Below are 68,683 nucleotides of genomic sequence, written 5' to 3'. Positions count from 1 at the left end.
GGATGGAGATCAAGCACAACTAGGGCACTTGTAAGCTGCATGATCAGGCTGCCCAGATCCCCATGTAACCCACCACAGCTGCGCCAATACCATGACCAGCTGAAGGAAGAAGGGTAAAGCCGAAGTTTGGTTTATGAATGAATCAGCTTAGTATATGGGTGCAAACCAAAATTAAATAGTAGCTGCATTATAGTTATATTCTTGAGAGTCCTTGAAAAACAGCAAAGAGGGAAAATCTTCCCAGTTGGTAGAGTTACAAGGATTGTCCCTGATCATCTGCTTTGTGTATAAGGAGATGCAGACTGAAGTAAGAATGTATATAGATTCTTGGGCAGGTGTCAATGGCCTGTCCGGGAACCTAGACCTAGAAGGAGGACTAGAAGATCAAAGACCAAGAGATCTGGGATAGAGTCATGTGAATGAATATACAGAAGTGGGCATGAAGTGTGAGGATGTTTGATCACATCCTGCATCCACCAGGGAAGAGGCACTAAGCAATCAAGTAGACAAAATGACTCATTTAGTTGTCATTACCAGCCTTAATCATTGGCTACCTTGGAACCAGCATGATTGTTATAGGCACTGTTATGTTATATTTTATCCCCCCTCTCAAATTCTCATGTTGAAAATTTAACCCCCAACACCTTAAAATGTGACCTTATTTGGAAATAGGGTTGTTGTGGATGTAATTAGTTAGGAAGACATCATACTGGAGTAGGATGGTCTCCTAATTCAATATGATCAGTGTTCTAATAAGCAGACAGCCATGTGAAGACAGAGATACACAGAGAAAATACCATGTAAAAATAAAAACAGAGATCAGAGTAATGTAGCAGAAGCCAAAGAATGCCAAAAATTGCCAGCAAACCACCACAAGCTAGGGGAAAAGCATGGGACAGATTTTCTCTCACAGCCCGCAAGAGGAACCAAGCCAGCGGACGCCTTGAACTCTGACTTCTAGGTTCTAGAACTGTAAGACAGTAAGTGTGTGTTGTTTATATTACCAAATGTGTGGCACTTTGTTTAGGGAGCCCTAAGAAACTAATACAAGTGCATAAATGGAGTGGCCATAGTGGCAGGGATGGAGACTATGTGCAGGTCCCAAAAGCATAGACCCCAAATTTCCAAGGCTAATATAGCTATTGATGTCTTAATGTCCAACCTGCCAGCAACAGAGACCAATGCTGAGCCCCTAATATGGCACCATTACTCAAGGAGACCAACTGGCTACTTGGTGACAAGTTGACTGCATTGGGTCCCTTCCATCTTGAAGGAGCCAGTGGTTTATTCTCACAGAGATAGCTAGCTATTCTGGGCATGGGATTTCCTTTCCACCCACAGATCCTTAGCCAACATTACTATATTGGGGCTTATGGAATGCCTGCCTGAACTACAGACATAGAATCCTATGGTCATACCATACAATCCAGAAAAAGCTGACCTCATAGAGAGCTAGAATGACTTTCTAAAGGCACAGGTGAAGTGCCCCTCAAGGGTAACATTCTGAAAAAATTGGGTGCTATTATTCAGAATATGTCATATACATTAAATCAAAGGTCTTTATGACCCCTCTAAGAAAAAACATGGGTCCACTAGCCAACAAATGGGTGCAGGAATAGCCCCATTTACTTTTACTACCAATGACCCACTAGAGGATTTTGTGTTTCCCATACGCACAAATATGGGATCTTTAGGGTTGAAGATGCTGGTCCTCAAAGAGCTCACACTTCTATTAAAGGACACAACGAGTGTCCCTTTGAACTATAAGCTATGATTGCTGCACTTCGGACTCATTATTCCTAGGACCTGTAGGCAAAAAGAGGAGTCACAATCATGACAAGGATAACGGACTCTGATTAGTAGGAAAAGGTAGCACTGCTTTTTACAGAATTCACATGGTCCCTCTTGGATATCTGATACTCCCTTGCCCCACTGTAACTGTGAACATATTCAGCAACCCTGACCTGAGAAGAGAATGGTTACCAAAAGCTCAGACCAGGAATAAAGCTTTGGATTATGTCACCACAAAAACCACCAAGACCTGCTAAGATGCTAACTGAGAGTGAGGGGAATTTAGACTGGATAGTGGAAAAGGGATAGGATGAGTGTCAGTTGTGGCATCTATATCAATTGCTGTAGTTCATCCCACTAAACTTACTTTTCTAAGTTCCCATCAGGAAGAGAGGCCCGTGGGAACCATGGAAGAGCTTCTTAAATCCAAATGAAGAAATAATGATTTTTTTTTGAAATAATTATTTTTTAAAAGATTTGTTTATTTATCTGAGAGAGAGAATGTGTGTGTTAGTGTGGGGAAGGGAGGTGGGAGGAGAGAGGGAGAGGGAGAGAAATCCTCAAGCAGACTCCCTGCTAAATGTGGAGCACAGAGCCCTACACAGGGCTCAGTTCCAGGACCCTGAGATCATGACCTGAGCTGAAATTAAGAGTAGGCTGCTTAACCGACTGAGCCACCCAGGCACCCTCTGAAGAAATAGATCTATGAGGCAAAGGGTTGAATTGTGGTGGTTCTGAAAATGGGCCACTGGATTCCCTTCTGTGCAGAACATAGTTAATTGATAGCCCCAGCTCCTGACCTGGATCTACCAATATATTCACAACTGAGGCCATTCTTCTCACAACCCATTTCTAGCTAATGACTGAGCATCATGGGCTAATAAATCAGACTCATTCCTTTGAGCCTTGGGATTCTACTAATGTGCCACTTTGGCTAGAGAACTACCCATGGGATTTAGAGCTCACAGGATTTAGAGCTAAAGAAAGATACAGCAAGTTTACGCAAAGAAAGCTTAAAAAGGAAATAAAGATAAAATCAGAAATCAATGAAATAGAAAGCAGATATACAAGAGCCAACACTCATTAATCAACAGAGTAAGCAAAGCCAAAGCTTACTAATCTTCAAAAGGACTGAAAAGATTAATCAACTCCTAGCAAGACTAATCAAGGAAGAATGCAAGAAAACACATTACCAATATCAGCAATAAAAAAGAGGACATTAGCATAGGTCCTAGAGACATTAAAAATATGAGGATATTATAAACAACTTATTACCAATAAATTTGGCAATATAGGGCAGCCCCGGTGGTGCAGCGGTTTGGCGCCGGCTGCAGCCTGGGGTGTGATCCTGGAGACCCAGGATCGAGTTCCACATCGGGCTCCCTTGCATGGAGCCTGCTTCTCCCTCTGCCTGTGTCTCTGCCTCTCTCTCTCTCTCTGTCTATGAATAAATAAAATCTTTTAAAAAAAAATTTTGGCAATATAGATGAAAGGGAAAATTTTATTGAGAAACAAAACTTACGAAGACTAAAACTAGAAATAGACTAATAAATAGAAAATTCTGTATTTTATATTTTAAAGAAATTGAATTCATAATTTAAAATCTACAAAGAAAACTCCAGATGGCTTTACTGGTGAACTCTTTCCAACATGTATACTTCTTTTAGAAAGTCATAAAATGCATATTGACGCTTTCTAATGCTTATATATATTACACATTCTATTTGTGGATTAGCTTCCCGCTGCTCTATGCATCACTTATTTAGCACCTACTATGCATTATGTTACAAGTTGTAGATAAAAAGATGAATAAAGTTTTTGGCAGGAGGACCCTTCAGGCTGATGGAAGAAGACAACATAAAATGTAAATGCAGTGAAATAAGTGCTAATAAAGATTTGCATAAAGTACTATGAGAGATGGGTATGAATCCAGGGAAGGGAAGGCTTTCCAGGCGTGATAGATGAAACTATGTGCCGTGTGCTATGGACATAAAAATAACTGGAAAATAGAGGATATTTCTTCTCAGTCTTCCTTACTTGATCTTCTCTCCTTATTCCCTTAAATTTTTTGATACCTCAGAGTTCTGTCTTTGGCTTCTGGCTTTTCACTCTCCCAAACAACTTGTTCACTTCCACATTTGTCCCTTTCATATACGTTAATCATTTCAAAATCTGTATCTCCAATCTCCACCTCCTTCTTGAGCTCTAGGCATAAATATTCAAGTGTCTAGAGAACTCAATTACTCAAGGACTTTGCCTCCACACTTATATATTCCCCTCTCTCCTGCATCACCAATCTTCCTTCCCTTCTCAAATAACAATAACAACAGCAACAACAACAAACCTCTCCCTTGATAGTATGTTTCTCCAGCTACTGCACTACTCTGTTCCCTTTATATGGTGGTGCTTCTCACTTTCTTTCTTTCTACATATCTTAACCTTTATGATACATAAAATACTTTATGAGCCTATTATCCTTGTTACTCTCCTGAGACTTCTCTTATCAAGGTCACTGATAAACTTCATATTGCCAAATCCAATTCTCAATTGACTTGACCCAATAGCAGCTTGGCCAGTTGACCATTTTCCCTTTCTTTTTTTAAACATTTTATTTATTCATTCATGAGAGATGCAGGGAGAGGGAGAGGCAGAGACACAGGCAGAGGAAGAAGCAGTCTCCATGCAGGGAGCCCAACATGGGACTGGATCCCAGGTCTCCAGGTTCATGCCCTGGGCTGAAGGTGGCGCCAAACCGCTAAACCACCGGGGCTGCCCCATTTTCCCTTTCTTGAAAAACTATCTTTACCTGACTTCCACCCTCTACTAATTTTCTTCTCATCTCACTAGCCACTCTTTCTTAGTTTCTTTGTTGGATCGTCTTTCTCCTCTCAACCTTTAAGTATTGGAGTATGCTAGTATTTCATCCTTGGACCTCTGTTTAGTTTTTGCTTTCTTTCATTTTAGAAAATCTTAACCAGTGCTATCATCATAAATGCCATCTATATGCTAATGATTCCAAAAATTAGATCTATAGACTCAACCTCTCCCTTTAACTCCAGAGTGCTATCTCTATTAGCTACTTGGACATCTAACAGGATTCCAAACTTAGTAAGTCTAAAACAGTTCTTGCATTTATCAAACCTAATTCCCTTCAATCTTCTCCATCTCAGTAAATGGCTCTATGATTCAGCCTGTTGCTCAAGCTAGCAATGTTAGGATCATTGTTGACTCCTCTCTACCCTCATTCAACCCATCAACACATTACATCAGCACTGCTTTCAAAACGTATCCCAATTCTGACCAACTCTCACCACCATGATCACTTCTATTCTAGTCCAAACCACCATCTTTCACCTAGATCCCTTCCTCCTAACTGACTAGCCAGCCAGCTTCCACATTTCCCTCACTATAATTTGTTGAGAGTGATCCTTTCACAGTGTAAGTTGGAATATGCCACTCCCCTGTTCAAAACCTTCCAGTGATTTGCATTACACTAAAATAAAGTCCAAAGCTATTTTCATTATCTATGAGACACTCATCATCTGATCTCTTGCTAAATTCTGACTTTAACTCTACTCTCCCCTTCCTCTTTTCTGCACTTTAGCCATTCTAGTCTTATTGTTATTCTTCAAACATATGACAAGCATATCCCATCTCTGGACATTAGCACTTATAACTCTCTCTTCCTGAAATAATCTTTCTTCAGATATTCACATGGCTCATTTCTTTTCTGTTCAGATGTCACCTCCTCATAGAGACCACCCTATCCAGAACTCTCTCCTTCATTTGCTGTGCTTTTACTCTGCTCTATTTTCTTTTACAGCTTGTGACACTACAGGGATCATATCATGTATGCATTTGTTTATTGGACATATTATTTGCCTTCCATTCTAGAATGCAAGCTCCATAAGGACAAGGAAGTTACCTGTATTGTTCAGTCACCAAGTCCTGTCAATTCTACCTCTTTTTTTTTTTTTTTGCTTTTGTTGTTGTTGCTAAATATTTTATTTATTCATGAGAGACAGAGAGAGAGGCAGAGACACAGACAGAGGGAGAAGCAGGTTCCATGCTGGGAGCTTGATGTGGGACTCATCCCAGTACTCCAGGATCATGCCCTGAGCCAGAAGGCAGACACTTAATCGCTGAGCCACCCAGGCGTCCCAAATTCTACCTCTTAAATACATCTTCAGCTCACCTTCTCTCTATTCTCACTACCTTTGCACTTATTCAGTTGTCATCATCAGTTGCTAGGACTATTTTAGTATTCTACTTGACATTTTGCCTTCGCCTTCTTTTATCCAGCCTTTTCCCCAAACTACTACCAACTTGATAGCACTATTAATGCCTCTACATAAAACTCTTTGTATGGGACACCTTCTTTTACATTTTACATTTTGAATAAAGTTCAAGCCCCTTAACACAGTACCCAAGGTGCCTCCTGCCACCTTCTTGCCATAACTCTCCAATAGCACCAAACTTCTTGTATCTCCTCACGTCCTTGCCTCTGTCTATAAGACATGCTGCTGGTTCTTCTATTTAAGTGCCCCTCCTAACTCTCAGAAATAGATAAATATTTCTTTCTGTGGCCATACTTCTATTGCATTTATTATAAAGTGGTGAATTTTTTTTGCATATATGTATGTCTCTTATTAAACTGTGAACTTCTTAAGGGAAGAGAGGTGTTCTTTTACTCAGAGCATAGCTCTTGTCACATAGTAAGTAGTATATGGAGGTGGGATTAGGGCGTGGAGAATGTTCATAGTAGAAGGAATTGTATTACCAATACTCTGAGACATAGGGAGCTTGGCATCTTCAGAGAAAAGAAAAGGCCAGTGTGACTGGCCCAGTGAATGAGGAGTTATGGCAGAAGAATAAGCTGGATTGTGGAAACCACATCATGGAAGGCCCTGTTGAACATGCAAAGGATCTCAAACATTATCCTAAGAGAAATAGGAAGCCTCTAAAAGGTTTTAAGTAGGGGAACAACAAGATAAAATTTGTATTTAAAAAAGTCATGATGCAGGGCCCCTGGGTGGTATAGTCGGTTAAGTGGCCGACTCTTGGTTTTGGCTTATGTTGTTATCTCAGAGTTGTGAGATTGAGCCCCACTGAGCACAGAATCTGCTTAGGACTCTCTCCCTCTACTCCTCCGCCCAACCAAAGTAAATAAATAAATATATTTTTAAAAACCTAGCCATGACGCTTGCTATGTAAAGAATGGGTCGAAAGGATGCAAGAATGAATGCAGAGAGACCAGATGGACATTATTGCAATGGTCTAGGCAAAAGTGATGATTGGTTGGGTTGGGTTGATATAGTGGGGATGGTGAGAGATAAATAAGTACCTCAAGAGGTATCTTAGAGGTAAAATGGGACTTAGTGGTAGAATAAATGATGGGATAGAGAAGGAAGATTGCACAATTGAATGGCTGATGGGATCATTTGCTGAAATGAAGCAGATTTGCCAGAGGAGAGTCAAAGGAGCAATAGGTAAGTTTTGAGAGGGTAAGTATAAGATGCCTGAATATGAGACATGTATAGGGATATGCCAAAAATTCAGTTGAATATAGATAGAAGTATGGATTTCAGAAGAGAGGTCTGGGCTGGAAAAATAACTGGGAGTCGTGAACACACAGATTGTGTGTAAAGCCGTAAGAATTGATAAAGAGTGCTTAGGGAGAGATTGTAGCATGAAAAGAGAAGAGGATTATGGATGATGTGGAGTTGAGAAGAAATTCATTGGATTGGAGATAATGAGAACATGAAACCAAGAAGCCATATGGACCTTAAAATTGCCCAGAAGAATGGCAGAAGTTGAGGGAGGAGGAAGGCTGTGAGCCAGGTGGCTTGTTAAAGAATGAGGAAAATGGCCAAGAGTTTGGAAGATAATTGCACTGAGAGGGGAGAAAAGATGAGTGGATGAATGATAAGAACTTCAACAAGAGACTTTACAAGAAGGAGGAGTAATGAGAAACAACCTAAATGTTTAACCATCTCTGTTTCAGGTAATGAGAATCTTCAAGAATGTCTTCAGACTTTGCAGGTTAAATAGGCTCAAAGAAATTCCACCCCTGCTGTTCCAGGATAAGCCAGTTCCCCTGAGGCTTAACCAAAGCAGGGAAGCTGATAGAGTGAGGCCTAAACTGTGGGAATGTGGCATAGAATGAGAGTGGGAACTAAATGAGTGATAAGATTGAACTAATACAGAGACAGAGAGGATGAACTGGAGGGAGAGCTTGAGGAAACATCTCTAACAAAGCTGGAGATTGAGTTCAGCCAATGATCCAAACAATCATGCCTACATAATGAAATCCCAGTAAAATCTCTGGATACTGTGGCTCAGAGAAGTTCCTGGTTAGTGAGCATAGGGTGTGCTGGGAAGGTGATATGTCTGGACTCCACAGAGAGAAGGCATGGAAGTTCTGTGTTTAAGACCTTCACATGGGATGCCTAGGTAGTACAATGGTTAAGTGGCTGGCTCTTGGTTTCTGCTCAGGTCCTGATCTCAGGATCAGGATTTGAGCCCCACATTGGGTTCTCTGAAGAGCACAGAGTCTGCTTAAGACTTCTTTCCCTCTCCCCCTACTCCTTCCCCACATGTCTCTAAAAAAAAAAGGACACAGACCTGGCCTTTTGTCTCTTCATTTGGCTGACCCTGATTTGTATTTTTAAAATAAAACTAATTGTAAGTATAGCACTTTCCTAAGAGAGTTCTGTGAGTCATTCTTGTGAACTGCTGAATGTAAGGAGGTCATAACAGCCCCTGAATTTTCACTAATTGGTCAAAAGTGTAGGTGGCCTGGAGGTTCCCAAAGTGTAAGTTGATGTCTGAAGTAAGGGCAGTCTTGCTGAGGGTTGTGCCCTTATACCTGCAAAGTCTGACACTAACTCTGGGCGGTTAGCATCAGAATTTTTTTGGAGTTGAGGTTGGTATCAGAATAGAGAATTCTACTCAAACTGTCTTTAAGCAGTGCCTGGGTGGCTCAGTAAGTTAAGTGTCTGCCTTCAGCTCAGGTTGTGATCCAGGGTCCTGGGATTAAGACCTGTGTTGAACTCCCTGCTCCATAGGGAGCCTGCTTCTCCCTCAACCTGCTGCTCCCCCTGCTCGTGCTCTCTCTGTCAAATAAACAAAATCTTTTTTAAAAGCTGACTTTAAAAAGTAAAAAGAATTTGTTGGTACACATTACTGAAAAGTGAACAATATTGCTTCAGGCATGGCATGATCCAGCAACTTGATGTGACTAGCACAACTCAAATCCAGCAACTCAAACAATGTGACCAGGTTTTCTCTTTTAGTTTTTCTCAAGATTTTCTTCATTCTCAGGCAAACTCTCCCTTCCTGATGATAAGGATGACTGCTAGTTGTTCCTGAGGTTATGTGCTTGTGAATTTATATCTAATTAGAGGGGGGTGGTAGAGAGAAAGAGAAATTCTTATTTATTCAAATCAATGTCCAAGAATTGAGTTAATTGGCTTGAATTGGGGCATTTCCATCCTTGAATGAATTATCATGACCCGGGGTGTTGCCATAAGTCAATTAGATCCTACCTCTAAAGCCAGAAGTGGGATCTATCATACCCAAACCATTTGGCCATGAATGGCTTGCCTTAAGCAAAATGCGGGTACTATCATTGGAAAAATGGGGGTATTAATACTGTGGAAGCAACCAGTAATGAAAGTGTTCGGTTGATATTTATTGAATTGACTCTTCATTTTGAAAATTAGCTGCATTCTGGAAAGCAATCCCAGATTCTGTTAGTTCTTAAATTCTACACTAAGGAATTGTACTATCTGTTCTCCAGGTGGCTTAAATATCCTGCAAGGTTCTCTTGGAAACCTAATGATTTGCTGGTACAATTCTGAAAGAGAGAAATACGGTTTGTCAGATTATGGTACAGTTCATCTTCTCCAGAGCTTGTTTATGTGACAACTTAATTATTCAGAGAATAAAACCCTAAAAAATGCTTGCACTTAAAGAGCTGACAGAGGAAGATGATCCTGCAAAAGAGCGTCTCTATATGCCCTCAGCTCTGCAAAACCACTTGGAACTTCCAAAATATATGTCACAAAATTTATATACCAGTGTTGATGGACTTAACTTTTGGGAAACATTCCCAGATCCTCACTTAGAGCAAATTTGCCATGATTCTAGATGCATTTCTAAAGGTTTAGTTATCTGATGTAGTATGTTTATTGCTTTTGCTTGTTTACTGTCTATTCTTTCCTCTTTAGACAAAAACACCCTGATTTGCTTTGGGGGAAACTAGAGTCTCTCTAACTTTCAGTTTTGTGGGTTTGATAGGACTCATATTACCCACAAGGTCCAAGAATGGGCATGTGGCCAAGATCTGGCCAGTCTTTGGCCACAGAGACTGATTCTGAAATGGGAATGCAGCCCAAATCGGGCCATTAGGAGCCCTACCCACAACTTTGCCTACAGCCCTTATGGGGTTGTTAGACTGTTAAGATGTAAGGCCAGATTGGCCTCCTTCTCAGCTTCCTACCCATCATCACAGGCACAGCAGGAGTAAAAGTTTGTTTCTGGTTCTTTCTTTAGGATTAAGTCCCAAAGTTGGTTTTGCTAAGCTCAGAGACACGTATATTCTTAAGACTTTGGGTACATACTGCCAAGTTGTCCTTGTTGTGGACACATTTGCCTTCCCAGCTCTCCTACCTTTGGAGAATCCCTTCCCATTCTATAGTAATCTTACCCCAAACATATGGCTCAGGCGGAGCTGATCTATCTCCCAGGCTCCAGAGCTGAGATGGTGACCTGGCCTCGCCAGTAAGAGAGCTCCATCCCCTTGACCCAGTCAGTAAACAGTAAGGACAATGTAAACTTGGGTCTGCAGCAGCTATCTCTTCACCACACAGAGGCAATGAAAAGACAGAGGCAGAAATAGAGACAGAAGGAATCCATAAACCACTCCCATTCCTTGAACTTCTCAGTGCATAAGCCAGAAAATCCCCCCCCCCCTTTTTTTGCTTAAACTAGTTTCAGCTTAGTTTCTGTTACAAATAAAATACTGCCATAGCTCTCCTGAAAGCTTGTCTAAATGTGTTCCTCACCAGCTGTGAATGAGTGTCCAGCCCCCCAAACCCCTTACACACTGAGAATTATCTTTAGGACTAGCTTTGTTCCTACATAGCCTCCCTGCCCAAATTGCAAATCCTTAGATTTCTACCAAGGTTGAGCAATAGTATCAACTTTTACCTTTTACTTCATTAAATTGTCCATTTTTGTATGAACGATATCCTATAGGATAATGTTACTACAAAAAAGAAGAAGAAGAAGAAGAAGAAGAAGAAGAAGAAGAAGAAGAAGAAGAAGAAGAAGAAGAAGTAGTAGTAGTAGTAGTAGTAGTAGTAGTAGTAGTAGTAGTAGTAGTAGTAAAGTCAGACTGATGTGAGATATCATGGGAAGAATCCAGCTGGAAAATGAAATCAATATAAAGGAAATCAGAGCAAAGAGATGGAGAGACAGAGAGAGGAGGAGCCCAGCTCTGATATTATAATTTGTGCCCCTGGAACCCGTCATGACTAAAACTCAGACTTTTCAGTTGCTGGAGGCAATACATTTTTCCTTAGGCCTAGTTGAGTGTCTGCACTGAAAGAGTTTTAACTAATTCATCTGGTTTTCTGGTCAAGCAAGTTAGAAGTAACAATAGAAGAGGTTTTTGCTTGAAGGCATGTGAGTTAGCAGCAGCTTCTCCAATTTGCTTGTGCATTATAAATTCTAAACAATGAAGTTAAAGTCCAGTTTTTAGTACTTGGTGCTGATATGAAAGGAAGGCAAATGAAAACTACAAAATATCCCTCCCTCTCTCTAATTAAAAAGGAAGGAAGGAAGGAAGGAAGGAAGGAAGGAAGGAAGGAAGGAAACAATTTGGGACTCTAGTTATGACATCATATCTTACAGTACAATATGCTATGGTACAGGACAATGTTTGATAATCCTGTGACATTCCTTATTTTTATAACTGTCCTCAATGGTTTCTCACGCTTCTTTTTTTTTCTTTGTAAGATTTTATGTGTTCATTTTAGAGAGAGTGCGCTCACACACAAGTAGGGAGAGGGGTAGAGGGAGAAGCAGATTCTCCTCTGATCAAGGAGCCCAATCCACGGCTTGATCCCAGGACCCCTGGGATCATGACCTGAACCAAATGCGGACACTCAACTGACTGAGCCACCCAGGTGCCCGGGTTTCTCACACTTCTTTGATGCTGCTTTCAGCGAGTATTAATGATACTAGGGCAAAACTGTGTTATTAATGTTTCTGTTTTAATTTCCTGCAAAGCCAAAATACTGGATTTTAAATTGTATATGTTCAGAATTCATAAAGTTTTTAAAAAACTAATGAAACAAAGTATTATTTAATACATCTTAAAACAAAAATTATAAACACATTACACAATACCCTTCTGGTCACTCCTGGCAATGTGGCTCTCTGCAACTTCATTGCTCCCCTATTCCCTGCCACATCCATCCATCATCTCTAATATAGCTGATTTGGAAGAGCTTTGAGGCTTTCCTGATGTCTAGCTCCTCATGGAGTTTTCATGTCTACTGTCTCTGATTGAAAATGATTTCTCCCCATTAGTCCAAGAGAGATGATCTGAACTGGGTCTGATCTTCCCCATCCCCTATGGGGAGACTTCCTACTTCGCAGCCTCCTCCTCCCTATTCCTTGCTCAGCATTTTTGCTGTGAGAGTGTAGTAGAGGATGAAGGAGTTTGGAAGAGGTGGGAAGTTGCTGGAACTGGTGGTTAAAAGGGGTTGGGGGGATGCTTGTGGTGACAGTGATGAGGAGGGGGTGGGGTAGGAGAGGAAGGAGGGTTTGCAGAGACCTAAGAAGAGTAAATGAAGCTGGTGACCAGTGTCCAAAATAATGGTATTGCACTACCAATAGTAGTAGAATGGTACAAGAAATGTAAATGGTAGAAGAATACCTCCATTTGAGTGCTTAAACATAGTACAGTACACCAGAACACTGGAATATAGAAAACAGTAATCATGACTCCTTCTCTGACCTTCAGTCAGGGTAGCCTCTAACTCTCGTTAATTTGACTTTAGAGACATGAAATTCCATGTTGAGATTCTTTTTTTTTTTTTAATACTTTTATTTATTTATGATAGTCACAGAGAGAGAGAGAGAGGCAGAGACACAGGCAGAGGAAGAAGCAGGCTCCATGCACCGGGAGCCTGATGTGGGATTCGATCCCGGGTCTCCAGGATCGCGCCCTGGGCCAAAGGCAGGCGCCAAACCGCTGCGCCACCCAGGGATCCCCCACGTTGAGATTCTAACTTCTGAAATATTCTTGGCACAGACCTTGGAAGTCCCGGGTTCTGTTTTAAAAAGGAAGCCTGGGTTCTCCTAAGTGGCTTAGTTGGTGTGGCTGCCTTCAGCTCAGGTGGTGATCCCAGATAGAGCCCTGCGTGGGGCTCCCTGCTCATCTAAGAACCTGCTTCTCCCTCTTGCCCCTGCTTGTGCTCTCTTATGTGCATTCTCTCTCTCTCAAATAAATAAATAAATAAAATCTTAAAAAAAAAAAAAAGGAAAGCCATATGCTTATACCACTTATGCACACAGCTGCCAGATTAATATTCCTGAAGCGCAGTTCTAACTAGGTAGTCACTAATATTTATTGGATATTTGCTAAGTTCCAGGCACCAGGCTCATCATATATCATCTTATTTAATTTTCACAATAACTTTGTAGTAGGTACTATCATTAACCCTATCCTGTAGATAAGAAGATATAAGCTTAGAGAAATCAAATCTCTTGAAAAAAAAAAAGCATAGGCTACTAAATGGCAGAACGAGGTAGGGAACTCAGATCTGGCTGACTTGGAAGCTTGGTCCTTAATACTTCTATATTAACTGTTCTGCTCAAAACCTGAGAACAAGTGGTCAATGATGTCTAAGGGTTTATCATGCAAGGTCTTTACCGCTAACTGCCTTTCCAATTTTCCAGTAGTATTTTCTACTACTCCCATTCAAATGTCCTATTTTCAGGGCAAGATTTGCTGATCACCAATATCCCTCAATAGTTCACACTTCTATGCTTTTATTTATGTAAAATTGCTCTCTCTGTGTCAGTAGCTCCAGGAAAAAAAAAAAACTTTAAATCATTGTTTTACACAATAATATCATGACTTCTATTTTTCATTACAATAACAGCTATTGATTTTTACTCTCAAATATGTATTTTCCCTTAAACTATTTTCTTCTGAGGCATGGATGAAGATTAAGAGGTTTTTGATATTAGGCCTTTACAAGTTGTTTATAAATACCAATCCAACAGAATTAGGATTCCAGATAGTAAAAGTAATTTTACCAAAATCTCAAGAATTTTTTGTTTGTTTGTTTAAGATTTTATTTATCCATCTGAAAGAGAGCAAGAGTGGCCTCATGGGGGGAAGGGGCAGAGGGAGAGGGGCAAGCAGACTTCCTACTGAGCAGGAAGCCTGACCTGGGGCTCAATCTCAGTACCCCGAGGTCATGACCTGAGCCAAAGTCAGATACTTAACTGACTGAGCCACCCAGGCGCACCCCAAAATCCAAGAATTTTTTAGTGCTTCCTAAGGTTATCTAAAACAAACAAACACACAAGCAAAAAACTATTAGGACAGGGATTCAGCAACCTGTCAATCTCCTTTTGTAGGGTGGCTCTACTCCTAACAGGCAGAATTTTCAAAATATGAAATATCTGCTACGTAATAGTTTCATGGATTAAAACAATGCTAGAAGAATGGTGTTACTTTGAATATGCAATTGGTTTAATTAAAATATGATGCCAGCTTTTTAAAAAGCAGATCTCCAGAATATATGAGAACATTTTCCAACTCCTTTTAGATGGCTATCATTACCTTGATAATAAAGACAATCCAAAAAAGAAAACTACAAACCAATAACCTGCATGAACATAGAAGCAGAGTTCCTCAACAGATATTAGAAAACTGAATTCAGCAATATATATAATATATAAAAATATAGCCAATATATAAAGAAAAAATATGAAGAATAACATGTCATGACCACAAATTGAAGATGGCTCAATATTCAATGAGCAGTTAATAGACCCACAAAAAGGGATTCCTGGGTGGCACAGTGGTTTGGCGCCTGCCTTTGGCCCAGGGCGCGATCCTGGAGACCCGGGATCGAATCCCACATCAGGCTCCCGGTGCATGGAGCCTGCTTCTCCCTCTGCCTGTGTCTCTGTCTCTCTCTCTCTCTCTCACTGTGTGCCTATCATAAATAAAAAAAATAATAAAAAAAAATAAAAAATAAATAAATTAATTAATTTAAAAAAAATAGACCCACAAAAATATATTCAACTGATCTTTGACAAAAGAACAAAGGCAGTTCAATGGAGAAAGGACAGGCTTTTCAACAGATAGTGCTGGAACAACTGGACATCCACATGAAAAAAATTAATCTAGACACAGACCTCACACTCTGTAGGAAAACTAACTCAAATGGATTATAGACCTAAATCTAAAATGCAAAGCTATGAAACTCTTAGAAGATAATATGAAAATCTCAATGACCTTAGGTTTGGTGATGACTTTTTTTTTTTAAGATTTTATTTATTTATTCATGAGAGACACAGAGAGAGAGGCAGAGACACAGGCAGAGGGAGAAGCAGGCTCCAAGCAGGGAGCCTGACGCAGGACTGATCCTGGGTCTCCAGGATCACGCCCTGGGCGGAAGGCAGCGCTAAACCGCTGAGCCACCTGGGCTGCCCTTGGTGATGACTTTTTTTAAAAAGATTTATTTATTTATTTATTTATTTATTTATTTATTTATTTAAGAAGGAGAGAGATGGGGGCGGGGTGAAGGGTGGGGGGTGCAGCATAGGAAGAGAATCTTCAAGCAGACTCCCTGCTGAGCACGGAGCCTGATGCAGCTCCATACCAAAACCCATGAGATTACATCCTGAGACAAAACCAAGAGTCAGACTTTTAACTGACTGAGCCACCCACATACCCCTAGTGATGACTTTTTAGATACAAAAAAAAGGGATCCCTGGGTGGCTCAGCAGTTTAGCGCCTGCCTTTGACCCAGGGTGTGATCCTGGAGACCCGGGTTCGAGTCCCACATTGGGCTCCCTGCATGGAGCCTGCTTCTCCCTCTGCCTGTGTCTCTGCCTCTGTGTGTGTGTGTGTCTCTCATGAATAAATAAATAAAATCTTTAAAAAAAAAAAAAAGAAAAGTTGGACTTCATTAAAATTATAAACATCTGGGGCACCTGGGTGGCTTAGTCCATTAAGCATCTGCCTTCAGCTCAGGTCATGGTCCCAGTGTTCCGGGATTGAGACTCAGTGGAGTGTCTGCTTCTCCCTCTCCCTCTATCCCTCTCCTTGCTCGTGCTCTCTCTCCAAAAAATAAATAAAATCTTTTTAAAAACCCACAAAAATAAAATCATAAACTTCTGCTAGGTGAAAGACACTGTCAAGAGAATAAGTTGACAAGCCAAGGCTGGGAGAAAATATTTGCAAAATACATATCTATCTGATAAAGGACTGTTACCCAAAGTACACAAAGAATTCTTTTAAATCTCAAAAAGAAAATGAACAACCAAAAAAGAAAAAAGAAAGAAAGAAAAAAAAAGGAAAATGAACAACCCAATTAAAATAGAGAAAGGATCTGAACAGACACTTCACCAAAGATTTACAGATGGCAAATAAGCATATGAAAAGATGCTCAACATCATATTTCATTAAGAAATTGCAAATTAAAACAATGAGATATCACTACCTATTAGAATGGCTAAGATCCAAAACACTGACAACAACAAATGCTGGCAAGGATGTGGAGCAATACAAGCTCTCATTCATTGTTTATGGAAATGCAAAATGGTGCAGCCACTTTCAGATATAGTTTGGCAGTTTCTTACAAAATTAAACATACTCTTACCATACAATACAGCAATCACACTCCTTGGTATTTACTCAAATGAGTTGAAAACATTTGTCTATACAAAAACCCGCACAAGGATATTTATAGCAGCTTTATTCATAATTGCAAAAACTTGGAAGCAATCAAGATGTCCCACAGTAGGTGAGTAGATACATAAACTGTGGTACATCCATGCAAGGGGATATCATTGATTACTAAAAAGTAATGAGCTATTAAGCCATGAAAAGACACAAAGGAAACTAAAGGTATATTACTAAGTGAAGAAGGCATTCTGAAGAGGCTACAAACTGAATGATTCCAACTACATGGTGTTCTGGATAAGGCAAGACTGTGAAAGCAGTAAGATTAGTGGTTGGGGCGTCTGGGTGGCTCAGTTGGTTAAGGGCCTGCTTCAGCTCAGGTCATGATCCCATGGTCCTGGGATAGAGCCCCACATCGTGCTCCCTGCTCAGTGGAAGCTTCTCCCTCTCCCTCTGCTACTCTCCCTGCTTGTGCTCTCTCTCTCAAATAAATAAAATCTTAAAAAAAGAAGAAGATTAGTGGTTGCTAGAGGGTTGGGGGAGTGAGAGATGAATAGGTAAAACATAAGGGATCTTCAGGGCAGTGAAATTATCCTTTATGATACCAAATGTGTGAATACATGTCAGTATACATTTGTCAAAACCCACAAAATATATAACATAAAGAGTAAACCCTAATATAAACTATGGTCTTTGGCTGATAATGATGTGTCAGTGTTGACTCACTGACTGTGACAAATAAATGTACTATACCCAGCAATTGCACTGCTGGAGATTTACCCCAAAGATGTGAAATGGCGGGATATCTGCACCCCAATGTTCACAGCAGCAATGTCCACAATAGCCAAACTGTGGAAGGAGCCTCGGTGTCCATCGAAAGATGAAAAGATAAAGAAGATGTGGTCTATGTATACAATGGAATATTACTCAACCATTAGAAACGACGAGTACCCACCATTTGCTTTGACGTAGATGGAACTGGAGGGTATTATGCTGAGTGAAGTCAGTCAATCGGAGAAGGACAATCATTATATGGTTTCACTCATACAGGGAATACAAGAAATAGTGAAAGGGATTATAGGGGAAAGGAGAGAAAATGAGTGGGAAAAATCAGAGAGGGTGACAAACCATAAGAGACTCTAACTCTGGGAAAAGAACAAGGGGTAGTGGAAGGGGAGGTGAGCAGGGGGATGGGGTGACTGGGGGGACTGGTGCTGAGGGGGGCACTTGATGAGATGAGCACTGGGTGTTATACCATATGTTGGCAAATCGAACTCCAATAAAACAATAAATAAATAAATAAATAAATAAATAAATAAATAAATAAACTATACTGATTCAGGATGTTGATGATGGGAGAGGTTATGTGTGGAGAGGGGGAGGCGAAGTAGGAATTTTCTATACTTTCTGCCCAGTTTTGCTGTGTATTTAAAACTGCTCTAAAAATAAAGTATAGTTATATATACATACAGACAAGCCAAGGACTGGGAGAAATATGTATCTTTAAATATTATGTACTTTATATTATTATTATAGTATATTATTTAATTATAATATGAATCTTTAAATATTATTAAAAAAATCAATTTAATCTACCATATTAATACTCTAAAGAAGAAAAAAGTCCATGATCATTACTGATACAAAAAATTTTTGACAAAATTCAACATCCACTCATGATAAAAAACTGTCAGCAAACTGGGAATAGAGGGGAATATCTTTAACCTGATAAGAGGAGTCTATGAAACACCTAGAGCTAACATCATACTAAATGGTGAAAAACTAAACAGTTTCTCTTAAGAAGAATGAGGCAAGGATGTCCACTCTCACTATGCACTTCAACATTGTGATGGAAGTCCTAGCAAGTGGACTAAGGCAAGGAAGATAAATAAAAGGCATTCGATTGTAAAGAGAGAAAGAAAACTGTCCCAATTTGCAAACAACATAATTGTCTATAAAGAAAACCCAAAAGAATCTACAAAAAACTCATAGAACTAAAATATGAGCCTTGAAAGGTCATGGGATAATGGATCAATAGAAAAACATCAGTTTCTAGCAATTGTCAAATGGAAACTTGAGTGGCTCCAAAAAAATTAAATAATCCAATATAAATCTACCAAACATGTACATGAGTGCTATATGCCTAAAACTGCAAATGCTGATACAGAAATCAAAGAAGACTTAAATAAATGGAGAGGCATTCAGTGTTCATGGATTGGAAAATGCAACATAGTAATGATGTCAATTTTGTCTAAATTGGTCTATAGATTTAATGCAATTTTAATCACTATCCCAGCAGAATTTTTTGTAGATATAGACAAGCTGATTCTAAAATTTATTTTGAAAGTCAAAGGAACTAGATAACTAAAACAATTTTGAAAAAGACCAAAGTTGGAGGACTCATTTTAGCCTATTTTAAGATTTACTAGAAAACTACAGTATCTGAGCCAATGTGGTATTGGCAAAGGTACAGACACATAGATGGAATAGAAAGTCCACAAATAGACTCGCACGAATATGGCCAATTGATTTTTTTTTTTTTTACAAAAGTGCAAAAGCAATTAAATGGACAAAGAATAATATTTTCAAAAACTGGTGTTAGAAAAATTGGATATCTACATGCTAAAAATAATAATAATAATAACCCTAACTTAAATCCCATACCTTATATAAAAAATAACTCAAAAATAAAACTATAAAAAATTTAGAATAAAACATATGAGAAAGGGGATCCCTGGGTGGCTCAGCGGTTTAGCGCCTGCCTTTGGCCCAGGGCGCGATCCTGGAGTCCCGGGATCGAGTTCCGTGTGGGGCTCCTGCCATGGAGCCTGCTTCTCCCTCCTCCTGTGTCTCTGCCTCTCTCTCTTTCTCTATGTCTATCATATACAAATAAATAAATCTTTAAAAAAACATATGAGAAAATATTTGTGACCTAAGGTTAGGCAAAGAGTGATTAAACATGGTGCCAAAAGCATGATCCATATAAAAAACAGTGAAATAGACTTCACCAAAATGTAACATTTTTCTCTACAAAAGACAATTAAAAGAATTAAAAGAAAAACTACAGACTGGGAGAAAATGTTTTTCCACATTCCGCAAATCACATATCCCCCAATGTATAAAATAGAATATATAAAAAATTCTCAAAACTCAATTGTAAAAAACAACCCAATTTAAAAATGGGCAAAAGGGATCCCTGGGTGGCGCAGTGGTTTGGCGCCTGCCTTTGGCCCAGGGCGCGATCCTGGAGACCCGGGATCGAATCCCACGTCGGGCTCCCGGTGCATGGAGCCTGCTTCTCCCTCTGCCTGCGTCTCTGCTTCTCTCTCTCTCTCTCTCTCTGTGACTATCATAAATAAATAAATAAATAAATAAATAAATAAATAAATAAATAAATAAAAATGGGCAAAAGACTTGAACAGACACTTCACTGAAGATACATAGATGACAAACACTTTAAAAGATGCTCTACATCATTAGCCATTGGGGAAATGCAAATTAAAGCCACAAAAAGATACCACTACCTACCTTTTAATGGCTAAAACAAACAAAAACAAAAACAACTGCCCTATAAAACAACCCAAACAAAAAACAAAAGAAATACTAATACCAAGTGCTGGAGAAGATGCAAATTTAACTGGAATACATTCTCCATGAGAAAGCAAAATGATACAGCCACTCTTGAAAACAGTTTGGTAGGTTTGGGTTTTTTTTTTTTTTTTTAAGATTTTATTTATTTATTAGAGAGAGTGAAAGAGAGAGTACAAGTAGGGGGAGCAGGAGAGGAGGGAGAGGCAGGCTTCCCGCTGAGCAGGGAACCCAACTCAGGCAGAAATCCCAGGACCCTGGGACCATGACCTGAACCGAAGGCAGATGCTTAACTGACTGACCCACCCAGGCTCCCAGTTTGGTAATTTTTATAAAGTCAAATACATGTGGGAGGTGGGCGGGGGGTTGGGGTGAGTGGGTGACAGGCACTGACGGGGGCACTTGACAGGATGAGCACTGGGTGATATGCTATATGTTGGCAAATTGAACTCCAATTAAAAAAAAAAAGTTAAACACATGTATTTACATTTAACCTAGAAATCTCACTTCTGGGTATTTACCCTAGAAATAAATACTTATATTCACTCAAAGATTTGTACAAGAATGTTTATGTCAGGTCTAGTCATAATAGCAAAAAAAGAAAAAGAAAAAAAAAAAAGGAACAACCCAAATGTACTTTGGCAGTTGAATAGATAAACGGCGATGGATCATATTTCATAATATGTTGGAATACTACTTAGCAACAAAAAGAAGGAAGCCACTGATGAATGCAACAATATAGATGAATCTTAAAAACTAGACTAGGCGAAAAAAGGCAGACACAAAAGAGTACATACTGGATAATTCCATTTATTCACAATTCTAGAAAGAAGCAAACCTAAATTACAATGACAGCAGATCAGTAGTTGCTGGGGGGTTGACTATAAAAGGGCAAGAGGGAGCTTCTTGGAAAGATGGAAATATTCTGTATCTCAATCGTGGTGATGGTTACATGGTTTCATATATTTATCAAAACTCAAAGTTGAAATATTCACATCTTATGACCTAGCCTGCTCACTTTTAGGTATAGAGTGATGTTTATCAAACTGCTGTTAGAGAACCATTATTAGGAACTATTAAAGCAATTTAGCGTGTCTCCTCTATGGGGCAGTTACCCTGAAACTAATTATGGTTAATCTTCGGGCTCCCTTACTTGCAAAACCTTTCAAGGCCAGGTTACTAGTTCTGTATTCATAATTTTGTATTCTTTTTCTACAGGAGGGCCCCAAATTTTATAAATTTTAGGCAAATTTAGACAAAACCTAGATTGGCTCTGGATGGCCAGATTTTTTTTTTTAATGAAATGGAATAGAAAATAATGAGAATGTTTTATGAAATGTTTGTTTCAATTCATACAATGGGCGATGACTTTAAAATTTGTCTTTTACCAGGGATTGTGTCTAAGGGGAAAAAGAAGAAAGTTGGAAGTTCAGGGCTATGTGGCGACGTATAGATGTATGTATACATTCAATGCAATACATTCAATGCACTTTACTTAGTAAAAGTAAATATTTGGAAAGAAACTAAATGTCCATAGATGTGAGAATAATTCAGTGGTTTATATATATGCTGTGGAATTCTATATAATTAAAATGAAGGGACTAAAGGCACATATATCAGGCTACATGACTCTAATAAACCCACCGTTAAGTATTAAAAAAAAAAAACCCACAAGTTAAAGCCCAATATTTAAGTTAAGTTAAAAATCATGTGAGAGAGGGATCCCTGGGTGGTGCAGCGGTTTGGCGCCTGCCTTTGGCCCAGGGCGCGATCCTGGAGACCCGGGATCGAATCCCACATCAGGCTCCCGGTGCATGGAGCCTGCTTCTCCCTCCGCCTGTGTCTCTGCCTCTCTCTCTCTCTCTGTGACTATCATAAATAAATAAAAAATTAAAAAAAAATTAAAAAAAAAAAAATATCATGTGAGAGGGATCCCTGGGTGGCGCAGTGGTTTGGCGCCTGCCTTTGGCCCAGGGCGCGATCCTGGAGACCCGGGATCAAATCCCACATCAGGCTCCCAGTGCATGGAGCCTGCTTCTCCCTCTGCCTGTGTCTCTGCCTCTCTCTCTCTCTCTATGTCTATCATGAATAAATAAATAAATCTTCAAAAAAAATAATGTGAGAAACAATAGAATAAGTCTGGTGAATTTTGATGTATTGTTCATAGTTACAGTCATTCTACAGTACAAGTTTTAAAATACTTTAGTACAGAGCTAATAAAAAATTCAGGATGGGACAGTGGTTACTTCTGGGGAGGAAGAAGAGGGGAGGGAACGGTATCAGGGTACACACAGGGCTTCGTTTTTATATACAATTTTTATTTTGTTAAAGAATGGATTTGAGGCAAGCAAGTGTTAAAATTTAGTAAGACTACTTAGTAGATGTGTGGGACTTTTGCTGTATTATTCTGAATCTTATGGTTGTGTTATATTCTGTATGCATATCGTTGTAAACATTGATAATAAGTATTTCATATTTGTGTAGTGTGGGCATTTACACACATCACAGCACTTAATCCTCTTGACGCCCCTTTGGGGTAAGTAGGGCAGACATTATTATTCCTATTCTATGGTTAAGGAACCTAAAACTGTAGAATAGTTTATTAAGAATTGGATTTGGGGAAGCCTGGGTGGCTCAGTGGTTGAGCCTCTGCCCCTGAGAACGTGATCCCCGGGTCCTGGGACCGAGTCCCATATCAGACTCCCCATAGGAAGCCTGCTTCTCCCTCTGCCTATGTCTCTGCCTCTTTTTGTGTCTCTCAGGAATAAATAAAATCCTTTTAAAAATTGGGACTCTCTTGTTTCTTATTTCATCTAGATTTGCATGGAAATATGTTGGAGAATCAAGTGCAGCCATTCCCTCCTACCCGAACCTTGGTAAGGCACTTTACCCAATGCGGGTATGAATTGTATTAATAACAGCTAAAGGGCAGCCGGGTGGTTCAGCGGTTTAGCGCCGCCTTCAGCGCAGGGCGTGATCCCGGAGACTCGGGGTCGAGTCCCACGTCGGGCTCCCTGCGTGGAGCCTGCTTCTCCCTCTGCCTTTGTCCCCGCCTCTCTCTCTCTCTGTCTCAAATAAATAAAATCTTAAAAAAAAAAAAAAAAAAAAACCAGCTAAATGTTTGTTTAAAAAGTAGTCATTCTAAAGCCCTCCAGTAATGACTTTGTGACGGGGTGGGAGGGATACATACCGCGAGCGAGTTCTTCAGAGGCACAGGCGGGTGTCACCTCCTGGCCGCAGCCCCCTGGCTCACTCGGTGACCTTGGACAAATCCCTTAACCTTCCACTACTTACTTACAATCCAGGAGGCCGAACGTGTCACATTCATAACTGCTCCCTCGGGCCTCCTGCCAAACACTGCTTTGAAAACTAGGGACCGGGGATCCCTGGGTGGCGCAGCGGTTTGGCGCCTGCCTTTGGCCCAGGGCGCGATCCTGGAGACTCGGGATCGAATCCCACGTCGGGCTCCTGGTGCATGGAGCCTGCTTCTCCCTCTGCCTATGTCTCTGCCTCTCTCTCTCTCTCACTGTGTGCCTATCATAAATAAATAAAAAAATTAAAAAAAAAAAAAAAAAAAAAACTAGGGACCGATGTAAGGCCGATCAGAACGCAACAATGCCAACTTCTCAATGCAAATACTCTGCGAGCCCCCTATTCCTCAAAGACTCTTTCGCTCTCATTTAAATAGTGCTGCGTATTTTAAGGGAGAATGAGTTTATACTTTGCAAAGGTTAATAACTTGTCAGTCACTAACATACGAACGCCTTTTGTTGTTGAAATGTTAAGCCGACGCCCAGCTAGACGGAATAAAAAGTGAGCGACTTCCCTGGTATTGCCCTTCCCCTCTGTAGTGGCCCCCGGAGATTCTTGGGAGCAAGCAGTTTGTTAACTCAAGTGGGGTCTAGAACCTTATTTCGACACGGATCATGCTTTATGCAAGTCCTGTGGATTCTGAGCACCGCGGCGCCGGAGGCACACGGGGCGGGATGGGCTGGGGATCGTGCGTGCGGCCCAGCGCCGGCCTCGGCCCGGCCCGGCTGCGGGTGCGCCTGGGGACCGCGGCTCCGCGGCTCCCCGCCCCGAAGCCGAGCCCGTCGCCGCCCAGGCGCCCGCGGAGGCCACGGGTCCCTTTAAGGCGCCCCGCGAGCCGGCCCGGAGCCCGGGGGCGGGAGGAGGGTGCGCGGGCGCTCGCCACGTGACTCGGCGGCCAAGTGCGCTCGCCAGTTTGACAGAAGTTTGAATCGGCCCCGGCGGCTCCGTGCAGCCGGAGCGGCAGCGCGCGGTCCCCGCGTCGGCCGCCCCGCCGCCCCCGCCGCCCCCGCCGCCCCCGCCGCCCGCCGAGCCCCGCCGCCCCCGCCGCCCGCCGAGCCCCCGAGCCCCGCCGCCCGCCGAGCCCCGCCGGTCCCCGCTCGCCCCGCCGCCCCCGCCGCCCCCGCCGCGCCGGCATGTCTGCGACCGAGGGCTCGAGTCGCGCGGCGGACAAGTCGCCGCGCCAGCAGGTACTCCCCGCCCCGGGCTGTCGCCCCCTCCCCGGGGAGTCGGCGGGACCCTCCCTGAGCGCCGCCCGTCTCCGCAGGTGGACCGCCTGCTGGTGGGGCTGCGCTGGCAGCGGCTGGAGGAGCCGCTGGGCTTCATCAAAGTTCTCCAGTGGGTGAGTCGGCTCCGGCCGCGGGCTATTTCGGGAGCTTGGGCCGTGACGCCGGCCCGAAGCAATGTGGCCGGAGCGGGGGGCGGCGACAGGTGGGCGGGGGAGGGGCGGGCCGGGGCTGCTCCTCCAGCGCCGGGGGCAGGGGGGTGCGAGCGGGGCCCGCGGAGCCCGGGATTCGGTCCTTCTATGTGCAAGGAGCCCTTGCCCAGGGCGCTCACATTTCACCCGGGCGACAGGACCCGGGTGTAACCTTTCCAGAACTCTGATCCTGCACATACCACTCCTCGGTGGCGGAGGGGGGAGGAGGACAAGGAGGACGAGGAAAGCCACGGAGGGCAGAGGAGGGAAGGAGGCGGGCGATGGAAACCATCCTGCCCCCAAACCCACTAGGACCTGGCTGATCTTGAAAATGGGCTCGGGGGACAGGGTCCTGGCTGGGGGTTGTCCTGTCCAGGTCACCAGAATAATCTGGATTCAAGTGACTGAGTGAAAGGGGGAATGAATGAATGAATGGATGAATGAATGAAGTCTATGGGTCTAGGATTAAATAAAAAATATGAAGACAATAAAAATCACACTGTGGCCAAATGTGCTTGTAAAATAAGGTAAAACATTGAGTTGGGAAGCTGGAGCTCTGGGTTTCAGACCTGGACCTACCTGCCTTTTCCAGCTATGTGACCTTGGGCAAGTCACTTCCCTGGACCTCAGTTTCTCACGTTAGTTAACTGTTGGTCACACCATCCCTAGGGTCCCCTTCTGTTCTAAACGGGTTGGTATGCTAGAGTATTGCCCTCCATTAGACTCACCCTGTGACCTTGAAGAAATCACTTGCCTGTGGCCTCAGTTTCCCTCTGTTATGGTCCAGGGGAAATACCATCTCCTTGCCTGACTGGTACTTTGAGATATAGGTATGTTCTCTGTCCTTACCAGTGCCCAAGGCATCCTGAGTGTAAGTCAGGAATGTGGACAGGTCAGTCTTTCAAATCATGACAACTTGTTGGAAGCATTTAGTGCACTATAACAGAAGAGATTTAAGTTAGACAATCCACACACCATTTGTGCTTTCACTTAATTAATTTATGTGCTTTCAGCACAGAATTCAGCTAGGCAATAAGTTACCATTAATACGGAAGAGGATGGAGTTCTAAAGGGCTTTTAACTCACTGGAGATAGGAGTTAGCACTGTGTCACCGATTCCTGAATCATTGTTTGGATGGGAATCATCAGATCTGGAATTCAGTGGCAATAGTGCATGTGGGGTTATCTCCAGATATCGAGACCTTGACTGGGGCTACAGGCCAGGCAAGGCGCTCCCAAGTGCAAATTCTGGGACCTAGTGGGGACTTTCCATTCTCCCTACTGCCTCAAGAGCAGTTGGATGGACTGCTGACTGAGCTTTTTTATACTCCCACCCCCACTTCCCTTCAGGACTAGAGTGGTGGCCATATAAGAATGATATTAAGGTCTCAGTACCAGTGGTGGCCATATAAGAATGATGTTAAGGCTCCATGTGACTGCCTTCCAGAACAAGGGAGCCATTATGAGGAGCAGAACCTGATATATAAGAGTACAATTTTATCATTAAACTAGACAAATGGATCTAAGGGGAATTTGACAAAGACTGTCAAGGGGTGAGGGAAACAATGCAGATCATTATTAGACCATGGAATCCTCGTTGATGGGGCGGGGGGGATTCCGAAAAGCTTCCCTCCTCAGTCCTTCTATCCTTTTCTCAATGCCCCCCACCCCAATACCCACATTTCTGTAAAGGCTGCGCAAAGCAATGCCTAGGAAAATGATCCAGTCTCCTTCCAGGGCCAGCACTGATGCCTAGGTCTAGACCCCTTTGACTTTTATGATCCTCACCTTCTCAGAGAGGGGGTGATGCCTTTCTCTCAGTGCTAAATCCGGGGGCCCAGGCTAGACTCTGAACTCAGCCTTCATTCGAAGGACAGCGTCAAAGGGAGACATGATTTGCTTTTGCTGCCGTGCTAGCAGAGCTTGAGTTTCACTTGCCGAGTCTCTCCAGGATGAGCTAATGTGAAAGTACACAGGAACCAGCACCAGAAATGACAGTAAAATATCCTTTGGGATTTTCACTCATCTCCTGCTTGGGGGATCCAATGTTCCTGGACTGGAAAAGGAAAAAGAGAAAACACAAATCTTGCATTTATCGTAATGATGCTTGAAAACTTGTGTTTTTATTGTTCTCCAAAAGCAGTTTGCTGATACCCTGGTAAGAAGAAAGCAGTGTTAGTCTTTTATTCATTAGGAGTGTGGCTTAGAGTGTCTTTTTTTTTTTTAAGATTTTATTTATTTATTCATGAGAAACACAGAGAGAGGCAGAGACCCAGGCAGAGGGAGAAGAAGGCTCCATGCAGGGAGCCCGACGTGGGACTCATTCCCAGTCTCCAGGATCACACCCTGGGCTGAAGGCGGCGCTAAACTGCCAAGCCACACCTCATTTCCAATTCTGATGTCTCACTACGTCTTCACAAAGCTAGCGAAATGACATGGGTATAGACCAATTATTAAAGAATTGGTTTCTTAAAAAAAGAAAAAGGCAGATTGTGAGGTCAATGGGCTTTGGTTTATATTAAGTCTCCTCTGCTTTCTAGTCATGGAATCTAGGGTACCTGGGGTAAGTAAAATCTTTGTGGGCTGTGGTTTCTTATCTGTAAATGAGGGGAGATCTATTATAGGAGGTGACTTCTATAAAGCATCCAAGCATTCAATCCAAGAAATCCAGGAGATATTCAGTGAGTGTTGACTCCCCTTCCTTTTGTTTCTAGACCTCCCCTTTCCCCTAAATTTCCTCTTTATACAGACTGTCAGCTAGATTTGTCCTTTGATTAGATTACTCAAATGTCACCACCAGATCCTCACTTTGAGGGTAAGGCATCAAGGAATCTCCTGGATTACTCAGTCACTGTTTCCATAGTAAGTCATACTATCATTAACTGGGTGTGCCCCTAATCAATAATTCACCTTTGAGGTGCCAAAGCCACTTACTTGGCTCCAGGATCTCTATAATGAAAATAAGCTATTTCAGTTGGTATAGAGGAATGCGAAAGAATACCACCAGAGTCCATAAAACTACTGAGATGACTGTAGGGGTAAGAGTAGGGTGAGAACTCATCTCCCTTGTGCCCTGCACTAACTGGGGTTCTCAAAGGATCATCACCATCCAGCAAGTCAGCACCAAACTGTCAAGGTGATTCTGGCCACCTGTCACCTGTATCAGAGATACAGAGACGAGCAGGAGTGCAGTGTATGACCATCACTGTCCCCAGCAATACAGTTCCAAGAGGAAGAAGGCTGGTTGGCATTAGAGACTTAGAGATTCCCTCCCCACCTCTCCCCTCTCAGGGACTCCTTGGCTACTGCTCTTTTTGAGCAGTTTGCTGAACTCAGGCCCTTGTGTTCAGTGATATGGATGGTTTCAGTTCTTTCCTGCTCCTCTCTGTGCCTCAGTCACCTGGCACATTCTGGTTCCAAAAGGTGGAGGAGGCTGGGTCAGGGTGTCTTTCTCTGCCACCTGCATCCCAGGTGCAGAGCTCCTCCCTGCCTCCTTATAATCTTCACTGAACATAAGAAAGATTCTCTCTCTCTCTCTCTCTCTCTCCCTCTCCCTCTCTCACTCTTTCTGTCTCTGTTGCTCGCTCTCGCTCTCTTTTGGCCTTAATAACTTTGTGATGCAGAATTTTAGTTTGTTTATTTGAACATTACACTTTTTTTCTCCTTGACATAAACTGTCAAGAGAAGGTACTGGGTCTTATTCATTCATCTTTGTGTCACCAGCACTTGGCACATAGCAGATGGTTCATAACTGTTTGTTGATGAATGAATGAAGTAGAAAGCACTGGACAGGGAATGAGGAGATGTGAATTCTAAGGCTAGCTCTCACAATCACTAAATGTGACCTTGGGAGAGTTACTTGATCTTTTGGGACTTTAGTTTCCACCTCTGTGAAGTGAGACCACTGGGCTTAACGATCTCTGAGATCTTTTTTTGCTCTGATGTCCTGTGAACCTATGAGGTTCCCCTCAGATTTTTCCCTTTGTCCACTTACACGCAAACTTTATATTATCTGGCATCACATGACTGCCTGATATTCAGATTTAATTATGTATTCTGATTGATAAAGAATTATGTAAGGTGTTTCTGGATTCCTGACTTTCAAAGAATCAAAATAGAAGAGGAAACAGTTAGTACTCCAGCTATTTGTGGTATATTTCACTCTTTGAGGAATCATAGAGCAGGGTTCAGGATTTTCAGAACTTCTAGGTTACCATCTAGACATTAGTAGAACTTTGGACAATGATGATAAAGTTCTATAACCTGTGTTGTTCAATATGGTACCTGCTAGTCACATGTAGCTATTGAAATGTGGCTATTGTGACTCAACAGCTGAATTTTTTATTTTATTTAATTTTAATGAACTTGATTGTAAATAGCTGCACTTGGCTAGTGGCTACGATGGTGGATAGTCCAGCTCTAAATTACGAGTTCCATGAAGACAGAGATTTTTCTCTTTTGTTCACTACTAAATGATAGTGCTTAAAACAGTGCCTAGTACACAGTAGATGCTCAGTGTCATCCTTCTGTAGATGTGCCTGTCAAGGAAGTGCTGGTGAGGAGAAAGCTCCACAATTGAACACTCATTGCCCCAAGTTAGAAATACCTATTTTCTTAGGGGACCTCTATAGCGCTAACTGCCAATGGATAAAAATATATCCAACTGTGCTGCCCTTCCTAGAATGTGACACTCTAATTGTGTGTCCAGTTCTCAGCGCCAGAGGCTAAGAGGAATAAAGAAACTTGTAAGAAGTTGACATAAATTCCAGAATTCCTATGACAAAAGAGCTAGAGGAGCACCATTGTTATGCCAGTGAGGAGGCTTGGAGTATATAAAGGGTAATGATGCAGAAGCTTTGGGCAACTTCTCTTCAGCTCTGTCACCATGAGCAAACAGGTCTCTATCTCAGCCTCTGTAAATGAAGCCAGATGAGGTTATTCAGGCATTGGAAAGAGCTATACTCTCTCCTTTTCTGAATGTTTTTAAAAATGAAGACAATTCTCATTTGTCTGAACTAAACCTCACGGAGACAGAGAGGTGCTCATTATGACCTTTAGAGAGGGGTGAGCAGCTCCAGCGTGGACAAGAGCTGCCAGGCCAGGCGATGCAAGGCAGGGCAGTGGCACCAGACACCACCCAGGGGCAGAGCACAGCTGCTGGCAAGCCCAGCCAAGAGCACTCTGATAGCATTACTCTCTTCCAATGAGAGAAAGGCCTCTGGATTGCCTGCTCCAAAGCCCTCATTTTACAGACAAGAAAACTGAGACTCAAAGTGGAGTGACTTACTTGAGCTCATCCAGCTAATGAGTGACTGGACCTGGACTAGAACCCACATTTCCAAACTCCTAACCCAGGTCTCTTTTCCCTCTGTAACACTGTCAAGCGTTAGCAAAATCCTGTGCACACAACTCTACTCTAAACTCTGGGTGCAAGGCTGGGATGTAGATGAGCTGTCTTCTAGGTGCTTAATGTCCAAGACACCAAGACACGGAAAAACATACAGAAAACGGTCATTAACAGAATAAGCTCTGTGCTTATTAAGAATGATTACATCATGTGCAAGCCTGGACGAGGTAAGTGCACAGGAAATGGGGCCTGAGCAGATAATGTGGGAGGATCAGAGATTCCAGCTTCTCACCTCCTTTTCTAACCAGTGTGTTTCCCCAGAAAGAAATCTGAAAACCATAGGTTGGGGAAATTTCATCTCACTCAAGACAGGAGGTTTAGTCAGATGTGATGAAAGGTGGAGAGGAAAACAATTCAAGTGATCTGAAATGCCTCGGGTTCTTAACACTGAGTGATGGCAGCACCCGCAGATTACAAAGGGCAACACCACTGGAGAAAGAGTGGAGGCCGATAAGGCAAGTGGAAGGTACTTTTCTCTGGGCTTGAGCCAGGACTGTCAGCATAGACGCAGCCAGCCCTGCTGCTGCGAGAAAAGTATGTTTGGGGGAAGAGGGGTTGGGCTGCCAGACCATGGGACGGCAGCTCCCCGCCTGGGCCCTCTGAAGGCTTGGCGGCAGGTGTCCCTTCTAGCTATACCTCCAGTGAGGAAAGAAGACACTGGAAGGTAGCAACAAGGTAATAACAAGATTCAATGACAGCTTCAAAGGAGAAATGTTAGGAATTCCAACACACGCCTGATCTCAGCTGGCACAGAGGAACCTATTTCTAGGGTGGCTCTCCCTTGGGGAGAAAGTTCAAGTCCAGCTTTATGCTAGATATTTCCAAAAGTGTAACTTGCTTTGTGTTGGTCATCCTCTTAAGGAGACTACCTGTGCTCCACTGTCACATCCACCGGGGAGATGTGGAAAGTATCCATTTCCTCTCTCTACATCTCCCTTCCAAGTCAACCTCATTCATTTGGCTATTTGGTCCAGCACTTAGGTGCAGTGAACACGGCATCTGGAGCCTGGAAGGCCAATGGAAGCCACGAGTCCCTGCCCAGGAGGGACTTGATTAAAGGGAATCCTCCCCCACCCCCATAACTGCACCTGCGGAGAGTCAGAAGGTGGTTTTGATGGGATATACCTTGGCTGGTTGAGGGCTTCCGACTCTCAAAGTGGCTTCCCTCTCCCTCAGCTCTTTGCTATTTTTGCCTTCGGGTCCTGCGGCTCCTACAGCGGGGAGACAGGAGCAACAGTTCGCTGCAACAACGAAGCCAAAGATGTGAGCTCCATCATTGTTTTGTTCGGCTATCCCTTCAGGTGAGCAGGAACTGATTCCAACCCCACACAGCCTCTCTCGCTGGTTTGGCAGGACCTGCTTGGTCTCTTCCTCCTCCAGAAACCTAAAGACTTTTTTGCTGAGTGCCACTCCAGGTTCAGATAGAACTACAAGACTTGGGTCCTCCCTGCCCGTTAACAATCTCAGACACACACACACACAGAATTTCAGACACACTAGCCATACGGAAACATCAAGGAAACTCAAATAGATCATTGTTATAATAATGTTCCAGTCCATAGATGACCAATAGCAGGTAACATAGTTCCTACAGGAAAAACCCTTGCAGTTTGGGATGGAGGTTTCCAGGAGTCGGGGCTAGTTGTTCAGGTCTTTCTTGACCTCCAGCAACCTTCTTCCTGCCTTGAAGGTTAGGGAGCTTGAGCCTAGGGAGGGGAATCCCAACTGTTCAGAGGAGAATCGGGGACAGGGCTCATTTTCTCAGAAAGTTTTATACCAACAGCTAAGTTAGGTTAACTATCTTTTGTTTATAACAGAGTGATTTTTTTTCTTTGTCCTGATTTTGTACCATATAGTTTCATGGGGTGGGGGTGGGGGGCGTTCACTAAATAAAGCCTGAGAATGGGCAAGTCCAACCTTAACCTGGCCACCGTGGGCCTGTGCTTTCCCAGGGGCAAAATGAAGCTGATCTCCCTGGTGGTTTAACAGTCACCATATCTGGGCAAGGTGGATGACTGTTGGGTAGTGGCTGAATGGGAGGTAGAGTTGGACCAGAATTCCAGGATGTTCCTGTCTTTTTTTTTTAAGATTTTTTAATTTATTCATAAGAGACACAGAGAGAGGCAGAGACACAGGCAGAGGGAGAAGCAGGCTCTCTGTGGGGAGCCCGATGCGGTACTCCATCCCAGGACCCCGGGGTCACGCCCTGAGCTGAAGGCAGACGCTCAACCACTGAGCCACCCAGGCATCCCTGGGAATGTTCCTGTCTTGACTACAAGGTTGCCTCCAGGAACGACCCTCCCCCCACACCCCCTTCCTTGGCTCTGTAAGAGTCCCGGGGTGGGAAGTAGCACATGACTACTCCCAGAGCAGGGACAGTCCCCTGCCTCCACTGGGAGAGGACTGCCCGGAGCTCAGGATGGCATCCCCTGCCACCTGCAGGTTGAACCGGGTCCAGTATGAGATGCCCCTCTGCGATGATGACTCCACCTCCAAGACCATGCACCTGATGGGGGATTTCTCTGCTCCTGCTGAGTTCTTTGTGACCCTGGGAATCTTTTCCTTCTTCTACACCATGGCTGCGCTGGTCCTGTACCTGCGCTTTCACAACCTCTACACAGAGAACAGGCGCTTCCCACTGGTGGTGAGTGGGCACAGGCCAGAAGGGATGGGCAGGGAAACTAAGGAGATATGCGTTCTGGGACTGAGGCCACATGGAGGGGAGAGGACATCCATATGTGGAACCTCCTGAGTCTCCCACCAGCTCTTTGCCCTTCATACCCTTTGGGTTCTGTGGCTCCCACGGCTCCGAGGACGCTGCCTCTCCCAACCTCCCATCATTTGCTGTGCTCACAGAAAGCATAATAGCATCAAGAAGTAGGCTCTGGAGTCACACTGCCTGGGTTCAAATTCCAGGACAGTCTTTACTAACTGTGTGCTCTTGGACAAGTCACTTCTCCTCTCCAGACCTCAGTTTCCTCAATATAAAATGGGGATAAGATAATACCTATCTCATTAATGTTGTTCCCCCTCTACCACCTTCCTATCCCAGGTATGCAAGGTGGAAGGGGTGCCTTAGAGAACCCCATTTGTCTCCTGCAGTCTGCTTTCACACTGCCTTCAGTTGTAGCTGAGCAATGGTGATCAGAGGAAAGGCTTGAAGGCGAGGGTGGGGAATTTAGGCCAACTAGGTTTGGGGGTGACAGTGACTAGCAGCTGTTTTGATAGACTGTTGTCTGACTTTGTTCTGAGGGCCTGGGCAGGGGTAGCCCTGGGTGGCAGGGTTCCTTTGGTGGCAGTGAAGAGATTCCTTAAGATGGTCTGGGCTCTTTGAGGCTCCAGGTGTTGGGTAGGATAGCAAGGGGTAGCTGTCCCGGACCCCAAGATCCCAGTGCATTATGACCTTATGACCAGAGGAAAAATGTAGACGAGAGGGGGGGGGGGGCTTTCTGAGTGTGTTTCCTGTCCCTCTGCTCCTCCTAGGACTTCTGTGTGACTGTCTCCTTCACCTTCTTCTGGCTGGTAGCTGCAGCTGCCTGGGGCAAGGGCTTGACAGACATCAAGGGGGCCACCCGGCCATCCAGCCTGACTGCAGCCATGTCTGTGTGCCATGGGGAGGAAGCAGTGTGCAGTGCCGGCGCCACGCCCTCCATGGGCCTGGCCAACATCTCTGTGGTGAGACCTGTGGCCGCTGAAGGGGCCTCGGGGAGGCAGTGCTATCTCAGGTACCCGGGCCTCGCCCGGTGGCAGGTTCTGAGGGGAACAGACAGGCCATCTCTCCACTGGTATTCCCTGCAACTGGAGCTGGTGACCCCTGCACCTAAGAGTGGCTGCTGGTCCCTGGTTGACCCTGAGAAGACATTTTGGTTTGGGGGGTGGGGAACCTAAGAGCCACGTAGCCTCCTGTTCTTTCCTCTTGTACTGTCTTCCCATTTCCCTTCTCCCCATGTCCAGGCATGCTCTCTGCGACTGTCTCCCACTCCTCCTGCCTCTTTACAATGTGTGTGTGTGTGTGTGTGTGTGTGTGTGTGTGTGTCTATGTGCACGTGCAAGCATGTGAAGGGGAGCACAGAGTGTGGCTGGGCTCAAGACTGGGAGCAGACCCGGAGTGAGAAGGGGTTCATTGTCACTCGGGCCTCCAGACTGGAAAGAGGCTCTGGGCAGAGGTGGGTCCAGCTGGTACGCACATGTTTGGCCACCCCAGTTGTTAAGATTGTGGAAAATTTTCCATATCAGTTGGTAAATAGCTGAGCCCTCGAGCTTTTCAAATGTGCCCTCACCTTAGCCCTGCCCTGAAAATGACCTGGAACTCCCCAAGGTCCAGCAACTGAAGAGTTTCATTGCTGGCACACCAGGGAGCCTTCTAGACCTTGCTAGAACCCTGCTGATAGATTTTAGTCCCCAAGAGCTTATTGTAAAAATTTTCACACACACAGTAAAGTTGAAAGAATTTTACAATGAACACCCACACACTCGTCGCCCAAACTGTACCATTAACATTTTACTAGACTCGCTTTATCACATACCTATCTGCCTCTCTTCATCCATCAAACCATCTTATTTTTAATGCATTTCGAAGTTAATTGCAGACATCAGCACACTCCCACCCGAATACATCCTGCTGATAGGCTTTTAAGTATTTTTGAATAAATATTTGAATATGGCCCTGCCTGGGTCCCTGGCCCTAGGAAAGGAGCACCTTGGACAGCTCTGGTCCCACCCACCCTTGGAAAAGGCCCTCAAAACAGTGCTGTGGATAGCGCCACTAGAGCCCTTGCTCCGTGCTCTGCTTTGCATGATGCTTCACTCCAGGGGCCAGATTCTCCTAGTGATCAAGCTACAGCTCAGGTGCATGCTGTGGACAGTTACAGACTTTTACCAGAGAACCCCTAGTGGGCACTGGCATTGAACCCGGCCTCTACATCCCGTCCCCTGAAGTCCAGTCTCCCTAGCCCTCTATGCTCTTCCCCCACCCACCACACGAACAACTCCTCCCTGTTCCCACAATGCTCTCCTTACCATTCTCACAAACTTCCCTGATGTCTTTGCAGCTCTTCGGCTTTATCAACTTCTTCCTGTGGGCCGGGAACTGTTGGTTTGTGTTCAAGGAGACCCCATGGCATGGGCAGGGCCAGGGCCAGGACCAGGGCCAGGGCCCTAGCCAGGAGAGCGCAGCTGAGCAGGGAGCGGTGGAGAAGCAGTAAGCAGCCCCCCATCTGGCTACTCCTGAACAGGACAGCACCTCTTCAACAACCTCCAGCTTCCAAGACCTCCCTCTTCCTTCTCCAACTCCCCTTCCCCCATCATTCTGGGCTTTGAGCTTTGAGATGTCATCGTGGATGGATGGGCATCAGCTGTCAGAAACCCCGGGCAGCCCACCCAGTGGCTTCCTATCCCTCCTTTTACTGAAGCCTCTGGTGGTAGGAGCTCAGTGCTCCTTGTCCACTGCCTGGACCTCAGCATCTTACTTGGGATCTTACTTGTACCTTTACAGCCTCTGAGAACAAGCCTCTACTGCAGGAGAGTTTGGGGCAGGAGACCAGAGCCCTGAGACCAGTTCCTAGCAGCCACTTCTATCAACCTGTCGGCTTCAATAAAAGTCAGGGGCGGAGGGGATTGGCCGGCAGCCTTCTTCCTGGTCTCTTGCATGAAGAGCCCACCAGTGGTTTGGTGGCCCCTCTTCAATGGCTGTCATCTAAGCCTTGTTTCTGCCCTGATCTCCTGTCAGTTGGAGCTCTCCTACTTTTTCCTCTGGCCCCTGCTCACCCACAGAGCCTATCATGTGGGAACCCAGGAGGCCAACTAGCCTAGAAAACAGCTCTGTAGAGGGTCCTGATGAGGCCTGGACTCACTGGGGAGCAGATATATTGCAACTGGCTTGCAACTTCAAGAAACTGAAGCCAGGAAACTGTCTGGGGAAGCAGTTTCTTCTATTCCCTCAATCCTCCCACCCCTCCAGGCTCTGGCACTTTCTACCAACACTAGAAGCTCCTGACCTTCCTCCCTGTCCTCCTTCTTGGGCTTAGTCTCCCATATCGGACACAAGATGAGGGGTCTAGGAGCATCTCCATCTCAGCCCTCCCTTCCTCCAGCCGCTCCGTCCATCTCCCTTCCCCAGCCTCTTGGGTCTGAGGCATTCAAGATCCTTTTCCATGTCTGTCCAGGCCTTCCTTTCATTCCTGTGGGTCCAGAGAGGGCTTTGGAAGGGCCCAAAGGACCATCACGAGGCTAAGTTGCCCCAGAGCCCCAGGACATGGATGGATGGGCCCATTTCTTTCTCATTTCCCCAAACCCACAACTCCTTCTTTGGCCTCTCTTTCATACTTCTTTGTCTCACCTTCACGAAAGAATATGGCCTCTCGGTTTGCCCTCTGTCCCTCCCAGGCTCTAACCCTCTCCACCCCAACCCCAGTCCAGGGCAGGCCAATGCTATTGGTGCTTCTTCACTTTGGGACCCAGTTCCATATTTGTCTTTGATGTGTCTCCTCTTTCTGACACCTCCTTCAGTCCCTCTCTGGACCCCAGGGCCTAAGAGTCAATGCTGACTGGGAAAAGGCCATCCAGCTCCTCCCCAACTCGAAGCACTTCAGTCTGCCCTGGCCATCGGGCTGCTCAGGGAAGGATGAAGGATGAAGAATCCAGCCATTTCCCAATCCAGTGCCAATTAACCGATTTATCATACCAAAGGTGAATGTGCCCTGTGCCAATTTCTCCTCAGGACGGAGACAACCCCTCCAACCTTCTCACCTCCCTAAACACCATTCACAGTGCACATTACCAGGGTCCCCAGAGGACAGGGTCTTTGACTTTGGGCCAATCATTTCTTCTTTGGGTCAGTTTCCCCACTGGACTGGGGGAGTGTGAGATTTACGTCCTCAAATGCTCCAGAACCCTTCAGTGAAAGAATTAACTTTTTGTTTTGTTTTTAGATTTTGGGGGAAGGGATTTGAGGAGGGAAGAGAGGGGATGGGGTTGAGAGTGTTTCTAAGTCTGAACCTCTCTGTCCTGAGCTGTCCCCATGGTTACTCAAGAAAGAGGGGGAACAGTATTGCCTACAGCTCCAGAGACACAGAGAACAAAGAGGTGACCATTTTTCTAAGCTGGCCCCTGTGAGGGTCTGTGAGCAGCTTCTACTGGAACTTCGTTTGGATTCTGTATATGTATTTATAATTTATTTGAAATGTGATGGATAGTGTTCTGATTTGGGGGCTGAAGTTAGCAACTGGCCCTTGAGCTAGGGGAAGGGGGGTGGGGTGGGTATGCACTCCTGCCAAGGACTCCTAGCCCAGAACTCTTCCTAGAGCAGAGAAGGTTCTTTCTCCTCCTCAAGAGGCCGGCTTGTTCTCATCCAGAAGGGCCTTGATTTAGGCTATGGCCTCATTTTCCGTGACCACCCAAAGAGGAAAGGCTACTTCACCTCATTACCTCCAGACGTCTGGGCTAGGCCAACTGCTGAGGGCAGAGCTGTTCTCATAGGACTCATGTCCCCTCCAGTCAGGGCTGGCACCAATGCATTGCCTGGTGGGGCCTGGAGTAGGGGACTGAGTCTGGTTTCTCCAGATTACAGGAGGCCAACAGGCAGGGCACATGCCCTCTGCCCTACTAAATGCTGACCCTGCCAGGGTGCCCGCCAAGAACCCTTTCTGAATTTGCGTTCCCTCCACTATTATGATCATAGGTCTCCTACTTCTGGGATTGAGGATCGGGGTGGGAGGGAGAATGTTGCATGTTGTTTTCTGGTGCTTGTTATTACACATTTGAATAAACAGTGCTTCAAAGCATTTGCCATAAAGGAGCCAAGACTAGAGCCCTTCCAGGGATTTTTTTTTTTTCTCTTCCTACCATTGCTTTAGGTTCTTGGACAAATGTCAGCATTTCTACCAAAACACCATTCTCTCCACTCTGCATCCCAAGCAGTAGAGTCTGAGTTTTTCCTCTTTTGGTGGCACCAGTTAGTCCAAGGCAAGTAGACTCATTAGCAAATTTGAGCAAACTCAAAAGGCAAGAGACAGTGGTTCCACAGTGCTATTTCCATTTGCTCTTCTAAACTTCCTGTCAGGAGGTGAGGGCCATATGCCTTGACCTTTTAACTATAAAGGTTCCTTCTGAACAAACTTGCACCTCTATCCCCCTTGCCCTTCTTACAGGCTACCCTTACATTCCCTAGAAAAAACACACTTGGACACAATGTTACATTCAATTTCAACAAGTTCCTGGACACCCCCCCCCCCCCAATCTGTGGCTCTCAGGTTAAGAATCTCTGCCCTCAGAGATTATCTTCCTAGTACTTAAACATTCCCTGGGTGAAAGTGAAAAGGAAGTCTGAGTTCTTGAAGTCACAGACCTTGACTTACTTGCCTCCAATTTGGTTTCCTTTAGCTGAAGGAATGAATCTGGGGTGAGCTGTAAGGGTTGAAGAGGGAAAATAGGACTAGTATCTCTTTTCTGATGTGATGGGGGGACAGGCTTTGTCTCTTGGTTGTGGGAGGGTGGGAAGAAATGTTATCAGCTGAAAAAAAGAAAGAGGATGATTAAGGTATTTTCCAGGCCTTAGTAAGGAAAATAACAGATCTGATGAGAAATCTCCCTATGCCTAGGCTCTGATAGCAGCCCTTCCAGCAGAGAAAATATTCATTAGAAAAAGAAGCCAAAGTGATGGATGGAGTCAGGGTCCAGCCAGGGTTTGGGAAGAGGCGGTACAGGGTATCGATCGCAGTTCTCAGGAGGAGAGAAGGATCAGCAGAGATGCTGCAAAGACCAGCAGCCTCGGGGCCGGCTCTTGGCTCGGAGACAGCCTTCTGTCATCCTGACAGGTGATCCTGATCAGCTCATCTAGGTCCTCCCAAACCCAGACAACGCCACCCCAGCCCTCTAGCCTGCATCAGGGCACCGTGGGTGGCCCACAGAGGAGGCACAACACGGGAGCCGAGGACCCTCCCCCACTCCAACCCTTGTGTCCTTCCGCACATCCAACAGACTCCCTCCCCTTGCCCTTCTGATTCACAGCGCCCACCTCCCTGCACCTACCCTATTCGATCTACGGGGGAGCGAAGTCGCTTCTTGACCGCCAGCCCGGGAAGGGGCGCCAGCCAGCTGGCGGAGGCACGGCTCAGAGGGGCTCTCGGGCAGAGAGAGGGCTGGGGCTGGGGGTGCAGGGAGCTTGCGGGAGCGGGCTGGTAGCACAGAGAGTGGGTGCACAAGGGTTAAGAGAGGGGGTCCCGGGCCTTCGGTCTCTTCGCCCCCCGCAGTTGTGCATTTTGGAGGGGCTCTGGCTGCAAGCTCGGTAGGCAACAGCGCCCCCCAAGACTACACTTCCCAGAAGGCTGTACGAGAGGGAGCGCGAGGGGCCGACGAGCCGTGGCGCGCTTGCGCAGAGCGTGTGCTGGCGGGGGGAGGGGGAGGGGAGGCGTGCCCGCGGCGGGGCGGGGGGGCGGGGGCCGCGCGGCGGAGGCGCCGGGGCGGGCGCGCGTCCGCGGCGGTGATGGCGGTGCGTGAACGCGCGGCGGCAGCAATGGCCGCTCTGGAGCGGCGGGTGCCGAGTCTCGATGACTTCGCGGGACAGAGCTGGAGCTCGTGGGTGGAACGGGCCGACCTGCCCGCGGCCGACGGTGAGTGAAGCCCCCCTCGAGTCCGGGGACCCCATCACCGTCTCCCCTCCCCCACGCCGGGCCCCCGCCGGCAGAGGGGAGCAGCCGACGGGAGCCGCCGTCCGGCTCCGCGGCCCCCCAAACAAAGGACCCGCCGGGTCCTAGTGCCCGCCTGCTCATCACCTTCGCGCCTCCGGGTCCTAGCGCCGGCCCACCGCCCGCAGCCCACCCTGCCCACCTCTGCCTCTGCCGGTGCCCGGTACCTGCCCCCACGTCTGCTTGCCTTTATCTCTCTCTTCGCCTGCTGTCCTCTAGCTTCCGCCCCTCCTGCACCTGCCCAGGGCTTTCCCCGTCCGCAACAGTCTTCTCCACGTGTTTCCCACGCACCCCACTTCTGTGCCCCCCTCCCACCCCCCTTGTTCCTTCGCCTTCTGCCCCGCACCTCCTGCTCCGTTACGGCGTTTGGGCCTGCGGGTTGCAGTGCTACTGGACCCCCGCCCCCTCCGCTTTAGTTCGTCGGTCCATCCATCTATCCATCCTCCCTTCCTCCCTCCTTTCGTCCATCCATCCCTCTGTGCCTCCAACCCTCAGTCCTCTCCCGGGCCTCTTGCCCTGCCTCTTGGCTCTCTCCCCTGACCCCCACCGTCTCTAGGCCCCCGAGTGCCTTTGGTAAGCGGGCTGACAGCCCCTTCTGCTGATCTTTGTCTCCTGGGCCCCAGGGGGCACCTGGCCTCGTGGCCTTTGGGGTGACAGCAGGCATCACAGCCCTGAAGAAGTTTGCAAGTGAGAAGAGGTGGAGGAGCAGACCGCATGGAGCGGTCTCTGATGACACTTGTTCTCCTCTGAGACATCCGACTCCCAGCTCAGCTCTGCCCATCACTGCATTTTAAGGGACTTAAGAGTGGGAGCTGCCCCTTGTCTCTTGCATGCCTAACCCACTACCCCTTGTATACAGAGATTATGTAAGACTGTCAGCGATCTTTTCATCCTAGAAAGGGGCAAATCTGTTGGTAGGTGTTAGAAGCACATCTCAGTGGAAGCCCAGGCCACCCTAGGACTGCCCCATGCTGGGTGGGCAAGGATGGGGCCATTGTCAGGGTCTGGGTGCTTTGAGAACCGGAAATGGAATCAGACGGGTTTGGTGACTCAGAATTGATTTTTTTTTCCAAGGGACAGGGAGGGGGCATAGAGGAGGGAGGGGAGAGGAGTAAGGTAGGGGGATGGGGGAAAGAGCTGCTTTGCACAGCTAAGATGTTTTTGTCATCAACCCAGAAACTGAGGTAGAAGGGCAACCCTTGCCCAGAGCCCTCCTAAGGAGGGGAGGGGCTTGCATAGGTGACCAAAGGGACTTTGAGGATGCCAAAGGACACCCCCCGCCCCCCCCCCCAGACAGCAGTTTCTCTTCTCAGGATGCTCTGTGACCATCCTGTCAGCACAGGACCTCAGAAGCTGGGTGTAACTTTGTCAGTACCAGGGTAACCCAGGTGGAACAGAATCGCATTCATGGGGATGGGGACCTGGGAGGGTACCTGTTTGGCACGGCACAGAGTAGCAGAAAGGACGCATCAGAGAAATCTCCAAAGAAGGGACTTAGAGATTTGTAGTAAAATACGTTAAGGATCGTTTCCCATTTAAATGGGGAAGCGGGCCCAGAAAAGAGATCATATTTATTCACGATCGCCCAGTAGTCTGCAGTGGAGCTGGGAATCGCACCTTGGAGTGAAGGGTCCATAAGAAAGGTGACAGGATCCTTCCTAATGGGGTCAGGCCATTCCAGAGGTAGCAGGTGAAGGAAGAATGGGCACTTGAGAATGACCTGCTGAAAGGCACTGTAAGCGGTCCTGAGCACCAGATCCTGAGCACCAGAAGCGTGTTAGGGAGTGTGGGCTCCTGCTGCTCTGCTGCCAGCGCCACTGCTTGGGTAGGATATGGGGCTTCTGGGGTGGAGGTGTTCCTTCTGAGCTGTGTTTCTCTCTAGGGGCTGAGTTGGAGGAGAGTAACAAAAACACGAAGAAGTTGGATGCCATGACCCTCATTAAAGAAGGTGGGAGTTGACACACATTAGGCTGGGGCCTAGGGCAGACAGGACCACCTTCCTCTCTTCCAGCATATCCCAGGAGGTGGCTGCTTGAAGCAGCAGGCCTGGGGAGCCTCACTTTGCTAGATCTGAGTCAACCCATTCACCTACCACCTGTGACCTGTTGTGGGAGATCTTAATCATAGGTGATTGGGCTCACTCACCCAACAGCCCCTTCTTAGAAAGCTGAGAGTGTGCAGCATAAAGCCTGTCATGTCAGCTGGGAGGGGGAGGTGTCTTCTGCGCGGGGTGGGTGGGAGTGCTGTCTGACCTTACAGGGAAGCCCCTGCGATCCCCAGCCCCAGTGATGAGGGCTTCTTTATTGCAGACATGTCCATCTTCGGGCACTGCCCCGCACATGACGACTTCTATTTGGTTGTGTGTAACCACTGCAGCCAAGTGGTGAAGCCTCAAGCTTTCCAGAAGCACTGCGGTGAGGCGAGCCCTAGGGAGGAGACAGAGGGGACAGGGGAAGGTGGAACATGGGCCTCTGAGGAAAGGGTCAGTTGGGAGGTCACGTGGGTAGTGCGGGGAGGCCTTGCGGGGGGCGGGGGGGTCAGAAGGTCCTGGGGGTGGCTTCAGAGGATCGTGGCGGGTCAGGGTGCTTGTTTGAGCAAAGTTGTAGCATCTAGGGGAATTAGTGGAAGAACTAAGAGGTTCAGGAAGGTGAGTCCTAGAATTTTGAGTCTTGAAGGCTCATTCAAGGGGAAAGAGGGCAAATTTAAAATCTTGGGCTTGGGAAATTCCAGACTTTGTATTGTGAGTCTGTGGCCAGGATTAGGAGGTTGGGGGAGGAGCCAGTTGATACCACTCACCTTTTTTTTTTTTTTTTTTTCTCAATACCACTCACCTTGATTACTCTCTCCACCTCCTGGTGACAGAAAGAAGACATGGGCCCCTCAGCAAGCTTTATGCCCGGGCCCCACCCCCACCTCCAGCCCCTGCCAGCTCTCAGAAATGCCATGTAGTGAATGGGCAGGGCCCAGCTTGTAGGGCCCCAGGTTCCACCAAAACCTCCTCCAGGGAGAAGGGCCAGGGGTCCCGGAGCCGTGGCCACCAGCCTCCTGAGAAGACACAGAAGGACAGCCTCTGGTAAGGAGAGGCTGGACACTCCCTGAGACCAACCTTGACCCTGACCCTAGCCCAGGGAGGGGTTAATACAAATGGAGGCAGCCATGGGGCAGTGGGGGGCTGCTCACAGCAGGAGGCAGCCATTCTCTCTGCAGCTCCCTTCCAGGTGCTCCAAGGAATATGGGGTCCCCTTTCCCTATGTTCTGCACCCCTGCTATAGCCCACCCAAGTTCAAGGGCTGGGAAGGAGATGGCTCTGGGCTAGAGTCCAGGGCCCAGGCCCAGCCCCCCTGCCCCCCAGCCCACACCCTCTCTCCGTGTGTAGCCTTTTCGTGCCTGTGGTGAATCTGGAGAAGATGTCCAGTCTCCCGAAGCCCGATGGACATGGAATCAGGGTGGCCCCGCCCTCTGCTTTCCTCAGCCAGCCTGGTGGCCTCACCAAGGACTCCCCTGGAAAAAACCCCATGGCACCCCCTTCTAAAGAACCTCCTGGGAGAGAGAGCATCGAGATGACCCCCAGCGAGGGCCCTAGTCACCGGGCTGAAGGCAGCCCCCCTGAAAAGGAGCCTGGTGGGGCCAGGCTGCCCCACAAAACCCACCGGAAGATGGCCCGTGAGTAGTCCTGGTCTTGGGAGTCAGGAAGGTAGAGTGGGGACCCCTTTGGACTGCTTAGTCCTTGGGCTTGATGGAGGGGGGTCAGGAAGGAGCAGTCCTGGCCATCACTGGTTGCCAGGGTACAGGACCCCCTGGTCACCGCTTGACGTGGACATACACTTGAACTCCTTGCTTTCTAGGAAGCTTCTCTCCAGCCCAGGTGTCCTGCTCAAGGCTAAGGGACCTTAAGCCCAAGCGGGTGAAGGTATTCTTTCTCACCCTGGGCTGTTGATCTTTATCTCTGTCTTCAGCTAGATCCAAGGCATCAGACCCCTCCCACAGCTGGTTTCCATGGTTTCCCTGGCATCTCAGATGCCTATGGCTGCTTTTGTTTCTTGATACATTTTGCCCTGTTGTGGACTTGGAGTGTCTTCGCCAGAAGGAGTGCCTAGGCTGGGAGCGGGGACGGGGATGGTTCTTGTGCCCAGCAGAGAGTTTCTGTCTGATGCCCAGAGGAGTTTCTCTAGAGGGCTGTAGCCCTGGACTTGAAGGCCAGAGGTTCTTCTGTCTTAGGCCTGGCTCTTCTCCCTCTGGCCTCCTGGAAATGGCCTCGGGGGGTCACGGGAACTGTTTTCCCCACAGGGAAGGAGTGCGACCTCAACAGGCAGTGTGGGGTAATAAACCCAGAGACCAAAAAGATCTGTACCCGGCTGCTGACCTGCAAGGTAATCTGAGTCCCACTGCACAGTGAGGGGGACAGCAGAGACCCAGGCCCTGGACAAGGAGAGAAACTGCAGTGTTATCCAAGATTCGGCTCAGGGCCTGGGGGTAAATTCTAGGTGAGGCAAGAGGAGAGGAAGTGCCCCCCAGGGGGCCCAGCGTGGGAGCTTTAGGCAGATTGCCCCATTCCAAAGGAAGGTTCTGGGCCTGTGCGGGTGTGAAACAGACACATGAATACACCCAGGAACACATGCACACGCCCCTCTGCTTGCCCAGGGGAGCGCATTGCCACCCCGCGACACTGCTCGGCTCACACACCCTCCCTACCCTTCACCCTGCTCTATTCTAGATCCACTCGGTGCACCAGCGCCGGGAAGTCCAGGGCCGAGCCAAGGACTTTGACGTGCTAGTGGCAGAGCTGAAGGCCAATTCCCGCAAAGGGGAGTCTCCCAAAGAGAAGAGCCCAGGGCGCAAGGAGCCGGCTCTTGAGCGCCCCTCCCAGGAGCCCCCCTCCTCAGGCCAGGTTGTGGCAGCGGCCGCCCCCAACAGCACCTTCTCTGCTCGTGCCAAGCAGACCTACCCGTACTGTGCACTGCCCAGGTACGTCCAGGGTCCAGTCCCCCACCTGGGGACACTTGGCCCCAAGCCACCCGGGACCCCGGGAGAGAGGTCCAGGGAGTCTCACTCCGCCCCAGGCTGGCGGGGGGGGGGGGGTGACACCTGGGGCCCCTGGCCATGGCGCGGAGGTGGGCGACTGCTGCTCCTCACCAAGCATACCGCCATACCTCAGGCTCTCCGTAGGGTGCCGGTGCCCATACCCGGGATAAAACCATGTGCCCAGCTGCTTCGCACAGGCCAACACTCGTACCTGGGGAACCGAAAGGGTCAGGGTCCTGGGTGAGGCAGTCCTACCGCGTATTCATTCACTGGCCCCTTCGTGTGCAGAGGCTGCGCCGGAGCCCGGGGAGAGCCTGCCTGGCCGAAGGAGACACACACGCATCTCTGCCTGTAACACAAGGGGCAGACCCGAAACAGGCTCAGCTCACAGACAGGCTCACAGGAATATGTGATGCAAGAAGGGGGTTGAGAGAATTGACTGGGCTGACCAGAGCTGAGTGCAGTTAAACTCAGAAGATGCTCTGGAGGAGGCGAATCTGGAGCAGATTTCCCACCCCCTCCCCGCCCCCAGGAGGCAGGGCCTGGGAAGTGAAGGGGCTGGGGAGAGGATCCCTTGGGAGCCGTGGCCCCTGACCTTTCTGGCTCCTACTCTGTGAGCTCTGTGGTTCCCTTCCTTCCTATCCTCCTTCCTCTCTGGCTCACTGCCCAGCAGGGTGTCTGCCCTGGCTTTTTGAGCTTGGCGGGTTCAGGGACACCCCCACCCTGACCCACTCCCGTCTCATCGCCCTCACATCCCCTTTGGCCCTTCCAGGTCCCGGGCCTCCTCTGAGAGTGAGTTGGATGATGAAGGCCCCTGTGGTGGTGATGGGGACCCAGGCCTGTTCCCCTTTCCCCTGCCCCGGGGTGGGGCCCAGGCCTCCAGCGAGGAGAGTGAGGAGGAGGGGACATCTGAGGACCTCCACCTCCCCCCTGACTGCCATTATGCAACCCGGCCCCCGCGGCCACAGGCGGTAAGGACCTGGGGCAGGGACCTGGGGCGGGGGGTGGCCCAGCCCTCCTGGCCCACAGTGTGGGGAGGAGGTCAGATCCTCTGCACAGGAGCCCTCCCTGCGTCCCAGGCCCCACTAACCATGCACCTTCCTTCTGCCTTTAGTTCTGCACCTTTGGGAGCCGGCTGGTGAGTCCAGGATGCTACGTGTTTAGCCGCCGGCTGGACCGGTTCTGCTCAGCACTGAGCTCTATGCTGGAGCGGCACCTCAGCTCTCACATGTGGAAGTGAGTCTCTCTGGCCCAGAACGGCCCTCCCTAGTCCCCCGGGGCCTGGATGTACGTGGGCTTCAGAAGCCCTCCTTCTCACACACCTAGAGATGCAGTTTGGCTGTTTGGGCAAGACCCCAGATAGAATGAAGGAGAGGTGGGAAGCTGACAGGCCGAGGCTGGGCTGAGGCAGGGCATGAGTGGGTGGTGGGGGAGGGAATCCCGACCCTTATCCATCGCTTCCAGTACCTTCTGGGTGACTAGGCATAGGGGACGGCCAATCTGAAATTTGAAATGAGGTTCTTAATGGGTCTCTGTAGCGCTCCATTCCTGCCTACCCGCTGTGCTTTCTTCCTGACCCTCAGTTCTACGGTCTCCCAGCAGATGGCAGCAGGGCCGGGGCTCTGTGGGCCATTTCTAGGTGGGGCAGAGAAGCGGAGGTTGGTGGGGAGGTCCTCTTGTTTGCGGGGTGGCGTCACAGCGGAGCTCTTTTTGCTGCAGGAAGATCCCACCGGCGGCAGAACCTCCATCCCACCTTGTCAGCTCCCCACTCTCTGCTCCCCTGAGCCCATCCTCTACGGGCAGCTGCCCCCGCCTCCCAGGCCCACCCCCCAGACCTGCCTGCCCAGCCTCCACGTCCCCCGCCAAGGACAGCCTGGTCCCCAGCTACCCTGCTGGCTCCCCCAGTGTGGCAGCCGCCTGCAGCCAGGCAGAGTGCACGGGCGGGAGCCAGGCCATCACCTCACCACTGCCTGCCAACACGCCGTCCCCATCCTTCAGCAAACTCCCACCATCGAAGGCTAGCAAGTCATCCAAAGGCAAGGACGGCCCCGAGGCGGAGGCCCCTTCTCGAAAGCGAAAGTTATCCCCAGGCCCCACCACTTTCAAACGGACCTGCATCCTGGAGCCCTCTGGCAAAGGCAAACCCTCCGGCTGCCGAGGCCTCTCGGCCAAGACTAAAACAGCCCTGGGCGTGGGGCTTAATGGGACGGTGGGGCCAAGAGTGAAGCGGGCAGGGCTGCTGGACTGTCGGGCTTCCCCTCATCAGGCCGCTGCACCCGTCAAGGCTTCTCAGCTGGACAACCGGGGAGGGGCTGGACACCCAGCCAAGGCCCTGCCAACCAATTGCCTCTCTGAGGAGGAGGTAGCCAAGAAGCGGAAAAACCTGGCCACTTACTGCCGGCCGGTGAAGGCCAAGCACTGCCAGGCCGGCGCCCCTGCCGATGCGGCCTGCCCCGTGCGCCGCAAGAAGCCGGGTCCTGCCGTGGCCTTTGAGGAGAAGTGTTCCACACTGAAGGTACCAGCCCAGCTCCCTGGAGAGCATGGGCAGGGAGAGATGAGGATGGACGAGGGTAGAGTGCACAGTGGGAGCCTGGCACAGAGAAGGTGCTAAGGCAATGTTTGTGCGGGGAAGGGATGAAAGGGGAAGCTGAGAGAGTCCTGGGCCGCCTTCTCTAGGCAGAGGTAGGTCAGCTCTTTGAAAGGTGACCCAGCTTTTGCTTGATGGGCCCTCCCCTCTCTCTCCCTTGAGCTACAGAGAGGCTGCCTCTCCTCTGCCCCCACATCTGCTTCTGTTGTAATGAAAGGGCCCCTTTTTGAATCGGCTGTTCCTCACACCAGGAACTGGAGCTCCCTCTGTCCCCGAAGGAAAGGAAGTTGGACTTCATGAACTCTGATGGGAAAGGTTTGGGCAGGGACGCTGAACTTGGGTCCCCGAGCCATGGCCTGATAGGCTGGGCAGCAGGGTGGGTGGGCCACTCTTGTTCCTTGGTTCTGCTTCTGGGCATCAGGGCCTGGAAAGGCAGGGACACCACCCAAGTCCACGTATGCCTATGTGCCCACCTTGCACACGTGCCCACTTCCAGGATTTCAGGTGCCAGGCTAGTCCTCCAGGGTTTCTGGTAAAGCCAGCAGCCAGGTTTATGTGCCTCTTCTGGTGGGAGCCCCAGAGCAGCATGCTATGGGCTGTCTGTATGATCTCATCCTGGAGGGACTTCCTGATGGTGAGAAGGGGATGGATATTCTTCTGGTGTAGGCCCGGGCCAGATGCATACCCGCTCCTCGGGCACCTGCATGAGTAGCAAGTCGGACGGTGCCCCACATGTGTGCGCATGTGCATGCGGATGTTCTCAGGCTGTCCCTGCTCTGCTGGCCTTCATCTGTCCCCTCGTCCAGCTGTCATCATCAGCTCCGCCAGGAGAAAAGCAAGCTTTAGCTCTAATGGCCCACACAGTCCACTGGGTAGGAGGACTGGTAGGCCCCCAGCCTGATGGTGTCTCTTGCCTCTTGTCTTCCTGCAGTCTAAAGCCCATTAACAAGAAAGTGCCTGCCCACTGCGATGGAGCCGCCAGCACCTCCTCCCCTCCAGATCCGGGCCCCAGGCTGCTGCCGCTTTTTATAACTTTATATTATTTTTTTTAAGAAAAAAAACTCTTTAAAATACCTCAAGACTGTCTCCCTGTTCTGTTGCTGCTAAAGAAAATGTAAAAACAGAAACATAGAAAAGGAAGGAAAAGATGTAATAAAATGAGTATCCTTGCTGTCCCCATCCGCACCCCAGGAGGCAAAGATGATAGGCAGCCAGACTCCAGCTCCCAGCGCCTGCCTGCAGAAGTCTCTTATGCTCATATATTTTTGTCCTTTTAAATGGTGTGGGGATGGCTGGGATTTGTGTCCTGCGGGAATCTTCCCTCCAGAGAGGATGATGAGGCATATGGCTCTGTGTGAGCAAGGCTCGTGAGAATCTTTATCCCAGAAATGACCCTGGTCCCACTGGGAAGGGAAACTTGACGGGTGGGGAGGTGGAGGCACACCTCTGGCTCTACTCTCAGGTCTCTGCCCTGAGGGTCTGTGGGCGTCAGTCTGGGCCTTCTTACTGGCCCTCCGGCAACGCTGGGCCTCCGTGCCATCTCTGAACCGATTGCCTCAGTCTCTTCCACTGTTGCTGCCCTAACCACCTCTCACTAGCAGCTTTGTTCTCTCAACCACTAGGGGAGCTCGAATGGAGTTGGTAACCGCTCTAAGGATGTCCATGATTTCCGTGGACAGCCAGTTTTGGTCTCTGTCCCAGGCCTGTGGGTTTGCCCTTCAGGAAGGGGTAGAGAGTCCCTCCCAGGTAGGCCTTAAGCTGCACCACACCTTTCTGGAGGCAGGAAGGAGAAAGGTATGATCGCTTACAAAACTTCTGGCGTGGGAGGCAGCAGGAATGTGGGAGGTCCTGGTCCCTCCGGATCACCTGGCTCCCCAGGGCTGAGCAGATGGTGTGGAGGTGGGAAGGCCTGGGGGTGCCCTAGTTCTTCCGTTTCCCTCACTGGCGACTGGCGTGCTGATAGGGGATGAGACTGTTGTTGCATCTCCCTCCTTGGGTCCTCCAAACCTGAGCTCACCAGCACCAGCTGGTTTCTTCTCCTCCAAACCTGAGCTCACCAGGCACGAGCACGATTTTTTGACCTGGTCCTTACCTTTCAGTCTCCTTGCTTTACGGCAGGGAGGACACTTACCCCCTTTACAAGACAGAAGAAGGGACGGCGGCGGGGAGGGTGTGGGCCCCGAGAAATTCAGGGTTTCTAGAAGACCGTTCAAAGCACTGGTTTCACACTCTCGGTTCAGTGCACGACGTCGGTCATTGGGGTTTGGGTGGGATCAGTTGCCCTAAGTGTCATTTCCATAGGCTACTTGAGACGTAAGCCCTCGCGGGCAGGAAGGTACAGTGAAGCAGGGGCCGCCTGCCGCCCGGCGCCCTGGAGCCCCCGGCGCCCTGGGGCCGGCGCGCTTTCCCCCCAGCCCCCAGGGGGCGCTGTGGGCGAGGCCGCCGTGCTGCCGCCGCGCCCGGGGGAGGGGCCTCTCCCGCCGCCGCCGCCTCCGCGATCGCAAACCCGGAAGACGCGCCCCGGCGGCTGGGAGCGGGAGCCCGCCCGGCCATGCAGCCCCTGGAGGTGGGTCTGGTTCCCGCTCCGGCGAGGGAGCCGAGACTGAGCCTCTGGCTGCGGAGAGGCAGTGGGATCTTGGCGCACCTGGTGGCTTTGGGCTTCACCATCTTCCTGACCGCGCTGTCCCGGCCAGGCACCAGTGAGTGCGCGGGGCGGGGCGGGGCGGGGCGGGGCGGGGCGGCCGGGGGCGGGGCCGGGGCGGGGCTGGGCGCCTCGGTCCCTGGAGGGGCACGGCGGGGCTCAGGGCGTGGTGGGGCGGGGCCCCGCGAGCTGGCGGGGCGCTGTGGGTGCTGGGCTGCAGAGGCAGAGCCCCCTGAACTCACCGGTTCAGCAGAAGCGGAGCCCCTCGTGGAGGATACAAGGAGGCCAAGGGCCAGTGTAGGGCCGAGCTGAGCTGGAGCTGCGGGAGGGGGTGCCCAGGCCAGACTTGGTGGATGGTTCCCCCTTGGTTGCTCACCGTAAGCCCCACTGGCAGCTCCACTTCGCACGGAGTTGCTGATTGGGGCGGCAGCAGGGCGCCGACCTTCCCCGTAGCCGGAGTCTCGGAGTCTCGTGCTCCCGCCAGCCGCAGGGCAGAAACCTGGCGCCCGGCTGTCAGTCTGTTCTCTTTGATTCCTAGGTCTTTTCTCCTGGCACCCTGTATTCATGGCCTTGGCGGTGAGTTGGGCTTCCTTTCTGCCCCTGATTTGCTTGGTATGCCCCTAGGGAAGCATCCAGCCTTCCTAAGGCCCAGAGACCAGGGGGAGAGGATGAGGGCCCCATCTTCCCCTGCAGCTTATGGTTGGGAGACATGGAAGGCTGGGCTGTAGTTAGTGTCCCGTGGCTGAGGGGAGTTGGGAGGCCGTGGAAGACGTTTCTTCTCCTCTAAGACCTGAAAGGAGGAAGTAGAAGTGGTGTCCAGTCACCTGCCCCCTCCCCCAACTCCAGCCCCACGAAGTTCAGAAGGAAGTTTAACACTTGTAAAGATTTGCTTAACATGCAGTGAAAAAAAAAAAAAAAAAAGATTTGCTTAACATGGGTCAGGAAATGGGAGCCCCGCCTGTGGAGGAGGTGGGCATGGCTGTGGCCTGAAGGAGGACCTCACTCAGCTGTCCATTCCTGCCTGTGCTCAGACGCTGACCCTGACCCGAGGCAGGAGGTCCTGGGGGAGTTCTTTAGGCTCCCTGCTGAGGAGTGTGGAGGAGTGCAAGCACGACCTCCTCCTAGGCCTCCAGGCCGGGCCTGCGCTCACTGGCCCTCTCCTGTGTTCACAGTTCTGCCTCTGCATGGCCGAGGCCATCCTGCTCTTCTCGCCTGAACACTCCCTGTTCTTCTTCTGCTCCCGAAAGGCCCGGATCCGACTCCACTGGGCGGGACAGACCCTAGCCATCCTCTGTGCAGCCCTGGGCCTGGGCTTCATCATCCTCAGCAGGGCCCGCAGTGAGCTGCCCCACCTGGCGTCCTGGCACAGCTGGGCGGGGGTGGTGACGCTGCTGGCCACAGGCGGGCAGGCGCTGTGTGGGTCCTGCCTTCTCTGTCCCCGAGCAGCCGGGGTGTCCAGGGTGGCCCGCCTCAAGCTCTACCATCTGACTTGTGGACTGGTGGTCTACCTGATGGCTACGGTCACGGTGCTCCTGGGCATGTACTCAGTGTGGTTCCAGGCTCAGATCAAAGGTACAGCCTGGTACCTGTGCCTGGCACTGCCCCTCTATCCTGCCCTGGTGATCATGCACCAGATCTCCAGCTCCTACTTGCCAAAGAAGAAAATGGAAATGTGAGTTTCTCCAAACTCTGAATGTAGGTGGGACACTTGCCTTGGACTTAAAGGTTCCCATTGGTGCGCTTCAGGGGATCCACTTCAGAAGTGGTAGGGTTTTTGTACCTCTTAGCTGGGCCAGGGGCTGCAGAAACCCAAACTGCTGTTGCTGATGGTGACTCCGATGGGGAAATCTGCTGGGTGCCCATGGAAGGTGATGGGGGGGCTTGCTCCTGAAGCCTCTACTCTTGTTGGGAGACAGAAGTGTCGGGTGGTGGTAGTGTTGGTGTTCGCAGTCATTTCTTGCCTGTGTGGCTGATGGGTGGTTGGGTTCCAGTAATTTATGAACAATAGCAGTAGTACGTCGGGTAGAGTATGGAGAGAGACCACGGGTTATGGTTCTTGTAGGCTCTACTGGGCAGCCTTAGGCAAGTCACGTGTCTTGGGACCGGTTTCCGCATCCGTGTCGCGGGTGAGTGTTTCTAAACAATCTCCAACATTCAGTGTCTGTCAGATGGATGCCACAGAACACTCTTCCCGCTCTGGACCATGGGCTGGACCACTAAGCAGACTCAGGATGTTATTGTCACATTCATTATCCCCCTATCCCTCTGGAAGGACAGGTCTGCCCCCATGGCCCTCCAGGAATAATCTGCTGATTGGGCTCCTGGACCTAGGGCACAGGGGGTCAGGCACTGTGGAGAGAAGGGTCCCAGATGAGGCTCTCTTGAACTCCAAGACTTTAATAAAGGCACTAAAGTCACTTTAAAGCTTTTAAAGGAGCAGAAGGGCGTTAGCCTCAGCAAGCCTGTGGCTCTGGGCAGGGCTTCTCAGCTCAGTTGAGAACTTCCTTCGGCCCACCTCAGATTCTGGACTTGAGGACCGCAGCACATGGGGCGGTGCCTTTCCCTGCCGTGTGTTCTGGGTTGCATAGTAGTCCTGAGCATCTCGTAGCCATCCTTAGGCTCGGGCTCTTGCCTTAGCACATAGCTCTGTGGGGGTATTCCAAAGCTTTTAGAACAAAATAAAAGCTAAAGAAGTGGGGTAGGGCTTTTCTGATCGAGGAAAAACAAAGTCTCCCTGGTTCCCCTTCTCAGCCAAGCTTTTCTCAGTTGCTGTCTCTTTTCAGCTCTTTCGCCCAGGATGGGGCTGAGTGTGGTGCCAGCTGGCAAAAAATAAAAGCGCTGGGCCCTCTTGCCTGCAGAGACCCTTCCTTGTTCCACACTGAAGGTAGTTCCCCAGCTGCCCTCAGTAGTGAGCTGGATGCCAGACTGGTTTGGTTGGGGAGATGCACCGCCATAGATCGTGGCAAGGATTGAAGACTGCCACGCCAGGAAAGCTGGTGTTGAGGCAGGTAGACAGCTCAGTGGAAGCTCTGGGAGGCCTGGGTGTTGGGGCTGGAGCTCCTGGTCCCAGGAGCAGGGCAGGTGTTCCTAGGTGGCAGTAATTTCGATGTCTTAGGTCCTCCTAAGATTTAAGACCTCCGTCTCTGAGTGGCTCAGAAACCAGGAGGTTGGTATGGTTTAACAATCCGGGACTGGGAACTGCAAGGACAGAAGTATCCTCTGAGTGGATCTCACTGGGTCAGATGGCATCTTCCAGGGGCATGTAAAGGGGGTCTCTGCTCTTCAGCAGGTGATTACACCTGTCTCGCTGTCACCTCTCCACTCTCAGGCTACCCAGTGTGGTCTAAACTTGGGAGAGGTGGTTTCTGGGGCTGCCTGAAGGGCATTCTTATCCAGGGTCACTTTGCTCAGGGACTCCTGTCTCCCCCCCCCAACCCCCCATCGCAGCCAGTGCTGGGAGTGTCACTGTCTCCAGCAGGGTGACAGGTCCGGGTGAGGTTCACCAGCTTCTGCGAGCCGGGCAGCCAGCACCACAGAGCCCAGCCTGCCGGAGGTGTTGGCTGCTGCCAGGTGGTGCGGGGGCCGAGGCGGGCGGCGGGCTGACAGCCGGTGGTTTGCGTGGGCTGTGCCAGCTGATGTCTATTCCCAGCCCTGGGAGGAAGGGGGACGTCATTTATGTTCTGCAGGAGGAAGGGGGCCCCAGCTGTCACCTCTCTGACCAGGAGGCCTGGGGGGCAGGGGCACAGGGCCACGAGGGGGGCACAGGTGGTCTTCTGCCGAGCCTGTCTGACTGCAGTAGATGGAGCAGGTCACCAGGAGGAGCCCTTCTTCCCGGTTGGCCAGCCTGGGGGGGACTTCCCGCCCCCCCCCTCCTCTGCATCTCTCCCTGCATCACCACCTGCCCTCCCATCCTGAGGCAGCAGCTGGACAACCATTAGACCTCGGCGCCAGGGCACTCTTCCTCCAGCTGGGATCTGGGTGGCTGCCTGCTGCACACGCCCCTGGCTTGTGTGGTTTCCTCCTCCCTACGCCCTGTTCCCCCCACCTCCCTGTCTCTCCCCATCTGGGATGTTAGCTGGGCTCCTCAGCAGTGAGGCAGAGGCTCTGGGGTGAAGGAGCAAATGGCTACCCTTTTGCCCTTGTTCCCTGACTAGGGAAAGCTGCTAGTAGTCAGCCTATTTTGCCTTTTAAAAAAAAAAAAAAAAAAGGCTGGGGTGCTCACATAAAAAAAAAAAAAATTGCATGTCATTTGCACAAATTTGCATATCAGGCTCACTAAGACTTGATTCCAAATATGATTATGTTTCAAACTCAACCTTGAGGACATTAGAAATGTAGATGTTTTTTGTAACCAAATCCAAATGGTAACAGGATTATCGTCCTGGGTTCAGACCCTCCCCCCATCTTCCTGGAACCACTCCTTGCCTTGAGCCCCACCGGAGCTGGGGTTGGTGTTGAATGGCAGGAGCTCTGTGTCTGGGGAAGTCTTCCAGCCTCACCTTCTTGGCTGCTACGCTGCAGCAAAGGTCGGTTACCGGGTCCCTTGCTGGCCCCGTTCCTCCTCTCCGTGCCACCCCATGGGGCCAACTGCCTGGCCCATCCTGACACTGGCCTGTACCTTTTTCCTCATTGTCCTCACCCTTCCACCCCCGTGCATGGCTGCTCTGGGTCTTGTTTTTCAAACCTCACTGTGGGAGATCTAGGCATCCTCCCTGAGCCAGCTGGCTGCTGTGCCAAGGCCTGTTCAGAGTTAATAATAATCATTAGCTGCACAGTGCTGGGGCCTTTCAGCTCCAGAGCTCTAGGCACTTGCAGGCTCAGGCTGAGTCAGCCACTCCTCACCCCCCCACCCCCACCCCGCTGGAGTGTAACGGAATGGGGAGGGGCAGGGGGGTCGGAGCTCACTTCCTAGCCATGGCTTGAGGCTGCTGTCCTCTGGGAGTGGGGCCCTGAGCACCCTCTGAGTAAATCACTAAGGTCTTTTCACCTGACAAAAGTCAAGATGGGGCGGGGGACAAAGCGTAGGCTCCACTGAGAATAGCAGTGGCAGCTGTTGACTCTGAACCGCTAGCATGCTGTCCTTCTCTTACCTGTCTTGACTTCTAGAGGACACCCCTGCTCCTGATGCCCCAATCTCAGCATTTCTGGGGGCCCTTTGCAGGCTTAGGGAGCAGGGAGGCTTCTGAGTTAGTGCTCTGTTACCCTTGTATCTGGTTGACCTAAGAGCCTGTGAATCAGGCAGCACAAAGTGCATTGTCCTGGGAGCCAGGAAAGCTGAAGCCTGGGTTTGTTCAGCTCCTCACAAGGGTGTGGCCAAAGGCAAACCACTTACTGCTCCACCTACCTCACAGGGATGTTGTGAGGGTCAGAGGAGAGAATGCATGTTAACAAGGCATTGCAGAGTCCAAAGCATTAAACAAATGTAAACAGCTGTGTTGACAAGTATGTTTTTGTCCTTGACTCTCTTTTACTCAGCGTGGCTCTGGGTTTGATGCTTCTTTTAGGGAAGCAATCGACAGTTACGGAAAATGATGCTGAGGGTACCCAACTCTGAGAGGTTATGTTGTCGGCCGTCGTAAGAGAACACACATTTCCTCCTTCTAGATGCAAGGTCAGCTGTCACGCACTGTTAGGAATGCCATCAAGGTTATGACCCTAGCGAAGCCAGCCCTGAGTGCTGCCCACCCAGTGGTTTCCAGGCATGGGGCTGATTATAAATCTGGAGATCAGCACAGTTGTCCCTTCATCCAGCCCGAAGTTCATGGAGCAGGTCACAAGTCTGCCTAAATCTCTCCTACCTAATTCTGAGCTTCAGAAGGAAAAGTGGAGCAGACAGGCCAGGAAGGCAGGAGCAACAGTAATGGACACAACACTGCCACCCTGACCCTCTGGTTTCCCTTGTAGCCTCAGGCTGAGCAAGGCCTGCATCGGGCCCTCATGCCAGGCACTGGAGGTGCAGAGCTGCAACACATGGCCCCCAGCATCTTCACAGGCTTCTCTCCTTGGAGTAGGATCTGTCCCTTCCTCCTTAAAGGACTTGATTGGAATTAAAACACACACACACCCCAAGAAAACAGTTCTATTTAAATGTTAAATTAGGGGAAGGATACTTTCCATTCCATTTGAGAACTGCCAGCAGCCCGCCCGGAGTGCACACCAAGAGGTAGGTACCACAGCAGTGCAGAGGCTTCGGTATTCAGTTTTTTATTTCTTTTCTAACCTGGGATCCAGCAACGAGACATTAGTCAGCTGTTGTGGGCATAGCCTGGCATTTCTCCCCAATATGGGCACAGAGAAGACATAGGTGACAGATGGAACAACAGGGCCCCAGAACTGCCCTAAGGGGTGGGCTAAGCTTAAAGCAAACCCAGAATACCTCCAATAAGGCAGCCTTCCCTCTGCCCATCCACCCAGAAAGCTTAGCTAGTCACCAATGTGCGGGGACTAAGAGCCCCAGTTTTTAATCTTCCTGCTATTGTCAGAATTTCCCAGAGGATTTTTTTTAACCTCCGCTATAGATCAAAGAGCTACTTCAGGCCATTCTGTGGTACCAGAGGATTCAACTCTTGGGTCTCACCGAGTATACATGAGGGGCCCCCAGCACCCCTCTCTTTAAAGCAGCTAGTGAGTTCTCTTGGCACGCTTTCTAAGGATGCCCAGGACTCAGCTGGGCCTTTCCAGCTGGACCCCACCAAAAATAAACTGGCCAAGGGAGGGAGCAGCGGGAGGTGAGAGGAAAGCAGCACCGAGTTCTGCCCAGGTATGGCACTCCTCACCCCATGTGCATGTTTGCACACCTACACACGCATGTGCATACACACACCCCTAACTTTGGGGCCAAGGACTCTCACCTTCTGTATGCCAGTGCCAGGAAGTCTCCCTGCAGTGTTCCATGTCCTGGCTCACAGAAGGGTGGTTCTCAGGCCACAGTTCCACACCCTCTAAGTTTCTGGGACAGTAACTGGACATAGACTGGAAGGCCTCAGGGCTGGTCTGTGCATCTTTACCACTAGGTATTTCCTGCCCAACAGCATGGAAGCCTGATGAAGGGGCTTGATGTGGCAGCTGCTCTTTAGCCTTCCTCTCTCGAGCCCCGGGAGGGGGAGCATAGGCTCACTGCCACCAGACCAGAAAAGCCAACCTTCCTAAGGCAAAGGTCTGAACTGTCCCTATGATGTGGATGGGGAAAGGAGCTTGGTTTTCTGGGAGACCAAGTTAAGTGGTATAAGAAGTACAACTGCAGAGGGGAAGGAGGTGAGAGGTCAAGAGGAAGGGAGACTAGGCTGGCCGGTGCAACTGAACTCTCAACTTCGGTTCTACAAGGCAACAAACAGTATGATCAGCCTCCTCCAGTCCTCCAAAATGCCACATAAGAGGAGCTAAGGAGAGAGCTGCGAGACATGACCGACAATATCGCATGTCTTGACCAGAATTTTAGAGAACTTCCTGTGGTTTGGGGGCTGAGATGCAGCCATACACTTCTACGGCATAATGGGAGAAAGGAGCACGAGGACTTCACAGGCTCAGAGACAGGGCTTGGCACAGGCCATGATGGCAGAAACACCAGCAGTCTTCCCAGACCCATTCTCTTTGCCAGCATCCTCTTCTTGGCCAACATCAGCCACAGCAAAAGCTGCTTTGAAAAGATGAAAAACTGCTACAAGACTATGGGGGCACTCTGGCATCAACACCTGTGATTTCACGGACTGCTAAGGTTGATCTGTCTGATGTGTCTGGAGTAAGGTATCTCCATCTCCTCACCACTCTGGTGGTTCCTCACGGAGAGAACAAAACAACTTTTCCAGACAGAGGAGGGCTGCCCTTTGGTCAAGATTTTACCAATTTAGCAAATCAGGTAATGATTCAAATTCTGGGGTTTTTTTCCTTATACCATTTCCTCTCCCCTCTTGGAATTTACCATGATAGTCCCCTTCCAGAAGTACCAAGATAATAGCCAAAGAATGTGCATGTTCAGAGTTTAGTAGAATCCAGTCCAATTTCTGGTAGGCTGTGTCTGTACCAAGAAGGTGGGGGGTTGCATTTCTCTCTTTGCAATGCCTAGGACACATTAAAGTGTCAATGAATAGTAACCTGCTCCATTCAATGAATATGCTTTTAGCCAAACTAAGATAGTTACCATTTACAGTATGAAAAAAATACAGGTAATAATCAAAATACTGAAACTGAGCTAGCTACTTTCCACCAATTCTTTTAATCCAGTGCAAGCGTTTTTCCATAGCACAGTTAGTAGGCTTCATCCAGACTTTTAAGAGAACTCTGTGGGGAGGCAGATCTTCCTCCCCAGGGATCCAGAAAGACTTCATTATCTACAGGTAGTAGCCACAGGTTAAGGAATTTCTAAACTCTCTCCTGCTACAGCATCAGTGACATTTCTTTTGAGAATCTATCAGGTTGGGAAACTATCCTCTGCTGGTCAAAACCAGCCCACAGCTGGGTTTTTTATGGTCTGTGAGCTAATAAGAGTTCTTACATTTTTAAATTGTTGAAAAAACTCAAAAGCCATGTTAAAATGATATGAAATTTGAATGTCAATGTCTGTAAATAAAGTTTTACTGGAACAGGGCCACAATCATCAGTTTATATACTGTCTGGGGCAGCCTTCCTGCTCCCATGGCACAGCTAAGCAGCTGTAACGGAGTGTTCGTGGCCTGCAGAGCCTACCGTATTTACTCTCTGGCTCTTTACAGAAAAAGTTCCTTGACCCTGGTCTATTTTCATGCCTGGATGTGGATTCTACTCTTGCCTTTATAACAGCATTTAAGTATCCTCTCCTTAGGCCACACACTTCTGAGGTACAGCGAGCCCCACCCACAGGCTGAAAAGAAAGATAAACCAGTCACAGACTGCCAGAACAGAGACTCAAGCCAGGTTTAATGATCATAGTCTAGTTTTCAGAGCCCAGAGGCTCCAAGATTTGCCAGCCTGGGTGTACATAAGTGCGAGGGGTAGGGTCCTGGACACATGAAGGCCTGCTTGCTTTGCCAGCAGGGCCACAAGGAAGTACAGAGGTAAGAACACACAGAAAATTGGAATCAGTTGGCTTTACTGTCCCCAGATGGGGTGTACCCTCTCCAGGCCCCTTCCTAGGAGCCCCACAAATACAGGCAAAGAAAAAAAAGATCACAAATAATCACACAGATTGTAGAGCCCTGTCATATTATGTCTCCAGGGACACCTGCTTCCTGGGAGACATGTCTGGTTTATGGGTGCAGGGTGGAAGAAGGGAGGGAGTGATTTCTCAGCCTTTTCTTATAACCAGAACTGGCAGTTTCCTACACAACGTTCTCGTGAGCTTATATAGGCTGAGTACCTAATCCCCCAAGTGGAAAGCTTACCTTTGGGTTCTACCAACTGAAACCATGGGAAGAGGCCAATCAGTTCAGTCTCTTGGTGGGGCAGCCAGACATATCTACCAGTCTTTCAAACAAGGAGGCTACTTCATGGATATAGTAGGGAGACTTAGGGCCTCAGGGTCTTTTCTTATTCCCTGAACTGGGTAGTACTTCTGAAGAAAAAGGCCTTCCTAGTCCTCAGGAGCTCCAAATGTTCCAGAAGGCCAATTTCATTTGACATTTATTTTAAAGATTGTCAAAGCCCTAGCTGGTGCCTAGTGGGGAACTACAGAGAGATGAGATTTTCCCAGGTTCCCTAGTAAGTCTGAGGAGGGTGGCCTGGTTACTATAGCTCCAGTGACAAATCCTCAGAAGTCTCTGGAATATACAACAAGACAACTTTTCCTTCATGCCCCTGTCTTTCCAGGGCAGCTAACACAGGAAGAATAACTTCTAGCTGCTTGTTCCCCTGCTAGTTTCCTTCTGGGTCCTTCATTGACCTAGTTCTCCATTTATTTCTCATATATATTATCTTCTATCCAAAGGAGGTTTCTGAGGGGTCTGAAGACCTGGCCAGTCCCCCATCATCCCTTCTCCTCAGGTCTTCAACCTGTGGTTCTCCTAACTCCAGCCTTTGCAGAGAAGTTATTCAGTGCCAGGGAGATGCTGGGTAAAGCTTCAGGGAGTTTGGAAACGAAAAGTACAAGAGTTTGTATCTGGGGAGCCTGGCGTAGTCACTGTCTCTCCTATAGGGCAAGAAAGTTGTCTGCACAAAGCTATGTTCATAGATGGAACCCATTGTGACAGGGGACATTAGTGGGGACTAAAGAGTCACTGTCCTGATGGAAGTCAAGGTGCTAGTGTGCATGCACACCTAGAAGCATGCATACCTAGGAGCATGCAAGTACTTGAGGGAAATGCTGCACCTCTTGACAAATGAGGTTACTAATAAAGGATGGACAGCAGTCTTGACATCCCAGGAAAAGACAAGGGAAGATGGTGAGTTCCAGTCCCCTTTCCCAATCTTAATAGGCAGCGGGAGTCAGGCCCTCCTAGCAAGCATCCCTCACCTGTAGGGAGAGGACACCTCTTGGAACCTTAAAGAGCAGGTCAGAAAGCTAGAAGATCTGGAGAACTTCCAATGGACAGGGAGCTTAGTTGGGAGAAGGGGAGACACTGAAAAAGACCAACATCAGAGAACATTTTCACCTTTGCTCCTCTCATCCCCTTGCCAGAGCTCGGAGCACCCAGGTATCTCCCTGGGCCTGCGGTATAGTCAAAGGGTGCAGTCATCTCTGTGCCCAGAGTATTCCGCAACCGTGGATGGAATGGAATGTTGAGCCTGTTCTTAAGCTCCTCTGGCCTGACCACCCCAACAGCACAAACCTCTGACTGAGAGGGCTGCCGGCGGCAGAACTTCCCTTCTGAAAGTTTAGTGCCACTGTCTCTGCTACAAGACTGCCCGGAACCTTGTGGAGAGGGGCCGAGCTCTAAGCTGCACTCCAACTTGCCATGCTGGGGCAGAGACCACCACCCAATTCCAACCCCTTGGATGATGAAATCCCATGCTTCGGCTTTGCAGCAGGGTGAGACCTAAGAGGGGACCAAGGCTGCTTTGCCAACACAGAGAAGACACATAACCGGTCCCCTCCATCCCCAAGCCCAGTCTAACGCAGCTGGGGCCAGACCTTCCAGGGTTCCTCCATTTGCAGAGCAGCATATCAGGGAAAACTCAATTCCACCTGAGCTTGCTAAGAAGCTGAGAAAAGAGATGGCATCAGGGAATCTGGTAGGCCCAGCTGGACGCTACATAACAGAGGCTGATTTGCCCTCCTCCTCCTCCCACTGCTGACGTGGCCCCACATCCCAGGTCTGAGGCAAGAATCCATAAAAGCTCTGCCTTCAGCAGCCCCCACCCTGGTCTGACACATAGGCGCTGGGAACCAAATGCTAACTAACCAAGGATTTCACCAACCAGAGAATTAGCAAATCTAGAGTTTATCCCCCATCTACAAGTTTTGTGCTGGCACCTATGCCGTGACATAGACCCCTCAGTTCATGCTGTCTCCCTCTGGGTCACTGGTTCCAGGGCTTGGCACAGATACCACACCTCACATTGTTGCCATATCTGACAGGCAACAGGCCAGGCTCCCGCAAAGATCCATCCATCCAGGACCCGTTGGGAAAGAGGCATTGGTGGGAAATCACGACAGCTTTGGGGAGCATTATTGATTGAGGTCTCAGCCTTTTCCCGATTCATTTTGCCAAAGGTTTCCAATTTCCCCGGCTGTGAAGTGTGACTTCCTGGCCAAAGAAGATACTACAGCTCTTCCCCAGGGTGGCTCCTGTGGAAGATCCACCCCCCCAGCACACACAACATCACAGGTGTGGGTGGGCAGAGATAGCAAAAAAAATTTTTCCCCCAAAATGATTTTCTTAAGGAGCTAAGGGTAACCTTGAAAAAGTTTAGGGAATCTGCTCTTCCCCCCACCCCTTCCTCATTCCCACCCAACTCAGACATGCTCCTCTTCCTCTACCATGTTGAGAATTCCCAGGGCTTTGGGTAAGGGGGTAGCACTTGCCTGAGGATTAGTATATCCATATGGAAAGTCGTGGCGGCCACACCGTGGTTGAGGTCTTGCTAGCTATGGTACCCGTGACCAATTCCCTCGAGGTCGGGGGAACCCACTCCCTCGGGCAGCCAGCTCTCTCTCTTCCATCCCCTCATATCCTTCAGGGGTGCATTACCTCTCCTGGGGCGGAATCTCCCCACCAACCCATCCTGCTCACACCACAATGGGTGTATCAGAGAAGACCGAGCTGACCGACTCCGGATCCGACATCCTCCGAGGGCCCTTGCCTGTTGCCTCGGGCACGGGCAGGGTGTTGCCTGGCTTGAGCTTGCCGTTTTGACCCTGTCCGGGACCAGCAGGTTCCAGGAAGGCCACCCGCCGGTCAAAACCATCATCCTTGTCCCCACCAGCCATGGGATCGTGGTTGGGTGTGGTACTAAGCATGGACGAACTGAGGCTGTCTCCTTGATGGCTGGACGGTTTCTCGACACCCCGGCACCAGCATCGGCAAGGGGTAAGGTACAGGTATATGAGGACCAGGACCACACTGAGGATACAGCCCACTAGGGTGGTATAGGCTGTGTTGAGGGTGTCATGGTGGCCGTGCAGGGTGAAATTATACACTTTCAACTCCACAGACAGTGTCTCATTGAAAGCCTCCCCCATGGCGTAGCAGGTATACACACCCCCGTCCTCAACCTGCACCTGCTGGAAATGAAGACTGCCATCCTTTGACACTGTCACTGTGCTGTTGGCCACCTCATCTAATACCCGTTCATTACTTGGTGTCACCCACACCTTGGTCATCCCCTGCTGCTTGGTGTCACACTTGATGGTCAAGGTGTCACCCAGGTGCGCTTCCCAGGCCCGCTCCTTGTACTCGCTGCAGTTGAGAAAACTCAGGTTGAAGACATTGTGCAGCTTCTTGGAGCTCATGCAGTACAGGTCCTCCTGGAAGTCCATCACGGAGCTCAGCTGCCGGTACTGCCAGTGTGAAAACAGCTGGTAGAGCTCACAGTCGCAGTGCAGGGGGTTGTTATGGAGGTACAGCCCATTCTTGATCCAGGCGGGCAGCTTCTGCAGGTCGGGCAACGGTAAGTTCTTCAGCTTGTTGGAGGACAGGTCCAGGAGAGTTAGTTTGGGTAGCTTGGCTCCTTCCTTGACCAGTTCCAGAGGGAAGCGGGAAATCTGGTTCTGGCTCAAGTAGAGTTTCTGTAGCTGGGCCATGTCATCGAAGGCGCAGCGGTCCACTGCCATGATGTGGTTATTGTAGAGCAGCAGCACCTCCAGCGCCTGCAGTTCGCTGAACAAGAACTCGTCCAGTGTTCGCAGCTGGTTGGAGGAGAGGTCCAGGTAGCGCAGGTTGGGCACTGGGGAAAAGGCCTCGGAGGAGATGAAGTTCAGGTGGTTGTGGCTCAGGAGCAGGGACTGCAGGTGGATCAGGCGTGTGGGGGTCCACTCGGCCCGCAGGCGGCTCAAGTTGTTGTGGCTGAGGTCTAACAGCGCGGTGTAGCTGGGTAAGGAGTGGGGAACGTTGGGCAGCTGCTGCTTGGAGCAGCTGAGGATGTTGCTGGCACACAGGCAGGCAGCAGGACAGCTAACCACAGGACGGCCAGCCCTGGCCACCTCGAAGAGGAGCAGGAACAAGGACAGCAGCAGGAGCCAGAGGCCTCGAGGGTCACGCTGGGGTTGCATAGTGTCACTGGGAAGGGCGAGGAAGGCCACTAGGAAGATCTGGGAGAGTCACCCGCGCATGTTCTGTGGGATAAGGAAGGGTCACTTTCACTGCAGGCTTAAGGGAGACAGTGGCTGGTCTGGGGCCACGAGGGCTCGCGAAGGTAGCACTGACACCCCCCCGCCCCCCCCCCCCCCGTCACATTCCCCCTCCCCCTCTACGTGGGGCTCGAAGGGAAAGGAGCCACAGGGCTCCCAAGCACTGCGCAGGCGGTGGGCTCCCAACGGAGCTGAGAGGCGGACACCGGGCCTCCGGGCTGGGGTCCCAGGGCTGCGGGGCGGGGGGGGGGGGGGGGGGGGGGCGCCTCGACCGCGGGGTCAGCGGGGTCAGGGGGCCGCGGGGCGCCGGCTGGGCGGGGAGGGCCGCTCCCGGGGCTGGGGTCCCCGGGGCCTGCGCGGCGGGCACCCCGGGGCCGCTGGTCACCGCACCTGCTCGCAAGGACGCGTCTCAGCCCATGGCGGGTCCGGGAGCTCCGTCGCGGCCTCCGCCCGCGGCGCCTCACCCGCCGGCCTGTCGCGGCGCCCGCCTCCCGCAGCGGCCCGCGCTCGGCCCCATCGCCTCCGGGCGCCGGCCGGCTCCGCGCCGCCTCGCCCGCTGCACCCGCAGGGCCCGCCGCCCCCACCCCCCCGCCTCCGGGGCCGCGGGGCCGGCGTGGAGCCGAGCGGGCAGCCGGCCGGGAGCGGGAGGCGCCGCGAGCCGAGCCGAGGAGCGGCGTGGGGGCAGCGAGCACCGCGCGCGCGCCCGTCGCCGCCGCCGGAGCCTCGGGGCGCGTGCGCGGCGGGGGCGGGGCGCACGTGCGTGTGTTTGTGTCGGAGCCGAGCGGCCGCGCGCCGGTGCCCCTCCCCCGGGCGCGGGGGGCCGGGGGCCGCGGGGCGCGGGGGCGCGGGGCGCGGGGGCGGGGGGGCCGCGGGGGCGGGGGGGCCGGCCGCCTGCTCCGCTCGCCCCCCGCCCCCCCTGCCCCGACCGGAGCCGCTCCCGGCCAAGCTGGGTCGAGCCGGAGTGACTTCGCTGCCGGGGACTCCGGGGCAGGGAGCGTCACACGTCTTGGAATCCTACAAATTAAAGAAATCTGGCTCGGCTCCCGCCTGTCAGTGTTGGCGGGAGATTCATTAGTCACGTTCTGAGGTTCCCCCACTTCTCTCTCTAGGGCTGTGAAGTCTCAAAGATTTGGGGAAAGGTTTGGGGAGAGCCTTGTTTCCGTGTGTGTCTCAGTCTCGCTATTATGCCCCCACCACCGGGGTACCCCGACGGGTACGCTCGCACAGCGGGCGGGGCAGGTGAGCCCGAGTGGAGGTAAAGGGGTAGGTGCGGTCTTTGGTGTACGGCCAGGCCCCCGGATCCCATGTGCCCAGTTTTCCCCATGAAGCGATCCGTACTGCATCCCTCACACACACACACACACACACACACACACACACACACACACACACACACTTCCTACAAGCCAGGGACAACCTTCTATGTCTGGAAATTCCAGAACCTTTCCCGGCCGGCCTGGGAAAGCCATTCATCCCTTTGGCCTGGCTGCTTGCCCTCTTCCTGAACCAGGACCAGTTCTTTCCCCTCCCCTTATGGAGCAATTCTAACATAGTTTCTTTATTACCTAATCCCCAAGAAAAGCTGGGATGGGGGGGGGGGCGGTCAGGGTGGTGGTCTTCTTTAACACCAAGAAGCTGTTTTCTTTTTAAGATTTTTTATTTATTAGAGAAACAGAATGAGTGGAGTGGAGGAGCAGAGGGAGAGGAAGAAGCGGGCTCCCTGCTGACCAGAGACCCTGATGGGGCTGGATCCCAGGACCCTCTGATCAAGAAGCTGTTAATCAGTGTAGGGTGGCGGTGGGGTGGGGGGGGTGGACATGGACTGAGGTAGATGTAAGAAGACCTTAGACCTTATAACTCAAGACTATAGCTATTCTTGGGATGATAGACCCTGAGAAATTACCTTTTTATTCTTTCCAGTCTCTTACAACAGCAGGAGCAAGTCTGAAATTAATGTCTCAATACATTAGCCTGCTAAGTTTTAAAAAGAAAGAATTTATATTTGTCACATATGTTTTACATTGAATTTAAGTGAATGTATTATCTCTTCAAGGGGTATTAGCACGTTAACATATGCGCAGTGTGAAAGGTCTTTTCCTGTACATTGGAGGCATTGATGATAAGGTGGGGAGAGTTTTCAGGGAGTAGGAAATACTGAGATGACATCGAAACAGTACTCTATTGCTGCATAACAAATTACCCCAAAATTCAGTGGCTTAATACAACTATATACAATCAGTGCCTTTCACAGTTTCTGTTGGTCAGAGATTCAGGTGTAACCTGGCAGGCAGTTCTGGCCTGGAGGCCTCTCATGAAATTGCAGTCATATGTCAGATGGAACTACAGTCATGGGAAGGTTTGACTGGGGCTAGAAAATCAACTCCATGGAGGCTTGCTACATGGCTCATTCTTGCAGCTGGCTGTTGGCAGGAGGCCTTGGCTCCTCTCCATAAAGGCCTCACTACAAGACTGCTTGAGTGTCCTCACAGCATGGTAGCTGACAGCCTTTAGAGCAAGAGATCCAAGAGAGGGACGCCGGGGTGGCTCAGCGGTAGGGTGTCTGCCTTCTGCTCAGGGTGTGGCCCCGGGTCTGGGGAGCAGGTCCCACATTGGGCTCCCTGCTGGGAGCCTGCTTCTCCCTCTGCCTATGTCTCTGGCTCTCTCTCTGTGTCTCTCATGAATAAATAAATTAATAGATCTTAAAAGAGAGAGAGAGCCAGCAGAGAGCAAGGCAGAAGTCCCAATGACCTAGCTCTCCAAAGTCAGGCCTGCTCTCTCCATCTTGGTCATATGGACCAGCCCTGATTCAATATGAAAGAAGACTATGCAAAGGCATGGATACCAGAAGGAGAGGATCATTGGGGGCCATCTTGGAGGTTATCACTCACATCATCATCTTTGAAATCATATCTATTTTTTAATTTTGAAAAATTTCAAATATACACAGAGTAGAGAAAATAGTACAATGAACTATCATATACCCATCATCCATATTCAATCATTATCAAGGGATCATTTATTATGTATAGGTATCCCCATGAAACACATGCTCTTCCCATTCCATCCCCCTCCGCATATTCTATTCTAACTTTCCCTAGACCCCATGTTCTAGGGATGGGGAAACATGGGGTTATGTTTCCCCAAGGAGAGACAGATACAAAGAAAGAAGGCCCTTCATGCTAGACACCAGTCTCAAGTGTGGATGTCTGCATTTCAGAGAGGTCACCACAGATAGGGTCCTCAGTCAATCCTTTTTCATCCAGCTCATCCAGAAGTAACCATGCCATTTTCAAATTTTATTGTGCATACAGATCTAGCTAACATACAGTTTTGAATCAAGAGGCCTAGGGTAGGATCTGGGAGTCTGTATTTCTTTTCTTTTCTTTTCTTTTCTTTTCTTTTCTTTTCTTTTCTTTTCTTTTCTTTTCTTTTTTTAGATTTTATTTATTTACACATGAGAGACACAGAGAGAGAGGCAGAGACACAGGCAGAGGGAGAAGCAGGCTCCACGCAGGGAGCCCGATGTGGGACCCGATCCCGGAACTCCAGGATCATGCCCTGAGCCAAAGGCAGACGCTTAAACACTGAGCCACCCAGGTGTCCAGAGAGTCTGTATTTCTAACAAACTAATAAGGTGATGTAGACCTTGCTAGTTCACAGACCACAGTTTGAGTAGCAAGGATCTAGAGCCGTGCTGTCCAAATCGGTAGGCACTAGCTACATGTGGTCGTTTAAATTAATTAAAATTAAATAACATTGTAAATCGCCTCTTCAGTTTCCCTAGACGCGTTTCAAATGTTCAATAGCCACATGTGGCTAGCTACCCTGTTGAATAGAATCGTGGAAAGTTCTGTTGGATAGCACTGGCTCAGAGAATTGACTGAAGCTAACTCTCCCACAGCTGCTTTCTAGACCAGAATAACTATCTATTAATTCACAATAAAAAGAAGACCTTGATAGGATAAACAGGTTATAGTGAGTATTTATTTCCTCTTGCTGGAAGGGATCAACCCAATGTTCCTAAATACAATTTGGAAGATTGTTTGGGCAGCTCAGCATTTGAGCAAAAGAGGTTGGATATGTCTACCAGGTTATGGGACTAGATGAATTAATTTTCTCTACACTAGAAGTAGTTTTTTTTTTTTCTTTTCTTAATAGCTAGTACATACTGGCTATCAGAATCAAAACTAGAGAATACTGGAGGAATTAAAGCACCCTAGCTACCTTTGACTCCATTTTAAAGACTCCATGAGTCTGGCCACTCTTCTTTAGGACAATATAGTCTAATTTGCTGGGTGTACTTAGATGTACCTTTCTTTGATCCATTTCACATTGTGTATATGTCCTTATAGCACTTCTCACCTACTATTTTGCCTGTTTACATGAGTGCTTAGTTGTAAGCTCCTTGAGAGGAGGGATTTGCCCTGGGTCTGGCTAGTAGTAGGTGCTCAAAATATGTTTGTTGAATTAACATTAATAAGTAATTCCATTAAATTAGTACATTTATTATATGTTAGTCTCAGTGCCTGCTGTGGAAGTAAGGATAAGCATAGGATTTGGGCTTGGACAAATCATAGCTGTATTTAGGCTGTGTGACT

At 49.2% G+C, this 68,683-nt stretch overlaps 4 protein-coding genes and 2 long non-coding RNA genes across 11 annotated transcripts; 3 read left to right on the top strand and 3 right to left on the bottom strand.

Moving 5' to 3' along the window:
- Window positions 1-21,110: 21,110 nt before the first annotated feature.
- LOC140598352 (uncharacterized) lies at window positions 21,111-39,778 on the bottom strand. 4 transcript variants are annotated; one of them, XR_012000728.1, is made up of 6 exons: window positions 39,481-39,778; window positions 38,798-38,962; window positions 31,579-31,664; window positions 26,835-27,102; window positions 25,896-25,983; window positions 21,111-23,405 (listed from the first exon to the last, which is right to left on the bottom strand). It is a non-coding gene; the product is annotated as an uncharacterized lncRNA (long non-coding RNA). The 4 variants fall into 4 exon arrangements; XR_012000729.1 differs by lacking the exons at window positions 21,111-23,405; window positions 25,896-25,983 and having other exon boundaries at window positions 26,024-27,102; window positions 38,798-38,856; window positions 39,481-39,763; XR_012000730.1 differs by lacking the exons at window positions 21,111-23,405; window positions 25,896-25,983; window positions 38,798-38,962 and having other exon boundaries at window positions 26,024-27,102; window positions 39,481-39,745.
- Window positions 24,669-38,245, top strand: SYPL2 (synaptophysin like 2). The gene is made up of 6 exons (XM_072754402.1): window positions 24,669-24,819; window positions 24,897-24,971; window positions 31,630-31,754; window positions 32,896-33,097; window positions 33,937-34,128; window positions 35,505-38,245. Exons 1-6 carry the CDS (start codon window positions 24,766-24,768, stop codon window positions 35,655-35,657), a joined length of 801 nt encoding a protein of 266 aa, XP_072610503.1. The 5' UTR covers window positions 24,669-24,765; the 3' UTR covers window positions 35,658-38,245.
- Window positions 39,779-39,887: 109 nt separating the features above from the next.
- Window positions 39,888-48,824, top strand: ATXN7L2 (ataxin 7 like 2). 2 transcript variants are annotated; one of them, XM_025996370.2, is made up of 12 exons: window positions 39,888-40,061; window positions 42,019-42,084; window positions 42,446-42,550; window positions 42,999-43,209; window positions 43,513-43,799; window positions 44,424-44,506; window positions 44,851-45,101; window positions 45,931-46,129; window positions 46,273-46,394; window positions 46,878-47,673; window positions 47,997-48,060; window positions 48,677-48,824. In XM_025996370.2, exons 1-12 carry the CDS (start codon window positions 39,935-39,937, stop codon window positions 48,679-48,681), a joined length of 2,316 nt encoding a protein of 771 aa, XP_025852155.2. In that variant the 5' UTR covers window positions 39,888-39,934; the 3' UTR covers window positions 48,682-48,824. The 2 variants fall into 2 exon arrangements, with proteins under 2 accessions (XP_025852155.2, XP_025852156.2); XM_025996371.2 differs by lacking the exon at window positions 47,997-48,060.
- LOC140598351 (uncharacterized) lies at window positions 42,442-50,931 on the bottom strand. Of its 2 annotated transcripts, XR_012000725.1 has the most exons (5): window positions 50,629-50,931; window positions 45,370-45,507; window positions 43,524-43,637; window positions 42,968-43,181; window positions 42,442-42,562 (listed from the first exon to the last, which is right to left on the bottom strand). It is a non-coding gene; the product is annotated as an uncharacterized lncRNA (long non-coding RNA). The 2 variants fall into 2 exon arrangements; XR_012000726.1 differs by lacking the exons at window positions 45,370-45,507; window positions 50,629-50,931 and adding an exon at window positions 44,061-44,430.
- CYB561D1 (cytochrome b561 family member D1) lies at window positions 50,106-55,831 on the top strand. Its single transcript, XM_025996373.2, has 3 exons — window positions 50,106-50,444; window positions 50,925-50,962; window positions 51,559-55,831. Exons 1-3 carry the CDS (start codon window positions 50,297-50,299, stop codon window positions 52,060-52,062), a joined length of 690 nt encoding a protein of 229 aa, XP_025852158.1. The 5' UTR covers window positions 50,106-50,296; the 3' UTR covers window positions 52,063-55,831.
- Window positions 55,832-59,251: 3,420 nt separating this feature from the next.
- AMIGO1 (adhesion molecule with Ig like domain 1) lies at window positions 59,252-64,681 on the bottom strand. The gene is made up of 2 exons (XM_072754396.1): window positions 64,476-64,681; window positions 59,252-64,070 (listed from the first exon to the last, which is right to left on the bottom strand). Exon 2 carries the CDS (start codon window positions 64,005-64,007, stop codon window positions 62,526-62,528), a length of 1,482 nt encoding a protein of 493 aa, XP_072610497.1. The 5' UTR covers window positions 64,008-64,070; window positions 64,476-64,681; the 3' UTR covers window positions 59,252-62,525.
- Between the last annotated feature and the right edge of the window lie 4,002 nt (window positions 64,682-68,683).

The sequence above is a fragment of the Vulpes vulpes genome, chromosome 3, assembly GCF_048418805.1.
Source record: "Vulpes vulpes isolate BD-2025 chromosome 3, VulVul3, whole genome shotgun sequence".
In the NCBI taxonomy this organism is placed as follows: domain Eukaryota; kingdom Metazoa; phylum Chordata; class Mammalia; order Carnivora; family Canidae; genus Vulpes; species Vulpes vulpes.
This window is presented reverse-complemented; position numbering and strand designations above follow the sequence as displayed.

Coding starts and splice junctions, on each gene's coding strand:
- SYPL2 (XM_072754402.1), top strand. CDS start 24,766: ATGTCTGCGACCGAGGGCTCGAGTCGCGCGGCGGACAAGTCGCCGCGC. Junction 33,098..33,936: donor ACAGGCGCTTCCCACTGGTG/GTGAGTGGGCAC, acceptor TGCTCCTCCTAG/GACTTCTGTGTGACTGTCTC. Junction 34,129..35,504: donor GCCTGGCCAACATCTCTGTG/GTGAGACCTGTG, acceptor ATGTCTTTGCAG/CTCTTCGGCTTTATCAACTT.
- ATXN7L2 (XM_025996370.2), top strand. CDS start 39,935: ATGGCGGTGCGTGAACGCGCGGCGGCAGCAATGGCCGCTCTGGAGCGG. Junction 42,085..42,445: donor CATGACCCTCATTAAAGAAG/GTGGGAGTTGAC, acceptor TCTTTATTGCAG/ACATGTCCATCTTCGGGCAC. Junction 43,210..43,512: donor ACACAGAAGGACAGCCTCTG/GTAAGGAGAGGC, acceptor CTCCGTGTGTAG/CCTTTTCGTGCCTGTGGTGA.
- CYB561D1 (XM_025996373.2), top strand. CDS start 50,297: ATGCAGCCCCTGGAGGTGGGTCTGGTTCCCGCTCCGGCGAGGGAGCCG. Junction 50,445..50,924: donor GCTGTCCCGGCCAGGCACCA/GTGAGTGCGCGG, acceptor TTTGATTCCTAG/GTCTTTTCTCCTGGCACCCT. Junction 50,963..51,558: donor CTGTATTCATGGCCTTGGCG/GTGAGTTGGGCT, acceptor CTGTGTTCACAG/TTCTGCCTCTGCATGGCCGA.
- AMIGO1 (XM_072754396.1), bottom strand. CDS start 64,007: ATGCAACCCCAGCGTGACCCTCGAGGCCTCTGGCTCCTGCTGCTGTCC.